Source organism: Chinchilla lanigera, unplaced genomic scaffold, assembly GCF_000276665.1.
Source record: "Chinchilla lanigera isolate Chin_1 unplaced genomic scaffold, ChiLan1.0 scaffold00128, whole genome shotgun sequence".
Classification (NCBI taxonomy): Eukaryota; Metazoa; Chordata; class Mammalia; order Rodentia; family Chinchillidae; genus Chinchilla; species Chinchilla lanigera.
Genome location: NW_004955529.1, coordinates 3,707,743 through 3,779,831, shown reverse-complemented (window position 1 = coordinate 3,779,831; position 72,089 = coordinate 3,707,743). Strand labels below are relative to the sequence as shown.

The following is a 72,089-nucleotide window of genomic DNA, read 5'->3' as shown; positions in this document are numbered from 1 at the left end:
TGGAGCTAAGATATGTCATGTACAGGAACCTCATTACATCAATGAATGTAAACATTACACGTCAAAAACATGAGCTAAGAATACTAATAGCAAGAAGAATGAAAATGAGGAAATGGGCTGTAGTGGCAGAGACAGGCAGATGGGTGGGACTTGAAATAGAGGGGCTGGGGATTTAGCTCAGCGGCACAGCGTCTGCCTGGCAAGCGCAAGGTCGTGAGTTTGATTCCCGGTACTGGAAAACAAAACAAAACAAAACAAAAAACCAAAAAAAAAAAAGAGAGAATAGAAATAGAACTAAAAGAAAAAGGAACAAGCAATATTATATACATGTGTCCACTCCTCAAGATAAGTGTAAATATTGTATACTACAAACATGTATTAATAAAAGAAAAGAAAAGGTGGCAAGAATGATGGGACAAGTGCTTTGGAATTGAGTATGTTAAAGGAGATCATTGGCAATGTGTCTTTTATCATAATGAATTTTTAAATATTTAAACACACCATATTTTTTTCAATAACACCTCATACATTCATATTCTCTGCTACTCAACATATTCCATACATTTTTTTGGTATGGCATTCTAAAGGAAACCCAGGGTAAGAGGAGAATTATCTTGTGATGAACAGTTACTTAATACATCTTTAAAAATGCCTCCTTATGTCCTCTATAGAAGTCCATAGTGACATGTCAAAGAACTATTAAATGTATATTAAGTGAGTTCATTTTGAACACTAACTCTGTATTTTGATCAAATATCAGTAACCAAACCTAATGTGTTACAGTTTAACATTATTTTAACACTTAATATGTATAATCATTGTTCCTGATCCAGGTTTCTAATGAATACCTTAAGAAGTAGTGAGCATGGAGAAAAATCTTGGGCTTTCTCTTTGTTGAGTGCGAAAGCACTTTATGCTTGCAACATGTTCTTCCAGTTGTGCATCTATTTTTTCATTCTTTAAAAGACATTTGGACTAAACAGCCAAATTCCCTAAATATACTACATGGTGATTTACAAGTGGAAGTTATTTCTAAAAAGTCCTTGGCTTTAGCTCATTCAGTACGTGAAAACCTACATACAATATGTTATTTCACACTAAATCCTGGAATGAAAATCTATGCAAATTTTGAGGAAGCAGCATTCTAACATCACCTAATATTCAACCTCCTATTATGGATATACTAAAGCCCGACAAGATCAACCACATTGTACAGCATTAAGAAATATGTGTTTGGGGCTGGGGATTTAGCTCAGCGGCAAAAGCGCCTGCCTGGCAAGTGCAAGGTCATGAGTTCGGTTCCCGGTACCGGAGAAAAACCAAAAAAAAAAAAAAAGAAATATGTGTTTGTAGAGCCAATCAATGAGCATATGTAGGCCTCAATGTATGAGTGGGGTTAGAGCTGGGGAGCTAGTGATAGGAGACCAAATATATGCTATAGAAGAAACGGGTATAGGGAGAAGAGTGAATGTCAATAAGAAAAGATGTATAAGGAACACATAGAGAACATACAGGATAAGAGCGAATTAGAGTGGTTATTAGGATGTTTGTTGAGCGCAGTGATAGAGTGATAGAAATATGATTATAATAAGAAATCTCTGCAATTATGTATAGAAATAATTTCTGTTAGGAATTAGGTATTAAGAAAATATCATTGTATAATTCATATCACTAGCTGGCAGCTGAGTATTTAAATAAAGATGAAGAAGAGAGGAATGAAAAAGACTTTTGTAGTCATAAAGAATAGTAAGTATCTGGGAGTTTAGATATTTCTATGCTAGTGTCTTTCTCTTTTCAAAAAGCTATCAGCATTGATTTTTGAGAGGTTAAAGTTTTGGTACAGGGAAAACTTAAATATTGAAAAAATAGGTATATTATTCTGTGTTGAAAGTAAAGAAAGTGATCAAAGATGGGTTCCAAAGATTAGGTTTTGCATAGGTATTACAATGATCTATAATTGTTTTAGTAAAGCAATATGAAAGGGAGATCTTAACATGGAAATTTTCTACTTTAAAAATTAGAATAAATTAGAATGGCTGAGGTGGGGATATAGCTCAGCAGCACAAGCACCTGCCTGTCAAGTGCAAGGTCCTGAGTTTGATTTCCGGTGCCAAAAAAAAATAATAATTAGAGTGGCTAAAAGACACTGGCAATGCCAGTGATTATTTTTTAAATTACATTTAGTCATATCTACAATATTGACAGCATATCTTTCTGTTTTCATATTTTTAGTTTCAGAAAAGTGTTTATATTCCACAAACAATGCTAAAAATTTAAAATTCAGGTATGATGTTCTATGCTATTCATGTTTTACATATACCTACTATTGGGAGAAGATGCAAATAGTGAAGTGATGGACATGAGCAACCCCAGGACTTTTATTATTGACAGGCACTGCAAGTCAGTAGACTAAATTGCAGTTATAAAACCAAATATATTTATGTGTATATATGTATATATATGCACACATACATACATAAATATTTATATGTGTATATAACGTCACATCTATATGCATATGCATATATCTGCACATATGTAAATATGTAAATTTACATGAATGTATAGTATATACATACATATATACTGTGTGAAAATTATATATTATATAAAATTATATATATTATGTATAAATATGAACTTTGTGTATATGTGAATGGATACTAAGTTATAGTTAGATAGAAGCAAGAAATTCTAGTGCACTATTGTCTGCATTACTTTTCTCCTTGCTGAGACAAAATGCCCAATACTCAGTATTAAAGGAGAAAAGGTTTATTTCAGCTCACAGTTTTAGAGCTTCAGTCAATAGTCAGCTGGCTCCAAGGCATGGAGGCAAGCCAGTGGGCATCAAAAAGGAGAACCAATTAATGGCAGGCAGAAGGCAGCAAGCAGTGAAGCAGAAGCCTCTCTCTTTTATCCCTTTCAGACTACCTACCTTTTGGGTGGTGCCTCCCATATCCAAGGTGAGCATTCCTATTATCTACACCCTGAGCTATGCTTAACCAATAAGTGGAATAATTTAGTAGTCACACATTCTTAATCTTAGCATTGCATAGTTTAATTCCAGCATCACATGCCCTAGAACAAGCCATATCTGGAAAGGCCCACCTATGAGCACATGAGACTTTGGGAGAGATCTAGATATAAGCCATAACAACTATTGTATACTAGATTGATGGTCATACACTACAAATTTCACAAAGATAGAATAAAATATTTTGGAAGTTTTCACTACAAAGAAATGACATGTTTTATAGAGAGCCTCTCCTGGTCCTTGTCACAGTCCAGGAAGTTTATATTTGTCATCCCATGGAAAAGTTACTGGAATCCCATTGAGTTAATTCCAATCTACTACTCCCAGTGCAACTCATGACCTAAATAAAGACACAGTAACATATCCAAAATAGTGAGGACTCAAGGGGGTCCTGAGTCTGGCTAGGATGATGGTTAACAGAAACAAAGGCCTTAATCCAGGACTGAACCTGGATTTTATTAAGTCATGAAGATGACTGACTGTGGGAGTGGCAGGAAGTACAAGAGTACCATGAGCTGGGCTAGGTAGGAGGCCTGAAATCATTTTGCAACCTGTAGAAAGAATGATATGCAGAAAGATTAATCTGCATAAAACAATTGAGATAGTATCTAATGTTTTGGGGTTGGTGCTTCAGCTCTGATGTGTAATCTTTTATGCCCTGGGAAGTCATTGCTTCTTTTTTTGAAGCTCAATCCCAGTTGACAGGGTGGAGTACAGCTCTTCATCCTGCCTCACCCTGACTCAGACATGTTTTATTTGGGAGCTACAGAAGCCTGGGGAAACACTGCCTTGTCATCTTTGCTTCAAAGACTGTGGAAAACTACCTGGGCAACTCTTCTTGAAAGAAGAGCAATTGTCTCTATTTTGGCTGAGCCTGACCATATTTCCATGTATTGGTGTGTACAGAATTGGCTAGGACTTTTCCTTATCCCTTCAGTTGGCCTTAAGCAATGTATATTGGTCCAGCTGTAGTCTTTAAAATTGGCAGGCTGTGTTTCCCTGAACTCCACCCATTGTTTCCTTGTGTGAGCCAGGATGAGACAGGATGAAGAGTCAGTGCTCCATGCTTTTATCTGGGATAGAGCCTCAAGATAGAGGTTATGACTTCCGGAGGCTTGAAATATTACTCATCAGAGCTGAAGCACATTAGATACTGTCTTAATTGTGTTATGCAAATTACTCTTTCTGCATATCCTCTCTACATTTGCAAAGGTGATTCTAGGCCTCCTACCTAGCCCAAATCACAGCACTCACCTACTTTTTGCCATTCTTACAGTCACTTATCCTCAAGCCACTGCTTTCTTCATGAATGGACAAAACCAGGGTTTGGACTTGGGTAAAGGCCTTTGTTCTGGATGGCCATCATTGTGGCTGGACCTAGGACCCCTTGGCTCCCCATAACTAAAAATACAACTTAGTGTCTTTATTCTCTCCATGGGTAGCACTGGAAGTGGTAGATTGGAATTACCTTGACAGAATTCCAATAACTTTTTATGGGATTATAAATATAGACTTCCTGGGCCACGATGAGGACTGGGAAGGGCTTTCTATAACAGCACCTCATATATACATATCAGCACCTCAGTTGGATCAATTTGCATTGCTTAAAGCCAATTGAATGGCTAAGAAAAAGTCCTAGCCATCCCTGTACATATCAATACATGGAAATAGGGTCAGCTTCAGCCAAAATAGAGACAATTGCTCCTCTTTCAAGGAGAGTCACCCAGGTGGTCCTCCACAATGTTTGAGGAGATAAATAAATGCAATCTGTTTAAAATATTATAAAATGTATATGCACATTGAAACATTACATATATACATAGTGTTTTAATGTATCAGTTAAAAGTCAATTTAACTTTCTATATTCATAGAAAGAAATAAAACTAATTATAAAAAAGTAGATGTGAGTTGCCAATCTAAAATGCATTATGACCTTAATAAAGTAGAATATAGAAGTCATTAAAAAGCATCTGATGTATGGGCAATTTGTCCTTTACAGATGTCAAAGTATTGCTATTGCCATGGTGTTATGGCCCGTATCTATATGTCTCCCCAGAACCTCCTATCTAGCCCAGCTCATGTAACTCACATGGTCTTGCCATTCTCATAGTCATTCAACCCTAAGCAATATATTCCCCTCTTCATGAATCATTAAAACGTTGGTTTGGCCTTGAGTGATGCCTTTCATTCCAGTTGGCCTTTCTTCTGCCTGGACTTTGGATCTTCTGTGGTCCTCACAACTGCAGATATGTCTCTGTCTCTCTTTATTTCACTGTGGGTTGCATTGGAAGTGGTACATTGCAGTTTACTCTTGAGAATTCCACTAACTTTTCCTTGGGATTACAATTTACAAACTCCAGATTGAGACGAGGTTTGGGGGGACATTTATAGGAAGATCCACCCTGGGTGTGAGTGACACAAAGCAATAGGCTTGTAGCCTGAATGGAATAAAAAGGAAAAGGCAGGTTTGCTGCTGGTGTTTCTTGCATGCCATGCCATGGACTGTTTACCCTGCCATGCCTCTCTGACAGCTGCTGTGCCTTGCAGCCAGCAGAATATAGACTGACACCTCTCCAAAGTGTGAGTCAAGATAAACCTTTCCTCCTTTACCTTGTAGGTGTCAAATATTTTGTTCCAGCAACAAGGTGGTAATTAGAACACATGACAGTCTTGAATTGTGAGATACTAGAGGATTTTAAGGTGTAATGATGATTTCTATTTCCAAACCTTGAGCATAATAAAACTACCTGTTTACTCAAAAGACAGTATGGTACTGAGATGGCATAAAATCTTTCATTTCATTATGGATATGTGTTATGGCTGATACATTGTGTCAACTTGACGAATCTACAAGCTTAACTAAGTAATTCAGCAGTTTTATATCCTGGGGTGAAAAGGACATGCCCTTGCTGCTCTAGGATGTTGTTCATTGTCAATTTGAGAAGTTTGAAAGTTCAACTTTCAACTTTAAAATGATTTAGCAGGGGCTCAGAATCCTTACTTTGTGAACATCCTCAGCTTGTGGAAGAGAAGGGCACAGAGATTGTGTGGGCATGGGTGAATAGCTGATATGCAGTGTAAGGAGGGAAAAGAGGCTTGCTTTTCCCCTTTTTGCTCTTGCTGCTTTTGCTCTCTTGTGCCGCCTTGAAGTGTTACCCCTGTGCCATGCCACCCTGCCTTGGATCCAGTTGATTATAGACTAAAATCTCCACAAACTGTAAGCTAAATAAACCTTCCTTTCCTTAATTTTCGTGTTGGGTATTTTGTCTCAGCAGCAAAAAAAGTAACTAAGACAACATGGAAGAAGAAAAATAAGATTTAAAAATTCTACATAGAAGATTAAATTATATCAAGCAAAAATTTTAATGGAAAGACATTATACCTTTCCACAATCTTTGTAACAATATTCTTATAAAGAATAACCAGTATGTGAATAATATTACTAAATAAGGAGAAAAAATAAGTTTACCTAAGGGAAAAAAATAAACTTCATATATTAAAAGAGATGTTAATTTACTAATTTTAATTTTACTAATATTGCAAAACTACTCATGATGGAGTACATTTTGGAAGTCATTTGGGAATGAAAGTATATATGATCACACATTTTCTTTCAGTAGCAGTTCAGTAGTATACCTATGATATTACACCATGAAACCTTTAATTTCAGGGACTTAAAATTAAGGATTCTCAGTGATAAGTGTTTAAGTATTGGTTTCATAGCATATTATATAGGAAATGGGTTGCTTACTGCCTATACTGTCTGTTCTGCTTTCCAATAGATGAAAAATATTCAATATTTTTCATCATCTGAACCATTTCCTGGCACTTCAGAAAATAACATTGATGTATTCATAGCTAAATGTAGTACTGGGAGTTCAAGCCTGATCAGAAGAAGTGGATCACTAGGAGCATGGCCTACAAGGGTACATATTTTCCCTCTTCCCTTGACCGGTCTGCCATGCTGTGAACTGTTTCTCTTTTGCCATACCCCTCTGCCGTGTTGCCCTGCCTAGGAGCCAGCTTGCTATGGGCTGAACACTCAATGAATTGTGAACCAAAGTAAAACTTTCCTCCTTTAAGTTTAGGTGTCAGTTATTTTGTCCCAGCAGTGAAGAAGTAACTAATACAAACATTATCAGTAAAAATAGAAAAGCAGAGATGTATTTTATACAAACCAAAAAGGAAAATCTAACAGAGATTTTTAATTAACCGTGTATGGAACATCCAATTACTAGTGATTTTAACAATCAAAGGTAGATTACAATCCCACATGTCCAAATAACATAGTATTAATGTGAATAGTGTTTTTGCTCAAACAAAATCTTATTATTTATTATTTATAAACAATGAAAAGTTGTCATTAAGTACTACAAGGTTACTATTTTATCCTTGAAATTTGTATACTCGATTAGATATGTCAATAAAGAAAATTTGATCCATTAATGCCAGATTAAGTATTATGCAAGATTTTTACTATGATATCTAATGTTTGGATATCAGTATGCATTTTAAATGTGATATATAACTGATAACCTAAGAGGAAATTAAATGTATGTGATACATAATGAATTTAATATAGCTTTATAAGTAAAGCAGATATCACTTATCAAATCCCTACTATATTCTAGGCAATGTAGTCAAGATTATCTCTATTACAATAATGGTGAAGTGATATACATGATCCTTACTCAATACATGGAGAAACTGAAGATTGGGGAATTTAAATAACTTGCCCAATATCGCAATGTGCCAAAGTTAGTATAGTGAAACTATGTATTGTCTTTAATGTTCTTTTAAATTATTATTTTCTTATTCTCTTTAATGATTTGATCAATCTTCCATTCTTACATCTGGTAATCTGAGAAATTTCATTGAAGATAACAATATGTAATATAACAACATCTGTTAATCCCTATCATTTGGTTTGAAACCCTGTATCATTTTTAATGTCCTTGTTTTGTTTTGTTTGTATTTTGCTATTGTTCTTTTTTTGTACTATTTTCTTTAAAATAAAAAATTTTAAAAAATAAAAATACTGTTCATATAGAATTAAAAAAAATCAGCTGCTTGAGTCAAAGAAATAGAGAAATTTGGTCTAAAACCAATATATCTTACCTGATAAAATATTGAACCTTTAGGCATTTACACTCAAAAGTGAACAAAATATCCTAGAAAAGACATTCCTATGGGATAGATGGAGAGGAAAGTGTGGTGCGATACTATTCCATAATACCAAAAGGGTAAAAATGAAGCAAAGGTCAGTAAGCCAGGTTTAGTTGCACATTTCTATAATTTCAGCTATGTATTTGGGATGCTGAGGCAGGAAGATAAAGAGTTTAAGGCCAGCTTGCAGAGATCCTTTAAACATTAAGAAAAATAAAAATAGTTGGAGTGTATCTTAGCGCTCCATGAGTTCCATCCCCAGTGCCGTAAACAAGCAAAACAGATAATCAACAGAAAAGGAAGGACGGGAGGGGGGAGGCAAGAAAAGGGAAAGAAAGGAGAGACTAGTGACTTCAAATATTGCCTATATAAATATTCTCGAATCATAAGCAGAATAATGGTCCCTCAAAAGATGTCTGTGTAATAATCCCCTAAAATCTGGGCATATAGTATGTTACATGGCAGAGGGAAGCAAGATTGTTAATCAGTGGACCTTAACATTTGAAGATTATCCTGAGCTATCTAAGTGGGACAATAATATACAGTTTTAAAGGGAAAAATAAGGATGCAGAAAAGGAAATGACAGAGATGTTACAACGGGAAAACAAGCAGTAGAGATTCAAAATATGTTAGCAACACAACCAGCCACTGTTGGCTTTGAAGATTAAGGATAGTAACTATGAAGCAAATAACATGGACAGATTAGAATGTTCATCGTCTAACGGCCAGGGTTTTAGGCAGTAATCATTTTAACAACTGCTACTTTTCCTCTCTGACTCGTACTGTATGATTAATAATATTCAATGTTTCAATATACTTAATTACATCCAGGACCACTTGCAGAGTCTTAATTAATCAATGAAACTAATTATGTTCCAGCAATGTGATAAAGCTAGCTCTTTTATGGTCACTATAGGCAACTGTTAAATTTTCAGGATTATTTTTAATTTTCAGGAACTTTGCAAATCATTTGTTTAACCAGCCATTATTAAAAATAAGTAAATTTACACCTAAATATATCATATTAAAAACAAAGGTAACCAATTCTCAAAACCTACCACCTCATTATTTTACCATGAGTAGTATTTAGGTTTTCAAGTTATTTACAGCTATTTTATCTGTATGGTGAAGTGTCACTCTACATTTTTTCCTACCTCGTTTAAGTTGGTAGCTTGCAATCAGCAAAGAGGAAATATGTACACCATTTATAATGGCAAATATTAAAGCCAGTATTTTATTGCTTTGTTAATTGCCTAAATTTATGAAAGTTATGAATATTCATTAATAATAAACTTTTAAACATGACTGTCATGTACATATATATTGTATTCGAATAGCAGAAAAATTAAGAATATATTCTTTTGAATTTCAAAAACTTTCATTCGATTCAACAAAGAAGCAACTTGTGTTATTAGTGAATGATTGAAATTTCAGCATATGTCTTAGTTACTTTTCTCTCATTGTTGAGACAAAATACAGTTTGCAGAGGTTTAAGTGCATAGTCAGCTAGCTCCAAGGCCAGATGCTGTGGCAGAAGGGGAAATGTTTCATGGTGGCAGAAGACAGCAAAAGCAACAAAAGCAAAAGGGGAGAGAGCAATCCTCTTTTCCTCCCTTATATTGTGTGTAGGTTACCTGCCCTAGGGTGGGTGTGTACTCATACCCATAAATCCAGTATTGGACCATGAATCAAACACAAACACTGGAAGCTGACTTCCATGACTGCACAAGGCTTTTGGGGGACATCCACACACAAACCATAACAGTATACATAATCCTTGTTGCATTTTTGTTTTAATCACTAATAGAAACAAAATTATCACCTAACATTCATTAAATTACTTATTACATATTAATTACATATCTATTAATTACAAATATACTTGGCTACAACACAATTATTCAAAAATCAATAAAAGCATTCCTGAGAATCAATTAGTTATATGGGATTTATAATAAAAAGATTGCATATTTCATTATAATTTGTAAATACATCTTTAATATTAATAAAATACATATATTATATCATATATATATTCCATAATTTCTCTAAAATTCCAGCTCCTAAACAGCATACTACTGCTTTATCTTTGTATTCATTTTTATTAATCATTCCTAAAAAATGAAGTACAGTGCATATATATGTAATAATTTTGACATGTGACCAAAAAGGCAGACTATTTATTTTCTAGGAGATGTAGAATAAACAAACCATGAGGAAAAAGGAATCTACAAAATAATCTTGTATACAACGAGTTTCTTCAGACAAATAAGTCATGGAGAATTTGACTTCTCTGCATCTTCTATTTCTGGAGATCTAAAGCATTAGAGACTTCCACATTGATTCTGCAACAAATCTTCCTTTATATCCATATAAAACAGGTGATTGTATTTTGCTATCTCTCAAACACATATTCTTTCAAAATGCTGTTCCTTTGGCCAAGCTTTTTTTATTTGTACTTGGAATGATCACTCCTCCCAAACTCCTAGTTGAAGTCACCGCCAGTGTTCCCCTAGGGACTTGACTAGCAATTGTGAATGCACTAATCTGTCTTTTTAAAGATGGTTTATTTCAATTATCCTTGAAAAGTGACTCTTTGTGGCTGGTTTTAATGTCTCAAAAAGTATACAGTGTGCATACATGACGGGCTCTCCAGCAAAACATTTTTTCTTTCTTTTCTGGGTAGGAAAAAAAACCCAGGCAGGGAAGAATCACAAAAATATTTTGTAAGCATGAAATTACACAAGTGTTTGTGTATGTATATGATACTGTGTATAAATATACTTATGAGTTTCACCAAACAAGTTACTAATATTGTCATAATTTTTCAAGATAGCTTATTCTTTTCCTTTGTATTCCTACCATCTGTTGTTTGTCACTGAACCAGCAAAAGAGTTTTATTGTCAGAAATGAAGTAGTAGTTCAAGAATGCTGAAAGAATGAATTGGTTTGCTAGCACTAAGGCTAGGCATTAAATTCATGAAGAGGTTTTAATGGTAGATTTAGCAGTCTGATTTTAATTTGTCATGTTGTTTGAACAGGGGAATGTGATGAGTATAATGCTAAGTGTGCCAGTTACTTTTCTTTTGTTGCTGAGACAAACTACCCAATGCCCAAGTAAAGGAGGAAAGATTCATTTAGCTCACAGTTTGTAGAGGTTTCAGCCCATAATGGACTGGCTCCAAGGCAGAGTGGCATATAGCAGAGGCACAATAGTTCATGGTGGCAGAAAACAGAAAAAGCAACAAGGAACCTTAACAACATCTTTCTCCCTCTTTTATATGCTGTCTAGACTGCCGAGGTAGGGAGGTGTCAAACCAATCAGAGGACTAATTTGATAATCACATGCCCTTAATCCAAACATCATAAACTCTAGATACAGACACCTCTGAAAAAACCACATCCAAGATTGTGTGATGTTTTGGGGGGACGTCTACACAAAAACCATAAACCATAACACTAATGGAAGATTATTTTGGATAAATTATATGGTGTGAATTGGAGCACCAAGCCAAGAAACTATGAGATAAGAGCCCTGATATAATCATAAGGGGGAACAGGAGGAGAAAGAAGGAGGAAGGGAAACAGGAGGAGAATGAGGTGGTGGTTGTGAAAGGATGAAAAGGAGCCAAAGAGAGAGTAGAAGTAGCAGCTAACATTTATTCAACAACATAAGCAAAAAATCTTAACATTGATTATCTCAAGTAGCATTTAAAATAATTTTTATCATTATATTCATTTGTAGATAAAGTTATGTAAGTTTTGAGCCACACTTGTGTGCAGTGTCATGCAGTTAGTAGGGGTGTTTTCAAATGTATAGCAGGTAGCCTGACTCCAGAGCCAAAACTCCGAGACACTTTGCTGAATACCTTAAAGAAACATTATTTCTTTGAGGTTGTCATATAGTCAACTGATTCAGTGAATTTTTAATAGCATCATTGAATTAAGATCAAATTCAAAAACATAAAAAAGTAGTTTTGTGTAGAAATTTATGTGATGACTTCAAACAAAATTATGTCAAAAGAATATTCAGGTAACTATTCACCAGGAACCTCTAAGTTTGACATTTTCTTTACAATTGTAATATATTTATGTTTTCCATTGGAAACCATTATAGACACAAAAAAATAGACTTTAACAGTGGGTTGAAAGTAATTAAAAGTGAAAAAGATGTGAATGTCCCAGAGTATAATACATCAAAAGAGATTATATTTAAATCCACATAAGTGGATAAACAGAGAAACTTCATTATCTTGGCTACATTAAATATACTGATACTCATTATCAATAATGGAGTTTCAGAATCTCTGAGCATTTACATATACAATTTATTTCCACCAAAACATTTACATATCTTTTTAAAATCCTTACATTTTGAAGTCACATGTGTAAATAATTCATATTACTTGATTCCTACAATGCAATTTACAAATGAATCTGTAAGTCTCATTTTTACTTCTTCCTTGCATAACAACATGTAATGATTCTTTTCTATTAAGTAGTGTGAGTAAAAATGGATAAATCAATGACTCTTTGAAGAAGTATTTTCAGTGCTCACTTTGGCAGCACACATTCTAAAATTGGAACGGTGGGATATTTTCTTACTTTCATAGTTTCTCTGTATCTTCCTTTGCATAACACATATTTAAGAGAATCATAAAATTGTGTTAAGAAATTATCTGGTAAATAGATAAACTACATGCAAAAAATGGAAAAAATATAACAATTTTCTTTACTTAGCAATATTTAAACACTAACAAAAAATGCTAAAATAGTAGTTTTGTCCAAGAAGTATCAACTTTACATATTATGCAAACACATACAAGCACACATTACATAAACATATGTTAGTATAAAAGCAGCCTTTAAATATACAGAAAAGAACGAAGGAGGCTATGTATTAAACTAATGTGGCAAGAAGAGAGCATGTATGAACTCTCATGAAACATGTACCAATTAGTGATCCAAATGTTTAGTTGATGTATTGAAAAGATCCAATTTTACTCACTTTTATCACATTACAGGCAGCTCATAGTAGTAGCCATCCCCACACAACTTATTAACTGTAGTGTGAACCATGAAATTATGTAGTTGAGCATGTCTGTATGACATTTTTGGCCCTTAGTGCATTATAAGAAATTAATTTTACTTCAATCATTTTTTGTTGTTTTTATTATTGTTTTCTTAGTTTCTGTTCTTCTTGCATAGCTTCCTCTTCAAATTTACACTAATAGAAACAAATGTGACTTATGAAGGAAACATAACTATGGAAAAAGAAATGGGATTTTAAATGAAGATAGTACAAAACAAAGATTAGATGAACTATACAGATAAATGCTGCATAGTTCATATCAGTTCTATTTCTATAAGAATTAAGTTGAGATGCATTAATTAATATTACTTTAGTGCAGTCAAACCTGTAAAAATCCATGTGACTATACTGATATCTAACAAACATTTCTCTGTATCTTACAAAATTTTATATTCTGAGACAATTTGTAAAACAAAACTCGCTTTTCCAAAGAAAATGATTTTTATTTGTACATTTTAGGTATATGTAATGATCACAGTCATCATAGGAAATTTGTACCTGTACAGGTTATAACTTGATTCTCCTTTATTCCCATTCCCCTACACACCCTTCAACCCCTCTTCCCTCTCCTTATTTACAAAAGCTTAGTTTTCAATTTTTCCTTCATTTCTCATTTTAAAAAATTTTTCCCTTCCTTCCTTTCATGTTTCCTCCTCCCTGTTCCTCTTCCCACTTGAATATTTTCTTCGTATTTCATAATATCTATTATATATTTTGGTCATTATTTATACTTTCATTTTCTCACACTACAGAAACAATATAGTATTTACATATGTGTGTTTGAATTATTTCACTTAAGTGTATGCTCTCAAGGTACATCCATTTACCTAGAAATGTCACAAGCTTATCCTTTTTTATGGCAAAGTAATACTTCATTGTATTTAAAAAACCCCACATTTTCTTTATCCATTCAGTAGCTGATGGGTATTTATTTCAGCTGTTTCTAAAATTTGGCTATTGAACACTGTGCTTCTATGAACATGGGAGTGCATATATCATGGTGGTATGATGCATTTAATTCTTTCAGGAAGATACCAAGTAGAAGAATATTTAGGTCAAATGAGACATCTATGACTAGTTTGTGAGAAATCTCCACCTTGATTTCAACAGTGGTTGCACCATTCTGAACTCAAGCCAATAGTGGAGATGAGTGCTTTTTCTCTCACCATACTGCAAGCATTTGTTATTGACTGATTTCTTGATAATAGTCGTTCTTTCTATGGTGAGATGGAATCTCAGCATTGTTTTAATTTGCATTTCATGACCAATGATGACCAATGACCAATGATGTTGAACATTTTTTCATATATTTATTTGCTATTTCTACTTCATCTATAAAATGTTTATTCATTTCAGATGCCCATTTTTGGATTGGATCTTTGAATTTAGGTGTTCTGGTTTTTTTGTGTTCTTTATATATTCTAGATAGTAATCCTTTGATGAACAGCTGGCAAAAATTTATCCCACACTGTGGATTGTCTCTTCACTCTGTTGGTGGTTTTTCTTTCAGTTGAAAAGCTTTTAAATAAGATGAGGTCTCAGTCGTTGATTCTTTGTGACAATTCTTATACAATCATTTTTTTTGTTTATAAAGTTTTTACCTCCAACTAAGTCTTGAAGAGCTCTACATATTTTATCTTCCAGCAGATTTAATATTTGTGTTTTAGTATTTAGTTCTTTGATCAATTTTGATTTTATTTTGATGCATAGTTAAACATATGGGTCTAATTTTAATCTTTGGCATGTGGAAAGCCAGTTTTTCCAGAACTATTTATTAAGGAGACTTTCTTCCAATGAATGTGTTTGGCACCTTTGTCAAAGATAAGGTGGGTAAGTATGTCTGGAGTTGTTTATGCAACTTCTACTATGTTTCATCAATCTGCAGGAGGTTTTTCTTGCCACTACCATGCCATTTTTATCACAGTTGCTTTGTAGTATAATTTCAAGTCAGGGATTGTGATGCCCTTGTCTTGCATTTGTTGCCCAGAATTGCCTTTGTTCTTCTATGCTTCTTCTGGTTCCAAATGAATTTTATGATTCTTCTCTCTAATTCTATGAGATATGCTGTAGGAATTTTGTTCAAGGTTGCATTAATTCTCTGAAACAATTTTGGAAGCATGGCTGTTTTCACTATATTAATTCTTCCTACCCAAAAGCAAGGGTTATCTTGCCATTTTCTGATATTTTATTCAATCTCCTCTTTCAGAGTACCATAGTTTTCATAGCAGAGGTGTTGTACTTCCATCATTACATTGATTACTACGTATTACATATGTTTGGATGCTAGTATGAATGGTGTTATTTATCTAATTGCTTTCTCAGTGAATTTGGTATTTGTGTTTAGGAAAGCTATCATTTTTAGTGTTGATTTTGCATTCAACTACACTACTGAATTTGGTTTTTAAATCTAGAAGTCTTTTGGTGGAGGTTTTGGGGTCTTCTATGTAGAGTGTCATGCCATCCATGAATAATGATAATTTAACTTCTTCCTTTCCTATTGTTATTCTTTCTTTATTTCTTTTATCTAATAGCTCTTGCTAATATTTCCAGAGCTATATTGGATAAGAGTGGTGATAGTGGACATCCTTGTATTGTTCCTGCTTTAGAGTGAAAGCTTTAAGTTTTGACCATTTATTATGATATTGGCTGTTGGTTTGTCATACATGGCTTTTATCAGATCAAGATGAAAGCATCTATTCCAATTTTCTGTTTGCTTTTATGATGAGTGGGTGCTTGACTATGGCAATTGCTTTTTTAGCATCTACTGAGATGATCATATGGTTTTTGTTCTTGTATCCTTTGATATGGTGTATTACATTTATTGATTTGCACATGATGAAACATCCTTGCATCCCTGGGATGAATCCTACTTGGTCATGGTGAATAATCTTGATGATTTGTTTCATTCTGTATGCTAGTATCTTATTGCAGAGTTTTTGCAACCATTCTCATTAGGGAGATTGACTTGTAGTTCTCTTTTTTGGCAGATCCATCTCTGGTCTTGGTATCGGGATAATACTTGCTTCCAGGAATGAATTTAGGAATGTTACCTCCCTTTCTATTTCATTAAAGAGTTTGAGGAGTAGTGGTACTATGTCTTCTCTAAAGTTCTTGTAGAATTCAGCTGTTAATCTGTCAGAGCATGGGCTTTTCTTTGTAAGTAGGCTTTAATTACATCTTCAATTTCATTGGTTGATATTGGTTCATTTAGATTTTTACATCTTCTTGATTCAGTCTTGCTAGTTCATATCTATCTAGGAATCTGTCCATTTCTTCTGTGCTTTCCATCTTATTAAAATACAGGTTCTTGAAAAAGATACAGATGATGTTTTTGATTTCTGCAGGATGTATTGTGATTTTACCATTTTCATTCCTACTTGCATGGATTTGAGTCTTTCATTTTTTGATAAGGTTAGGTAAGAGTTTGTTGATTTTAATTAATTTTTCACAGAACTAACTTTTTGATTCATTGATTCTTCATATTGTTTTCTTAGTCATCATTGCAATAATTTCTTTCTGATCTTTTGATATTCTCCCCCATATGAGCTTTGTGCTTTACTTCTTTTTCCTGAAGCTTGAGGCTCAACATTAGGTTGTTAATTGCAGTTCCATTTTCCAGATATGGGTATTCATTGCTATAAATGTTGTTCTTAGGGCTGTGTTCATTGTGTCCCATTCATGGAGATGGGAGAAAACACAAAAATTTTAGCCAATACATTCTCACTGGTCTAACCAGGGACTCCATTAAGTCCATCAACTTAAACAAACCCCCCAAATCTATCAAGACACCTTAGAAAGAGCAGGCCTATTTATGGCCAGACTCACAGCAGCACTAAAAGCCCATACCTGCGTAGATCTGTCCTCAGCTATGGGACAATTATTTTATTTTCCCTGACATCAGAGCAAAGCTCAAAATGTTCAAATATAGTCCCCAAACCACCATGGCCAATCTCATGATTATTGCCTTCTGGTCCAGCCAAAACAGAACTGACAGAAAGACCTCCAAAAACCCTGCAATAAATCTTCCCTGCTGCTTCTCACAACACCCTGGCCAGGCCAATTACACAAACAGAGGTCTAAACAGCCTGGGCCTTGCTTTCAATGCAGCAAAATGGGGGCTATGCAAAGCAATGCCTAAATCTGCAGGCCTTCAAAAAATCATGCCCTCATATGGCTTAAAGGGCTACTTCAAGATAGACTGTTGTCACTTCAAAATGAGGACTGGGCTATCCACTCCATCACCTTGCCCTGCTGTCCTAATGGGACATGTTGTAGCTGAACACTGATGGGGCCTGCATCTCTTGCAACCCCAGCCCATCGCTACACGAGAGCCCACGGTAACTTTTTGGTCAAGAGGAAGTATATCTCATTTCTCCTCACACAACAGACACTTATTCCTCTTTGTCAACATACTCAGGAACTAAAATTAAATCTTCAATATCAGTAGTAGAAGTCAATGCCCAGCCTTTTCATCCCTTCATGACAGAATTGCTCTATAAAACGTAATATATTCTCTCATTACTTCCTGCCAATTCCTTAATACCAAGTCCCCTTCTTGGATGGGACCTCCACAAGCTCTGGGCAATGGTCATTTTCCAAAGTCTTCCTTTCCTCTCTATGCATTGCACCCTTTTCTTCCTTCCTCCTTCTTTAGATGCCTCTCCTCCACCATGATTCCCAAGACTTTTTTTAACCTTCACATAGACTGAACCCAACTCAGGCTGTTCCATTGAACTCACTTGGGCTTTATGGACAGTTCTCACTTATTCAGTGAGGCTCTTAGCCATGATATCAACCAGGCTCTACCTCTGAACAATAGTGTGTTCCAATATGTTCATGATATATTAATGTGCACCCCCTCTCTCCAGTACTGTCACTCAGAAACCTCTCCCCTTCTTTATTTAAACTTCTGCTGATTCTGTGCCTCACTTTTCAAGGCATAATTAGTGCACCCTGGGGCCGGGGATATAGCTCAGTGGTACAGCACCTGCCCAGCAAGTCCAAGGTCCTGAGTTCAATTCCAGGTACCAAAAGAAAAAAATTAGCCCAGACTACCTCTCAATAATTGGGTCTCCACGTTATTCTCACGTCATGGGCTACCACAACTGATCACAAACTCTCAATCAACCAATTCCCCTCCTCACAGTATTCCCCTACAAATCTGCCCCTCGGTTTCCAACTTTGGCTTCATAGTCAGACTCCTTTATAATCCCTCCCCTAAAATCCTCACATCCACATTCCTTCCCCGGCTCATGACATCATTCATAGCTGCCTTCAACCATTCTCCATGATCCCAACCTGTTTCTCAATGTATCTAAAACCCCATCCACAAGTCACCAAATATATAAAAGCTCTCTTCAAACCTCCAATAGATGTCTGGCACCCTGACTCCAGATCATAATATCTCATAATATTTCCAAACATATAATTGAGACCAAATCACTCCCCCCCAAATACCACCTCACAACAAATAAAACTCACAGGTTTAACCTAAACACTTACCTTCTCTTCCTTCTAGCTTCATCCAAAATTCAAAAGACTCTGATCACTGCACTCTACTTTATAACTTGTTTCCAGATCTGAGCCACTGTCTCTGGCCAGACTTTGACCCTCCTCCATACATGAACCCTGCCCAAACAACCCACAAATCTGAATTTTTAAGCTATAACATGGGACTTGATTTCTTCTGAGCTCCATTTCCCCTACTTATTCCTTACTCCCAGTCATTTCAGGCCATGTGGGTCCTCCTACAAACACACACTACCTCTTCTCCAGCCTTTACATTTACTATTTTCCTTCTCCTTTGCCCTTGCCCAAAAGGGAAAAGGCTACTCTTCAACCAACATCAGAGAGACCTTACATGGTCCTCCTTACCATCCCCATTCCTGCTGCCCTTCCTACCCTGCCCTTCTTATTGAAACCCTAAAATGTTAGGCTGTTCTGTGCCTCCTTTCCACAGGTTTGTCCCAAAATCTACCTGTCATTCTAATGACTCACTCCCTGAACTCACTCTCTTTACCCTTTTCCTTATGGGAAAATTAATATTCTTTCCTCCAATCTCAACTTTGCTCTGCAAAATAATAAAAAACGTCTGATTCCATACTTTCATCTAGTTCACTCCAACTACGTTCAGCTTCTTCGTTTTCTGCCTCCACTTTCAATTAATCAAGTCAGTATTTCACCCAAAGTGAAAAAAACATATATTTTCTCCAGATGTTTGGTTATTTCCCTTCCAGGCAGAAATCAAAATGGCCACTATGGTTAGCACCAGGTCAGAAAGACTAGAAGCCTCTGTTCACCATATCTTAGTTTTCTCTAAGCAGGTAGACAGAAGGTTCAAAGAAATCAAAATCTCCAACTTTCAAAACTAAATTAATTTGCTGAGAGCAGTGATAGAAATAGTCCTCCAAAACCAAAGGGGCCTTGCCAACCTCAGACTCATTCCCCCACCATGTCAGGGTCAGCTTTGAAAATAAATACCTCAGTTTATGGCCAAAACCAAATCAAGTTTACTACTCTACTACACACAAAGTTACCTCCTGCAGTTGTTTTCAGGAGCCACACTCCCCCTTGATCTCCCTGTTATCCTCCTTGTCTGACTGAACTTCCCCAAACTTACACCATTTCTCTACCCTTTCCATGTAGGTATTAGAGAGTTAAAAAAAATCTGTTAAAATTATTAACCTGCAAGATCAAATCAACTCACTGGCTGCTGTTCCTCTCAAAACTGCTGAGCCGTAGACTTGTTCACCACAAAAAGTGGGCTTTGTGCCTTTCTTTTAGAGGTCTGCTATCACTTCACCAACAAGTTCAGACTCATATGAGATGGACAACATGCAGAGGTAGTGGTTATTTGAAAAGTGCAGAAAGAGAAAAGGAGAAAATATGATTGGGAGGAATACAGAAAAAGTGGGCCTCAGAAAGGATATGACTCAGGAGCTCCAGGAGGGTCTGGGATGAGGCCTGATTTTCTAGGGAGGTGGCTAGATCATGTAGGCTTTTGATTCCATCTGACCTCCCAGACATTCTTTTGAAATCTGAGTGGAAGCCTTCTTGACCCCATAGCTTTTGCATTTTACTGACCTGAAGGTCAGTATCATGAAGTATCACGAATGTGATGGCAAGATCAGCTGCCAGTTTCAGTAGTAGCCAGACCTCTTGAATCATGACTGCAGAGGCCTCTAAGTTATTAGATGGCTAAGCACAGTGAAATGAATCCAAAGAACCAATTCCTTATGAGGCCTTTCTTGACTTCATGAATTAATTTCAGTTTAATATAGCCCTACCACAACTGAAATGCTGCTTCTCAAATGAAATGTATACACTCTTGCACCTTTGAACCTACCATGAATGGTGTCTTGCTCATTCCTTTGATTTTCCCAAATCATCCTTCCTCTTGTCTCAACCCAAAGTGCCTTCATCTTTTTAATGCTGCTAATCTCTTTAGCTTCATCACCTTTAATCCTAACTTTACATGAGGTGACTTTTGGGCCAAAATTTAAGTTTTGCAAAACAATTTTGATGTGTATTTTTTTTCCATTATTCTCGTAAATCTTATGCAGCCAGTATCACCCACAGTACAGTATTAATGTTTACCTGTATTGAAATTTTCTTGGCTGGATTATTTAGTTCCTCACCATTAATTTTGATCTCCTGAAGTCTCAGGACATAGACCAAATGTTGACATGTTTTCTGGCAAAGTATAACACATAGAAGCACTATTTCAAATACCTAAGGCATCATTTTTCCCAACTGAAACCTCCTAAACCTGGTTTTTACTGTCCATATTTTTATCAACAATATGGTCTTCTAACTCTGACTAGAGTTATCTTCAGGCTTTACTTACTGCAGTCTAATTTCTTTAGTCTACATCTCCAAACTTTTTAAACTCTTCCCACAAACCAGTTCCAATGGCTTTTAAACCCCACTGTCAGGAGAGTCACAGTAATGACTCCACTCCTGGCACAAATTTATCTTTCCCATCACTGACACACAATACTCATGAGTTAAAGTAGGAAAGGTTTAATTTTTAGTTAAGAGTTTCATTAGATTCAGTGCATGCTTGGCAGGTTCATAGGAAGAAATCTTATACTTTTCTGTAATAAAGGTTTTTAGTAGGACATAAAGAGTGAGGGTATTATTAATGTCAGATTAGGCCACATGCTTCTGAAAGCTCTTTCTTGCAGTGAATGTTTCTGTACAGACTGTATCTGGGAAAATGGCTTCTACCTTATACATTTGAGTGACCTTTAGATATGACATTCACTCAAGCTTTCCTCTAGGCAAATTATATAATATCTACTTTGGATAATAAAATTTAAAAACCTCTCATGTTAATCGTCACTAAAGAGAATAGATGAGGAAATAAAAATCTTCACTTTAAAAATGGAACAACCCAAGCGCATAGTACTAGATTATATGAAGTTATGGGCTATGGGGAAAAAGGAACATTTCTCCAATACTGGTGGGAGTGTAGACTGGTGCAACCATTCTGGAAATCAGTGTAGAGATTCCTCAGAAAACTAGGATTAGAGGTCTCTTTCAACCCAGCTCTTCCCCTTCTGTGTATCTTTCCAGAAAAATTAAAAACATCATATCGCAGCAACACTATGTGCACCCATATTTATAGTAACACAATTTGTAATAGCTAAATCTTGGAAACAACTCAAATGCCTATGAACTGAGGAATGGATAAAAAAGATGTGTTTGTTTTTTAAAATATATAATGGAGAAGGACTCACCATAAAGAAGGATAAACTCGAGACTTTTATTAGGTAAATGGATGCAACTTGAGACCATACTCATAAGTGAAATAAATCACACCCATATCGACACAAAGTGTACAATAGATACTGTGGATTGGGAAGAAACTGTTCAAAAGGAAAGAGAAATTGTGATGGAGGAAAAGGGAAAGCAAAAAAGGGTGAAGAGAAAATAATATATATATATATATATATATACAAATAAAATAGGTAAGATAGATACAGTGTTAGTTGCTGTTAGTTCATTGAAAAGAAAGGTTCGTGTTAATATTATTTGGATAATATCTCATGCTTGTAGTTTGTATACTAAGTACTCTGAAGATAATAACATTCAATGGATTAATGTTACTCTCCTAGTATCTTGTTTTAAAATTCTGTCTTATTTTTCTTCTTTATATAGTTAAAAAGAAAAAATATAGGAAGTTATATTATTGAATTGTAGTTCACTACAAAGATAAACACAGCACGCTAGAAGGTGGATGCTTCTATTTCACACAATCCACAGTACGCACTGTTCTCGGTTTTGTATACATAATGATGCCCAAAGTTTATTGGTTCCCGTAGTGCAACAAAGAATCTGTCATATCACTTAAGAAGGAAAAATGAGGACATTTGCTATCAGATTATAAAATTTCTCTTCTGGAAAAGTTGCTATACTCCTAAAGACATGCTTTGAAAAGATACCAAATGAACAGGGCATCATTCTAGGTGCGCTAGGACTATATTAAACCGAAATGAATTCTACACTCAAAATAATGTAACTTAAAGACAAATATAGTATTAGCAAAATCTCCCATAGCTAAAATTACATTAACAAACACAATGAACAGTATAAACACCTTTAATAGGCAATAAGTTTCACAAGGCAAATAGTATTCGCCTCTGCATTCATATTTATACAATTACCTTCTATAAAAAAATGATGCTGCATAAACTATGGATGTTTTACAAAAAAGTAGCTTTAATGAATACAGCAAATGTTAAAAATCTAGCTGTATTATTATGGCCAAAATACAATCAAATTTATAATAAAGGCAACTTGCATTCAAAATGAATTCTGCTTTTATAATTTTATTAAAAGGGCAGACATCATAAATGAAACCAGCTGCTTACTTGAATTACAAAAGTATTATGATTCACTATGAAAATAAGGAACTGTATAGAAAACTCTGATGGTAATATATTGCAATATAGAATGTATACAAGCACGAAACAGCAAAAATGCTTGTACATAACAGGTTATTTTAAAAACTTTGAAATAAAAACTTTTCTTTAAAATCATTCATGAAAAGATTCTCAAGTCAGAATTAACACCTCAGTTACTCAAGCACCAGAAAGCTACATTACACCTACTTAATATATAAAGAAACATCTTTTCATCAGTTATTTTCTAATATCTCTTCCACAATTGTACTTGCTTCTCTGTACTCCCCCTTTACTCATTTTTTAGATAATGAAAAGTGAAGTTCTTAAACAGTAGAAACCTGTAGATAGAATGTTGTATAAGACATAACATTTTGTCATTGACAATCTGCAGTTATTAATCTAACTAGTAACCCGTTAGTAAATGCCTGTGTATGCTCTTCATTTAGCGCATCTATAGCAGTGACTGCTCTACCAATTCCCTTTTGTCCTTTAATAGCTTTTCTAAATTTGTTAGGGTATAATTTCAGGATTGTACACAACTGTTGAAGCCTACAGTAGACATTGCAAAGAGAATATTCTCTACATTAATTTTTTCTTCTTCTCTTAATGACATCTTTCACTTGCCGCATATGATATAAAATTTATAGACTCATTAATACATTTGTGAATACATTGTTTACCATCTTTTGCAATCTTTCCTATTTGAGGCATTTTACAATATCCTACCCATGAAATTGCAATTGGAAGATATAAACCTTGTTCTCTGAAACTTTCTTTTGAACCATTTGTATCTTTGTGAGAGTTTACACTGGCTACCCTCAGTATCATCATGAGGCTATATAACATAATGATCTACTTCAATAAAGACTTCAGAAATTCCTATTTGAGAGGCATCTGTTTTAGAACTGACACTGTACATTATCAAGAAATACTGTCAGAACCGTGGTTTCAGTGGTGCTCATTCTCTGTTTATAAAGATATCCAATCTTTGCCCAATTTCAACCTCCAATGCAGTCTTGATTGGCTCCTCTCTCCAATGGGCTGTTTTGAGTAATGCTTGGAAACATCACATTATGATGTTACTTCAGTCTCTAAACTCCACTACGAATGCTGTAAGTCAATGAAAATACTATTTAGGGAAACATCATAATTTCATGTAATCCTTTTCCCAAAGGAACTAGTAATAAAGCATGATGAAGTACCTCTTTTTGCTTGGGTTCTATGCAGTTTCAAAAGTATACCTTTCAGATGGTAAAAATCTTTCTGTACAGGAAATTAAAGAGGCCATGAGTTTGACAGTTTCTGTCATTTTTAGTCATCATGTGATTAGCTGGCCTGACTCATGACCGGAGAGTAGCACATATGATTACCTTGCTGTTTCGCTCCAGGAAAAATTCTTACTCTTTATGTTTCACATCAGACAATGTATATCAACAATGTATATTTTTCCATAAGTGTTAGAACCAAAGTAGCACATAAGACAAGACTAAGGGGGGGTGCTGGGGATTTCACTCAGCGGCACAGCGCCTACCTGGCAAGTGCAAGGTTGTGAGTTCGATTCTTGGTACTGGAAAAAAAACAAAAACCAAAAAAGACTAAGAGAGGATAGAGAAGCAGGAATAGTACATAATAGGGAACCAGGTGACACAGTTCAGTCTCATCTCTTTCAAAATTTTGTTGTCTGGCATGAGTGATTTATCTTACATTTTGTGATGTCACTGACAGAAGTAACTAATAACCTCACAATCCTTTTCAAAAAAATGCAGAAATAAGACAATTGGTTCTGTAAGATCTCAGAAGTATATTTTGACTCTAGAAATCTATGACTGCTTTAATGTTTGCCAACCTATCTACATACTTCATAGAAATAGGAATCATGTACATTTTTCAACATTTTGATACTGTCATATTTTATCTAGCACCCAATAAATATTCAATAAATTCTTACTGTTAGCCTCAATCAATTCTACAAAAAGCTAACAACAAAACACAAGAGTATCATTCTCTAGAATCCAGATTAACCTCTAATGTGTGGTTCATGGCAAAAGGGAAAGTAAACTCTAATCATATTAATCTTCTTCATAAGTAGAAAACAATGCAGTTCATTAGAGAAAGAATAGTCTTTCTAAAATGGTGCAGGAAAAACTGAGTATTCCCAGCAAAAATGTATCTAAAGACAGATCTCTCATAAGTAGCAACTCAAAATGTATTGTAAATAAAAAGTTAAAAATAAAGAATTAAAATTACTGGAAGATAATGTCAAAGAAAATTTAGGTGACCTAATTGTTGTCTATAACTTCTAGATCAACATGATAAGCATGACATATGAAAGAAAATATTGATGATTTCAATTTTAGTAAGATTAGTATTTCTGCTATGTGCAAAATTGTATAAAGATGATAAAAATATAAGCTTACATGTTGGAGAAATTTGTGCAAACATGAATCTAATAATGATTATGTTAAAGGATATTTGAAAATCTAAAATAAAAATAGACCAAAAATCTCAGCATACATTACAGCAAATGATATGTGCAGCTGCCAAATAAGCATATGAAGAGATGCTTGACATCATGTAATTCCAGATTTGCAAGATTAAAGTACGGTAAGATACCACCATACACCTGTTAGACTACTGAAGGCCAGAATATTGATAACACCAAAAGTTGGTAATAATATGGAACAACAAGAATTCTTATTCATTGTTGCTGACAATGGAAAATGATAAAGCCATTTGGAAGTTTGTTAGAAAATAAAATATACTCTAACCATGCGATTGAACAATCACACAAGTTGGCATTTGCCTAAATGAGTTAAACTCAGGTACACACAAAAATGTTCACATATGTGTTCATAATAGCTTTATTTATAATTACTAAAAATTGGAATCTTTCAATTCATCCTGCAATAGGTGAATGGATAAACAATCTGTGATAGTTCCATAAAATGAAATATTCAGGCATTCAAAAAGGAATGATCCATCCACAAAGACATTGAGGTCACATGAAAGTGAAGGATGTCACTGTGAGAAGGCTGTATACTTTTATCATTCCAACTATGTAACATTCTCAAAAACACAAAACACAGCATCGGTAAAAATATCAGAGATGGCCAGGGGGTAGGAAGAAAGAACAGAAGGACAGTAGGTGAAAGACAGGAATTACTCAGTGTAGTGACAATATTCTGTGCAATTAATGATTATGCATATTCCACATTTATGTAATTTACAACAGAAAGAGTAAATACTAATATAAGGTATGAATGTTGGGGACCAAAAATTTTCAGTAGTTAGTTTTATATACTTCCCTAAGGGATGAACAGAGGCTTGGGATTGTTGGTCCACCCTTAATGAGATAATGGGGTATCTCAAAAGGGTGATAATAATAATCCCATGCCTCTGTTCATCTCTTAGGGAAGTATGTAAAACCAGCCATTGTGAACTCATGGTCCCCAACAAGAAAACTATATTGCAATATATTTATATTTTATGTTTTTAAGCCTACAGTGTGCATTATCACTTCAGGCAATGCATTTAAATGCTAAAACAGTATCGTAATGCTTTAGTTTTTCAGTAAGCAGAAGGATGATTAGTTCAGAAGTAATTTTCCTGATTAGTGCCACTTTATTTCCTGCATTTGGCATATGGCTGTTACATTACTAATGAGGATGAAGCTCTAGGGTACTTCTGGTATTCAAGTGATATCTGTTGTCTCCATAGGAATTGCCTCAGACTCACCCATTGCCTGTGATTTGCCTTTTAAAAATATTTTGATGCCAAAGACTAATTAAAAACTCTCATGTGGTATGCCCTGACATATTCTGGCTGTTCCCTCAAGTTAAGTACAGTTATTTAAAACTTTTAATATGATTGTATAATGTTAGCTCTGTCCAGGATGTCATGGATATTCAAGAAATGAAATTTTGGGTTTTATGGTTGATGAGCTTTGGTAGTCAGTCAGCTGTTTGATTTTTAAAATCAGATTATTTTAGCACATATGCTAGTGGAGTTTCTCTTTTTTTATTTTCTATAAGAAATAGTATAATTTGTGTATAGACATGACTTAGGAAACTAAAAAATATTTAGCCACTATATAAAGCACTTATCCATGTGTGATGATGTTAAGATACACCTTGGGAGATAAGAACTAAAATAACAAGTGGATACTTCATTAGGAAGGGTTAAACCAAAAGGTTTTAGTAAATTACATCATTTTGCATTGCTAAGGTACAATGAAAACTGAACAGATCATCGGACATTTATTAAGTGTTTACTGTGGGCCACGTACATGTAGGAAACGTTTAATAAATGTGTATGTGTTATATACTGTTCAATTGTTAATTAAATAAAGTGTGTGGCTAAATATTAAACCTGTTTAGAAATATATTTACTCTGAAAAACATTAACTATATGTGATTAATTATACACAGTCTTAGTTACTTTTCTCATTGCTGAGGCAAAATATCCAACACGCAAAGTTAAAGGAGGAAAGGTTTATTTTAGCTCACAATTTGTAGAGGTGTCAGTCCATAGTTGGCTGGCTCTAAGGCAGGATAGAATCACAGAAGAGAAAGAGTTCACGTCAGGTAGAAGGCAGGAAAGCAGCGAAGTCCAAGTCCAAAGACTCTTCTTAGATTTAAGGCAACTTCTTAGCTTTGAGCCCCTGTATAAATGAAAAGAAAGTTAAAAACTTACAACATATAATAGCACAAGACAGATATTTCATTCCAAACAGTACAAAAAGGGGGACAGAAAGAAATGGGAACAAAGCAGTACAACAACCCAGCAGGGAACATATTAAGTCTTATAGTTTGAAGCTCAGCATCTGAGGCGGTATATGACAAGATGTGAACATTAAAGGGCTTGTATGGATCCACCCTTACAGCACTGCAGATGGTTGTAACTCCCGTGGCTTCTCTCTTAGGCTGGATTTGCTCATTCTTTACAATTTTCCTCAGATGATCCATGTTTCTGGCTTCTCCAACTTCTGGGGTTTCCATTTCACCTTCAGCTTCATACTCACACCCTCAGAAACTTCTCTGTTAAGAACATATTGCCTGGTCTCCCAGTCCTTCTTCTGAAATCTGGGTGGAAGGCTTCCTGACACCACAACTCTTGCATTTGGTGTGCATCTAAAAGCAGCACAATTCGGATGATGTCAAATTCTGCCACCAGCTAGAGCTATAGCCAGGCTTCATTCTCTCTTTGTTGTAGGAGTGTCTGGATTACTGAGCAGTGTACAGTGCCCAGAAAAAAATTCTCTAATTTCCTGACATTCTGGAAGATGTTGCTCTGGACTCTCTTCTCAAACCAAATTCTTTCACCTTTGAAATTTGAGGTTGCAAAGGGTGGGGTCCTACTGATTCTTATGATGTTCTCAGGACATCTTTTCTATTGTCCTATTACTTCTTTGAAACCTAATTCTACTCTGTGCCATCTTTGCAGTCCACAACTTTACAAGGATTCTTTCTGGCTAAACTCAAAATGTTTTATATCATTTTGTTGGGCTGCTTGCTCTTGTTTCTCAACATAGATCTGTCTAAAAGACCCCAACAGCAGCCATACCCAGTCCCAACAGTAGGCTGCTCTGAAATTTCTTCTGTCTGAATAGTTAGTCGACCATTTTTTTTAATTTTAAAAATAAAAGTAGGAAAACCTTAACAGACAGACAAGCTTTTACAAAATAGCAAAAGAACAGTACAGACAATACAGAGTTGCAAACAAAGTGGTAGGAAATTAACAATGCTTGCTGTATTACATATTTATATCTTCCAAGTGGTTTCTCATGAATACAGATAGAGACATGCAATATTGATCAATCAAGGACTCACTGACAGTTTCTTTCAGCAAAGAAATAGAAGACAGTAGAACAACTATGTTAACTATCCTGTATATACATACATACAAAATTTCTCCTTCTTTCCCTTCTCTCTTCCCACATCCCAATTGCACTTTACCCTTGAGTGTTTTCCTATCATTTCACAATGTCTATCATACCTCCTAGTTTAAATTAACTCTTTCATGTTTTACACTAGTGAAACAATGTGGTGCTTGCACATGTATGTCTGATTTATTTCACTTATGAGTATGGTCTCTAGTTGTGACCATTTACCTATAAAAGCCTCGAGTTTATCTTTCTTTATAGCTGAGTAATATTCAATTATAGTCCACCATTTTAATCTCACTATTAGGCAATGTTTCTGAACATGAGCAATATGTACACAAATTTTCTGCCAAAGGACAACACACATCATTTGGAGTCCAAAAGTCAGTGCAGTCCTTGTTCCTAACTGAAACCTTATCTTTGTCTTTACCAGCTGCATTTTTGTCAGGATACTGGTCATCTAAACTCTGACAAGAATTTCCCAAGTTCAGTTTAAGGCATTCCAGTTTCTTACACTAGCATCTTCAAACCTTTCCAAACTCTTCCTACAAGCCAGTTCTAAATGTTCCTGAACCAATGATCAGGTACAGTCACAGCAACAGCACCATTCACAGTATAAAAACCCTATTTGATTTTTTGGTTGCTGAGGCAAAATATCCAACACTGTATGTTAAAGAAGGAAAGGCTTATCTTGACTCACAGTTTGTGGAGGTTTCAGTCCATAGTTGGCTGGCTCTAAGGCAGGGTTGCATGGCAGTGAGGCATCACAAAAGAGAGCTAGTTCATGGCAGGAAGAAGGCAGCTAATCAGTGAAGTGGCAAGCAGCAATCAAATCTGCCTTTCTATTTCATTCAGGCCTCCCACACCCAGATTGAGACATGCTTAATTCCAAGGTGATATCCTCAATCCTAGCATCATACTCCCTAGATACAACTACTTAAAAAAACCTACTTATGATTTCAGGAGGCTTTGGAGGTATATTTAGATACAAACCATAACACACTTTCTGGATTATTCAAATTATTGCATTTCTTCCTTGTAGTTTTTGCTCCTTTTATCCTTCTTGAAGCATTGGAAGATAGCAGTAACACTTTACATATGGTACTTTGTCATTTATTTGCTCCTATGGAAAAAGAGTTTTGGTAGAAGTTGAAATAGAGATTCCAGATTATTTGAGAGTTGATTTCAATTATCCATTCAGTCTTTATACATGAGTATCATGGCTATCATGAAGGTGAGAGCAAAACCAAATTATAAATTATGTATACTAACTGCACCAAAGATGGCACTAATATTTTAGCTATAATTTGAAAGAGGCTAGACCTTTCATAAACGCAGAAGTAAAACCAAAAGCAGATAGCTTAGTTTGGGTACTAATCAAAGCCCCAATTTAATTTTATACCTATCATAGGATTGAAGCATATAGAGAAGCTGAAAATTAATTAGTAGCTGGGGAAGATTCATGGAGCACAAATAAAATATACACTACCAATTAGGATGGAATCCTGCTGCATTCCGTGCAGCTCTCAAAGTTTCCTGTGGGGAAGGATGGAGAAATAAAGATGAGAGAGAAAGCTGAGGTTAGTTGGAACCCACTCTCCAACTGGGAGAAAAGGAATGGCTCAATCACTGTAGCACATTTATTTATACTCTCAGGAGGTTGATGTCAATTTCAATTCTTCTGCCTAGCATCTTTCTACTGAGAGCTGGAGCAACTTGTTTTCAGGGCTTGCCTTGAGCTCTCTGTGTTCTCAGGGCCATCTTTGTTTTAGCCTCACTCATGTGATCTATCTTCACCTTTAGCTGCTCCCCACAGACTCCATGGTACAGCCAATGACGGTATAATTAGGTAAACTTCAAGATAACTTCAATGATATGTACCCTGCGGATCCATAAATCAGTTTTATATGTTTATAGGTTTATTATAGGACTGACACCAGCAGGTAGGTTTGAATTCACCATTCCTTTTTCATTTTTAAGTAAATATCAGAAGTTAAAAAATTACTTTTGTTCCAGCTATTTACTTCTGTTGTCCTTATTGTGAGGATTTGATTTTGCGGAAGATAAGAAATTGGAAAATATAAGTAAAATGTAAGTAAGGAAAATAGCAAAATGTAGCAGTCAGATGCTGAAAAACCCCATTAGTGTAGATGAGTTATTAGCTATTGGTGGGAAAATATATTTTTAAATGAGCCAAATTCTGCTTCACTAAATGACATCCAAAAGTTGAATTTTAAAATATAGGCAGTTCTTGCTTGTTCTTGTGAATGAAGATTTCGAAGTGGTATGTGTATTTTAAAACTATGTATTTAACAAAACTCTGCTCTGTCATATATTAAAAATCTAGCTTTAAACTTGGGTATGGAGAATTCAACCTTGTAATTGCGTATTATAAATCCTTTTTTTTTTTTTTTTTTGTTTTTCTCTGGTACTGGGAACCGAACTCATGGCCTTGCGCTTGCCAGGCAGGCACTTTGCCGCTGAGCTAAATTCCCAGCCCCTAATTGCATATTATATTAGGCTTATGAGGCTAAGGGAGAGAGGACAAAGGGCAGGAGAAATCAATGAATTGAGACTTAGCTTTTTATTTTGTAGCAGAAAGTGCCCCTCCAGCCAGTATACTTCAGTTTCTGTTGGTTACCCAGGTAACAGCTCCTGTTCTATTTCCTGTTATTTCTGTTTCTTAGAAATGGCTGGTAACTGATACATGGGTGGTCACTATGGTGCATATTGTAAGATCTAATCAAAGACAGCTGAGTACACCACCTCTATACCTTTGCAACAACATAAAAACTTCCTTCCCTGAGTCTTCGAGGCCTGACATTTTTATAAGGATTGATTCCTTGTCAGTGTCCCTCCAATGTTAAATAAATTTGCCTCTAAATCCTGGGTTCTGTTTTGCTGTTTCTGTTTGCCATACCAATTTAAACCACCTGCTTGGCATTTCATAGAATAATCATTGAAAAAATTTAATTTGATACTTGTAACTTCCACAAATAGCTCTAGAGGATATAACTTTGATACACTGAAGAAAACTCACAAATGTCATAGTTTTTTAAGTGTGTAAAGTTAGACACAGCAGTTACAGAAATTAGAATTAATTTCCCACCATTTATATTGATAATGGAAATTCTAGAATGCTTAAGGAGACCATAGTGGTAGTGCATGGGGGATCCACACAGATACTGTGTGGGTTTGGGGGGTTATTGTGCAGGGTGAAACAATATATATACAGGACACATATTTTATATGATTATTTATAATAATCACCCAAAGAATGATATACAAGAGAGTGCAGGAAATCTGTCCATACACTATAGACCAAGAATCCAGCTGAGGGCCTGGATCCCACAACAATGTCCTACATGAGTTGAGCTGAATACCTAGAACTCATAACAATGGCTCTTACGAATCCAACTGGAGGTCCAGAGCCCATAACAATATCTCATGCAGGCCTATTTCATGGATCTGTGCTGCGAAGGCGCAAAGGTCAGTAGTGGAATCTAGGAAGTCTGTGCCAGCAGGATGAAGTATCTGTGCTAGCAGGCTGAGGGATCTGCACTGGAGCCAGGAAGTGATGCTCAGAAGAACCAGAGCTCACCTAAAAGGTACCACAGCCATCCTCAGCAACAGTGAGGTCCTGAGCTCCTCTGATGATCGAGGTGGCCGAGTTCCCATCAGGGAAGCCAATGCAGCAAGCCTTTCCAGGAAGCTGGCAGTGCACCATCTTCCCCTCTGGAGCCCAGAAGCGATGCTCAAAGTGAGGACCAGAGCTTCCCAAAAGTGAACCAAAGCCATTCTCAGTGCCAAAAAGGTCCTGAGCTCCTCTCAGGATGAAAGCAGCCAAGTTCATTAAGAAAGCCAGCATGACGAGCTCCTCCAAAACAACCAACAGCTCCTTACAGCTTCTACCAGCTCCAACAGCCTTTCTCTGCTCCCAGCAGCCTCTTTAGTTCCCCAAAGCCTCCTTCTTCTTCCCCAGGTCTGCCTCTTATGCTGCTGGCAACGGTCCTCAGGTGGACCTCCCACGCCGAGCACCACATAACTCTCAGTTCAGCTGAGAGTTATAAGTTGACCACCAGTTATCAATCCACTACAGATACAATTTTTCATTTGTTGTGTAGTTGTCTATCTTTGTGACTTACACTTAAAATACATTTTGGATGCCATGAAGGAACCTATTTTTCATGACTTCATAATGGCAAAAAGGGCCTGTTTTCTAGAGCCAAAATTTTTGTCTGATCAATGTCAGTGGAAATTTGTCTTTGCATCATTTCATCTTTTTTGAGAAATCACCAATTCTGACTGAGGTCACTTCTGATCATTGTATTTATTAGTTACTTTAGTTATTTTATGCTTTGGTTCCCTATTTTACTTTAGTGCTGGTAACTGAAACCAGGGCCTTGCCAGGCTAAGCAAGTATTCTAACATTGATCTACATATCCAGCACTTTTATTCCTTTTAATAGTCAACTACTAAAATTCTGACATGGACAGCCTTTTCAGTAATTAACATAAAACTTTGTCAATGAAATTAATATATACATAATGTAGTAATTAACTGATTGTGTCAACTTGACTAAGAAATGCCCAACCAAATTGGATCAGCATAGTTCTGGGTGTGGAAGACCCACTCTAGAGAGAATTTTCAGCAGAATGGTATAAAAAAGGAGTAAAGGGAACTTGCTTCTGTTTCTTCAGAGGAGCTCCAGTAGTCATCTTCACCTTCACCTCAAACTTTGTCTCCTAGTCCAGACTCTTTAGCCTCCCAGCATGGAATCTTCATTCTTCTGGTGTAGACCCTATGGCCTTCCATCACAGACTATTATGCCCCCTGACAAGGACTCACATGAGACACTAGATTGAGTTTCAGGACTTTGCCCAGATCCTTTGAATCTCTACAACTTAAGCAGACCTTTGGCTCACTTCCACACTTCACGCTGTGGGCAACCATTTTAAGCCAGTCTTGTAAGTTCTTATATATTTATATATCTTGCATTAAATCTGTTTCTCTAGTAAGCACTGACTGATTTGATTCACTTAATAAAATAAAAGCCCATTTGCTCTGTCCTACTGCAGTAAGTCACTTTTTAACAGATAAAAATAATAATTAAATTACTAGGACTGTAAACTTATTTGATGTCCACAGCTGATCCAAGGTATAGTTGTCGTTAATATATTCTCTTTCTGCAGTTATAAATCCAGCCACTGAGTACTTATGAGACACAGCTAAAAGAGAAAAAAGAAAATAAGAATTTCAAATGGATGTCAGTGTACATGTAAGAATTCTTTTAAAAAGTTTATTAAATATTTTAAAAATTGTACATTTAAAATTGTTTCATATTTAATAACAATATGAAGATAGCCTTACTTTTTATTGTGAAAATTTGTTTGGTATTTCAAAATGAAATTTGAGAACTACTAGAGGGCCAGGGATATAGCTCTGTGCACCTACCTGGCAAGTGCAATGTCCTGAGTTTGATTCCCGGTACCAAAAAAACCCCTATTAGAATAATTATACATTTTAATTATTCTCTTTAATGGTTTGATCAATCTTGCCTTTTTTTCACCAGAATTAAGCTCTTTATTCATCATTCTTGATTCTAAGAGTGAAAGTAGCTTTTATAGCACACAGAGTCTTTCTGATAGTTGGCATCATGGAGATGAGACACATTCAGACCATGCTGAGCCTTGGTACCTTGGAGGCCTGGAGAAGTGACAGTTATAGTGAATCCCACTGGGGATAGAGGGGAAATACAAGTGAAATAAGAATTCTATAGCACAGTTTGGCTTTAGGCTCAGGCTTCGGGTCTTAAGATATCCAGGAAGGACCACAGAAAACCCCATTTCCAAAGTCCTGTGACTAACAGGGAACCAGGCCAGCACAAAGAATACTTACTTAGCACGAACGCTGTGAAACCCATGGAGGGATGCAAAATCTTCTCTATGCCTCTTTAACTAGCTCTAAAATGCCAAGAGTTCTTGACTCATTCATTCATCATGTTTCATGATCTCTACTCTGTTCTAAGCCCTATGCTGGCTAAAGAGAGGAATCAGACAATCCTTACCTTCAATAATTCAAAACGTGACATAAATTGCATTTATTTATAGATAAATCACCAATTCAAGGTAAAAAACAGAGGAGTCAGACAGATGTGACTCTCAAGTAGTCTGAGCCTAACAGAGGCCTAAGAGGGCACAGCACTGATAATGGTACACAGCCTATGTAAAGGATCAAGGCTCAGGCAGCACAGAGATGAATAACATGTAATCTTTGAATAATGCAATGGGGAAAACTTGCAGCCTACTGTAAAGAGTAAGCAGCTGGATCTGGCCAAAGCAGAGGCATCACATCCTACAGCCTCAAACTGATCTATTCAACAGGCAAGAGTGAAAAATTTCTTACATCTGCCACATCTGGGGGAAGACCAGTGACCCGCACAGTTTCAGTGAGTGGGAGGCTCTCCCTATGTTGCACTATTCTCCCAGTGGTAGGCCTTATGTGCTGAATGGATCCATTCTAAGAGTCAAAAAGACAGGGTAGGGGACTTCTGAGGACAAAGGACTACAGCTTGTGTGGTCTTCTATTCATACCTAAAGATAAAGCCCTCCTTTTATTTTTCTCTTTCTTATTTCTTGTTTTTCTCTTACTCTTATTCTTCACAGCTTCCCTAACTTTTCTACACTGTCAACCCAAGAGTGGTTAAAATGGACTCAGTGAGGGTACTAATAGCATGAGATTGGTCCCAAGGCCATGCAGGCATTAGATGACTGGCACAGAGCTGGAATGCCTATGCTTCTCATTACTGGTCACTTGGAGTATGGACAGGTTGAGTCAGCTTAAATGTACAGGGTTGGGATGGACCTCCTCTGCAGGCCAGCCTGCAAGCCTATGACGGTCTCTCTCCTTTCCCTTGGGTTTTAGGGAACAGTTCCAATCTGTTGTCATTTCTTCTTCACAGCAGCTACCACCCACCACCCTCTAGCCTTTGCCCCATGTCTGTCTTCCTAAAGGTTCCAGGACTCACATCTGCTCTACTTTTCATCACAGCTGCCATTACCCACTCTTGTTCTTGTCTCTAGTCGAGTCTGGATTTCCTATGTCCCAATTCTTTTTTTTTTTATGTGGTTCCCGAAATAAGCACATAAGCTTTTTCCCAGTTAAGAGTTCCAGTGCTAGTTACAGAAAAACAAACAAGAGGCAAGGGTGAAGGAATAAGAGATGGCAACATAGAGATTGATCATTTATAAGTACTATATTAGACATCTCTGGCTTACACATACATGTAAGTAAGGGTCCTTCCTCAAGTATCTTCTTGGATCATCGTAAAGATGTTTCGATATTCTCATCTTTTCATCCTTTATCCCTGATTATAACCCTAGCCAACTTCCTATTCCTGTCTAGTTAAGGGTATAGTCCTCAAGAAATTTTGCTGACCATGGAATTTCTACTTCTCAGGAGAACCATACACTTTTAATTCTCTCTTCTTCCCCAATCCTTCCCTGTTCCACCAACCCAGCCACTCCTAGACCCGTGCCACCCCTCACTTGTTAATTTGACAGAAGTCTTCTCTGACACTGGGCTTCCTATAAGGAAGTATTTATGTATTCTTTTACCCAAAAACTAGAAGGTCCTGTATGTCAGGGCAAATACCAACATACTTTAGTAAGCCACAGTGAGCCACAATTTTGAAACCAGAAAGAGCAGCAGAGTGTAACGTGCATTATGCATAGCCACTAAAGAAATAGTTAGACAAAGGTGTACATGAGTGGATAAATGACCATAACTTGGTTTAGGAAAGTTACTTTGGCAAAAGTATCAGAGGTTGAGGGATTTTTTTTAAGCCACTCTAAGCCACGCTCTTAAACAATATGTTGAAGTAGAGTTAATCTATTTTCATTCTGCAGGACCATGTGACTGGTGTAACTGCAACCCTAGCCTTGAGCTACATTCCATGGCAAAGCTGACTCTCCAGTCACTATTCAGTACTAAATATATATAACTGATAGGAATTTAAGGCATAATCATCCCAAAATAGGGATAACAATAGCAACAAAATAAATTTCTCATGATGGAATTCCTGTCACAATAGCAACCTGCCATCCTCTGTGTCCCCAGCATTGGTGAAGTTCAGCTGCAAAGGTATCAGATGGAGAGGCCAATCTTGCATCCTTACATCTGGTAATCTGAGCAACTTTGTTGAAGGTAGCAATATGTAATATAGCAACCACTGTTAACTCCTATCATTTTTTTGAAACCCTGCATCATTTTTATTGTTTTTGCTTTGTTTTGTTTTCTTTTTATGTTGTTAATTTGTTATTGTTTTTTAAAATTCACTGTAAAATAAAAAAAAAACCATTTTTTTGGCAGTGTTGGGGATTGAATCCAAGGCTTTGTGCATGAAAGGCAAGACCTCTACCACTTAGCCACATCCCTGGCCCTGTACACTTTAAAATCACATCCAAATTAAATGCTTCTGCTAATGTTTCATTGTCATATCAGTAAGAACCTTCAGATCCCTCAAAGAGTTTGGTTTTCTATCTTCTATGTTAATTAGGTATGTCTGTTATTATAATGTTTACTTTGTTCCTTGTCAGTTCATAATTATAGAAAACTATTCTAAATGATCTAATTTTGAGGAGAGATTTAGAGAACATTTAAACTGTGTATAGTAGCTAATTAAACAATAATTTTCTTTTAATACTACCGATAATAAAAGCCTAATTTCTTTCTTGGATGATATTGAAACTGCTGTTAATTAAAACTTTTATAAAATATCTTCCTATCTTTTAATATATTTAAACTAGAAAATATCACTCTACAGATTTAGTAAATGTGGTATGGTAATATAACTCAATTTTGAATATCCATTTCACAGATTAAGTGGATAATTTATTAACACAAACAAAAATAATTGATATGCCTCCTCTTGGTTTTGAAGTGCATTGTTTTTCATGTTGTTTGGCTTTGTGAAAGAATTAGCTTTAGAAAGAGACAGTATTGACTAATTTCGGAGTGAGAATATTTACCAAAATATCTCGTAACTGACCAGAATTCATCACTCATCCTTAAATTACTTCCTTTAAATCTGGAGCAAATTTAGTTTCCTACACTCTTTTAACACATTTTAAATATACCATGCAAAGATAAACACCTTAAAGGAAATAACTGGCAGTTGAGTTTATTGGAAATTTATTTTCCTAGTTAAGGCTCATCTAGATTGGAAGATATAATAGATATTTGAAGGAATAAAAGAAGATGTGTTGAGGGCAAGAGATTGTAACCAGAAAAAAAATGACTTTAGATTTTGCATGTGCATCACTGCTATTTGTAACTTAATCTAGATATTTCTTTTCACTGGAGCTAGACCTCTAATTCCAGACTCTGCACTAAGCATATACTAAATTTTTGACCAAGTAGTTAACATTTCTTTTTTTCAGGTTCGTGATGAGCTTTTCTTTCCTAGTTCTTTTTGAGACTTTTTCTTGTCATGTAGTTATACTAACAAAATTATTAATAATCAAATAAATATAAAAATGTTAAAAAGTTCATGTATTGTGAAGACACTGTGAGAAAACAGTTGTAGTAATTTAGAACATTTCAAAACCTTCAGGTTACTTAGTTATGCCATTATCTTGTCAATCAATTGACTAGGTGGAAATCTAACATTAGAATTCTATTTCCTAATAAGGCATGACTTATCGAATAAGGCTAACGTAAATTTTATAGAATTATGTGCAATCACTGAATCCTTTTCAAGGCAGATAATCAATAAAACTGAACAAAATTTTACAGTGGGTCATTTAGAATGTAATATATTACTTTTCTCAGATTAATATGAAATTTAATACCAATATTTCTCTTATTAAATTGAGCCATAAAAAATTTCTAGGCATGATATTGCATGCCCTGGGTTTAATGTGCAGAACTCACCCCCCACATGAATATGTTATTATTTAGAATCACGTTCAGGTGAATGTGAGAAGGATGACCCTTCCCATCACCATCTCCACCACCTCTGCTACCCAGGTGAAGGCACAGAGGGTAGCCCCTCCACTGCAATTTCTACTAGGACACAGATGAAGGTGAGGAGTGTGGCACCTCCCATCATCATGCAACCCAGGTGAAGCACATTGGTCCCAACTAAGGTGCACAGGATGAACAGGCATAACTAGTAGCATGACAAGTCTGAAGCAACCACAGCATTATGAGGCAACAGGTGGTAAGTTAGGTGAAGCAGTATTGTGCTTGTGACAAAGGCACATGGAATAGAAGCAGGCAGGTGGGGCTGCCCCTATTCTCTCTCAATTTTTTGTTTTTGTTTTGTTTTGTTTTGATTTGTTTTTCTTTTCTTTCTCTTTTTCTCTTTTCTCAATGTATGAGGACAGCCCCATCCACAGAAAATTAATCCTATACCCGAAACCAGAGACCAAGTTCAGACTATCCCTTGTTTACTCCCTCATTCTTTCTCTTCTGCCTTCTCCTCTAGCCTCCCAAAGTGTTTGTGATGATCCTTTCTTGCAGCTTCTTTCTAATTTCTTTTTAGTTATCTTGGTTTTATCCACCATTCTTCTTAAATCTCCTCACCACAATGTAAAACCACTCTACCAAGAGGAAACACTATGAATACAACATACCAATTTACAATCAGTTCTGTTATATAATTGTAGATTTTGCCCCTATGGTTTAAAACTATGCTTGGTGCTATTGTCATTGCCATTATACTACTTTAGCTAGGATGTCATATCTGTTATAATCAAGTGTTCCCCTTCTGTAACACTATTGGAAAGCTCTGGCATAATAATCTCACCAAAGTTCAGCACCAAAAACCTGGGGTCAGAACCAAACAGATACCTACACTTTACTCTTAATTAACTAGGAAGGTAGGATCTTAAAACAGACACAAGCAAAGAACCTCCTACACTCAGAAGACATCCCTGGGGAGCAGACTTTTCCTGGAGAGGACTGGATATTACTGATATAGCTACCTAGTGCAAAAACTTACAAGGATCAATACAGAAAACACAATAAAAATTTTTGAAATAAAAAATGACAAGACACACAAAAGCAAGATGCAATTTCAGACCTCCAATCTACACAGAACAGTTCAGGAAACAATGAGATCGAGGAAAATGGAAGACACACACCTGAAATTTCTAAAATGATAGCATTGAAAGTAAAGAAACAATCAATGATGCCACAGAAAAAATCAGATCAGAAACAATCTCTCCAGTAAAAAAGAAATGTCAATATTTATAAGACTTGGTCAGCAATTCTAGAACAGAGATAGACAAAAAATAGATGATGATAGGAAGAGGATGGAAACCAGGAATGATCAATATGGGAGAGAAAAAGAATGCATAAAGTGGATTAAAACAGATATTCAGGAAATAAAAAATTCTACTGAAAGCTGGTAAAACTACTTGAGCAGAACTGAAGGCAGACTCACAGACTTTGATAATAGGATAGAGACTAGTGGTCACAAAAGGAAAGATTTCTTAAAATTAGCAAGGGATCAAGAAATAAGAATTCAACAATTGCAAGATGATACACACAAAAAATATAAGCCTGATAGGTGTCAATGAAAAAGCAGGAGCCAACACAAATGACATAAAAAAGACTATTTGCAGAAATAATAGCATATAATTTCCCAAACATATAAGGCACATAGAATTCCAATTAGCTATGACAGAAATAAATGTATACTCCATCATATAATAATCAAGATCCCAGAAATTCAGGACAAGAACAGAATATTAAAAGCTGTTAGAGAATAGAAACAGATCAGGTATATAGGAAAGTCCATCAGAATTATGGCAGAGTTCTCAACACAAACACTCAAATCAAGAAGAGCTTGGATATTTTAAGTCATGAAAGAAAACAACTTCTAACCCTGGTTGACATACTCTGCAAAAATATCTTTCAAAATTGGTGGAGAAATAAGATACATCCATGAGAAAGAACAAGTGAACAAATTCATGACCACTAAACCAACCATACAAAGTGTACTGGAAGATACTCTAGACAGAGATAAAAAGATCACAATTCCAAGCACAAGAACAGAAAAAAACCACCAGGCAGGGCAAGCAATTAAACAAAGGAAAAAGGAAGGAACCACCAGCAGGAATATAATATGCCAAAGATAAGCAAATATATATCTGTAATAACTGTCAATTTAAATGGCTTCAATCCACCAAACAAAAGAATCAGACTGGCGGAATTGACCAAGAAACAAAAGCCAACAATATGTTGCATCCAAGAAACACATTTAACTGAAAATGAAATTCATAGATTGAAAGTCAAAGGATGGAAAAGAATTTTCCATGCAACAGGAACCCAGGAAGAAGCAGGGGTAGCTACTCTGCAATCAATGTGAATTTCAAACCAAGAATGAGCGAAAGAGATAAAGAAGGTGACTACATACTTGTTAGGGGAAAACTTCAAGAGGAAGAGATAACAATCATAAATATTTATGCACCAAATATGGGAACACATAACAATGTGAGAAATATTAATAGGCATTAAAAATTAAATTAGCAATAACACAATTCTAATGGGGGACCTTAATACATCTTTGCCACAAAGAGATAGATCAATTAGAGAAAAAGTCAGCAAAGAAAAAACAGAACTCCATCAAACTTGTAAACAAATGAACTTAGTAGACGTTTACAGATAAGAACATACATTCTTCTCAGATGCATGTGGCATATTCTCTAAAATAAATCACATACTAGCCCATAGAACATGCTTAAGTAAATGCAAAGGTATTGAAATTATCTCACGCATATTATCTGACCATAGTGCAATGAAATTGTAAGTTAAAAATAAAAGAAGCCTCAAAACTGCATAAAAAAGGAAATTAAATAGCTGTCTCTTGAACAATGGGTCACAGATGAAATTAAAGAAAAAATAAACAATATCTACAATCAAACAGAAATGCAAATACAATTTACCAGAACCCCATGATGCACAATGAGAGCAGTCTTAATAGGAAAATTTATAGAAGTGAATTCTCACATCAGGAAAACAGAATGAGCACAAATAAACAACCTAATGCTGCACTTCAAGCTTCTAGAAAAAGAAGAGCCAGTTAGCCTCAAATCCCATATAAGGGAGGAAATTATAATGATCAGATCAGAAATTAACATAATTAAGACTAAGAAAAGAATACAAGTAATTATTGAATTGAAGATTTGGTTCTTTGAAAGAATCAATAAAATTGATAAAACTGTAGCTAACATTATAAAAAAACAGAAAAACTCAAATTCATGCAATAAGGAATGAAAATGGTAAAATCACTACAGATCCTGTGGAAATTTAGAAGATCATGATACCTACTTTAAAAATCTGTACTCACAAAGGATTGGACAGATTCATAGAAATGTATAAATTAGCAAATCAGAATCAAGAAGATATAAAATTTCTGAATAACACAATGTCGGTTAATGAAATTGAAAACATAATTAAAAACTTACCAAAAAAGTAAATCCCATGTCCTGATGGAGTCACAGATGAATTCTACAAGAAATTTAGAGAAGATTTAATGCCAGTACTCCTCAAACTCTTTAATGAAATTGAAAGGGAAGGAATTCTCCCTAACTCATTCCTTTGAGGACAAAATACAATTAGCATAGCTCACAGATACAGAAAAAAATACTCCTAAAATTCATCTGAAAACCCAAGAGACCTAGAATAGCAAAAGCAATCCTGGGCAACAAACGCAAGGCAGGAGACATCACAATCCCTGTATACCACAAGGCTACTGTGGTAAAATCAGCATGTTAATGGCAAAAAAAACCAGAAGTGATTATCAGTGCAACCAATTAGAAGATTCAAAAACAACTACAGGCACACTCAGCAACCTTATCTTTGAAAAAATGTCCAAGCATGTTCACTGGAAGAAGCATAGCCTCTTTAATAAATGGTGCTGAAAAAATTGGTTTTCCACTTGCCAAAGACTAAAACTAGAGCCATGTCTATCACTATGCACTAAACTAAAGTGAAAATGGATCAAAGATCTAAACAGTAAAAGAGAAACAAGAAATCTACTGGAAGTGAAAGTAGGGAGAAATCTAGAAGACATAGGGGTAGGCAGAGCATTCATGAACCAAAACCAAAATGTATGGGAAGTAATTTTTAAAAAAAAACATCAACTTGGATCTCATCTTTTAAAAAATATTTGCACATCAAAAGAAATCACCAAGAGAGTGGAGAGAAAACCCACAGAGTGGGAAAAAATTTTACGCAATTGTCCTTTAGACAAATAACTTCTATCCAGAACATTATAAAGAACTGAAAAAAATCAGATCCCCCAAATGTAAAGACCCAATCCAAAAATGGGCATGTGAGATGAAAACACATTTCTCAAATGAAGAAACACAAATGGCAAATAAATACATGAAAAATTGTTCAAAATCATTGGTCATTCGGGAAATGCATATTAAAACAAGACTGAGATTCCACTCACCACAGACAGAATGGCTATCATCAAGAAATGAACCAATAAGAAATACTGGAAGGGCTGTGGGAAAAAAGGATCCTTCTCCACTGTTGGTGGTTTTGTAGACTGGTACAATCACTGTGGAAATCAGTATGGAGATTCCTCAAAAGCTAGGATTAGAAGTCCCATTACATCCAGCTAGTCCCCTTCTGGGCATTTTTCCAGAAGAATTAAAAACTTCGTATCATAGTGATATACATGCCCCCATGTTTATAGCAGAACAATTTGTTCTAAATCTTGGAAACAACACAAATGCCCATCAACCAACTGATGGATAGAAAAGATGTTTTATATTTATAGAAGAGAGTACTATTTAGCTATAAAGAAAGACAGACTCGAGGTTTTCATAGGTAAACGGATGCAACTAGAGACCATAGATATAAGTGAAGTAAATTAGACTCGCATGTGTAAACATGGTATTGTTTCCCTAGTGTAATAAACTGAAAGAGTAAACAAAATCCATAATGCAGTTATTGTGAAAGCAAAAGAAACTGCTTAAAAGGAAAGAACAATTGGGATAGGGCAAAGGAGAAAAGAAGGAATGGAAAAGAAAATATATACATATACACAAAATAGCAAAGATAATTATACTGCTAATTTCTGTTAGTTGATTGAAAAGAACAGGTTGTGCTTGCACTCTTTGATCAATTTTGCATATCTATGTCTTATAATCTGAGCAACTATTTTGACGATAACAATGTACAATATATTAACCATTGTTAATTTCCTATTATCTTGTTTTTATAATCCTGTATCTTTGTCTTTATTTTTCTCTCTTTAAAATAAATGCAAAAACAACTTTAAAAGCATCACACTTCGAAAGTAAATTCCAAGTTTAAATTTTTTCCTTAGAGAATAAAAGGTGATTTGGAAAAATACTATCAGAAGTTATTGAAAATATTTTGTATTTGACTCAGTAATTGTAGAATTAGAAAAATCTTATAGGTCATTTAATTAGGTATTCTTCTTTAACCATTGAGGATCATGAGGTCTACAAGAAAATAAGTGAGTGGCTATAGAAATGAATTTTGCTGAATACAAGTTGCGTGTGCTCTTCATAATACCAGTTTTGACATACTAGTAATACATTTATATTTCGTTTTCAAATAAATGTGGAAGTTTATTCTTTTGCTATAGTTTCATTATATTATTTTTGTTAAAACAAAAGCAACTGAATTTTAAAAAGAATAACTTTACAAATTAAGCAGCTTAAAATAATCTTGCCTATTGGCGAACATGTGTTGTGTCTTCAACAAATATGATTTGGCTTATGTGAAACAGTTGCTTGATGCCTGTAGGTAGATAGCTCTGACTCCAAATGGAAGTACTTTTTCCTGCAGAAAGATGGATATTTTCAAAAGAGTTTATTATCTTTTAAAGTGATGGATAACACTGTATATGTTTTATCCAACATAATGTTGTATAATATAGTGTTGTGAAGTATATGTGCATTGTGAAAAGGTTGCATGTAGCCAATTAATATACACACCATCTCACTAAAAATTTTGGAAAGATGTGAGCTGAAAGGTTAAGTCTAATCCACCAGAAAAACTAATAGCTCTTAACTTTTTTTATATTGCTTTACACCCTTAACTGATTACACATATAGATATATAGATAGAAATGCATTTCCGAAACGAAAGTTAGAGAATATGTGTACATAAAAATGAATATAAGTAATTTAATTTTGACAGTTCCCTCAACAAAATAAACGTGAAACTTCTGGATTAAATATTCAGAAATGATGTGCTGGCTGTAGAATGTACCATCATCCCATGGATACATCATTATTTATTTAACCAAGACTCATTCATTTGCATTGTTTCTAATAGTTCTGCTTTTGAACATACATATGCAAAACTCTTTGCTCATTTCTCTGATTAACTTTCAGGGAATAAAAACTTGATATCATAAGTGTGAATAATTATAAGGGTATTTGAAATTACTAAATCACTTTCTAGGAAAGTTGTGTCATCTAATACCATTACCAGGAGTGTATGCAAACTTAATTTTACCTAGTATTTGTACGTTCTTGTGCATATATGTTCACATAGTGTTTGTCAGTTAAAAAGCAAACAAAATAAATTAAAGCCCTCTCTTTTGTTTATTAAGTGCCAATTACTGTTGTGCTGACGTTTTAACTGTTTTGTGTATTTACTTGCCTTCAGATTTATTTCTTGTTTTTGTAGGTTTTACTATTTTAAAGATTCTTCATATTTTTGTACATGATGTTTAATTTTTCTCATAAAAATGCAATATCATTTACTGAAGGTTATTGTTGTTATTTTATTTCTTATTGATATTTTATCAATCATTGGACTTTAGTATCATTTATGTTATTTGTCATGTAGAGATTTTAAAAATGTCCTTATATAGACTCCTTTGGTAGGACTTATCCTTAGAATTTCCTTACCCATGTTGAGATCCAACAAATACTTACCCTCACCTCCATTTTAATTTTTAAATTTAATTTGATACATTGGGAATAAATTTTGATATTATATTTTTAAGCAAATATACCTTTGTTATTTTTAACTAGCTAAAAATTTTGTCTTGTACTAATTTGCTGATAGGTTTTTTCCCACTTCTTAGTGACAGAATGATTCTAATAAAGTTAAAGCATTTTAAGTATTTTCCTTTAAAAGGCTATTAATATGACATTATTCTCTCAAAATTTGGAATTACTTGGTACATTCCCAAATATTACTCACAGTTGTCCTCTCTGTGTATGTAGGTTCCATTCTCTTTGATCACAATGGTCATAGCTTCTTTTATCTATTTTACACTCTCCACAGTCCTAGTGCCTAAAATAGTCCTAGGCACAATATCAAGGATTCAGAATAGAAGTTAAAGGTGAAAACTCTGGACCTGAACCCTCTCAGTTTGAACGTACAATTTGCCATGTAGTTTTTATTCATATTATAGACTTTTTATTTTAATGTACTACAAAAAGATGTTAGAAAGAAAATAGAAAAAAGCTCTCTTCTCTGCATAAAAAGAGAACAAACTTATATAAGAAAACAGTAAAAGGATAACAATAGTTTATACATTGTGTATTACAATCTTAAAAGTATGGCCCAAATGTTTCTTGGAGTGCAAGTCCTAGACAAAATAGTATCCCTCTGAGAAAGAAGAAACTAATAGATAAAAGCACAAAATGTTCTTTTACGTGAACTAAGAGAAACTAATAGTATAAATGAAAACAACTAACATTTATTAAAATGTTTTTGAAACAATGGAATTATTTGTGCTTATCTCTATTTCCTTTTTGTCTATCTCTTATTTTGCTCTCTCTCTCTTTATATATATATATATATATATATATATATTTGAGGAACCCTGTAGTATTTAAGCTTGTGTCTGATTTGTTTCACTTAACATTATGTTCTCAAATTGCACTTGTTTCCTCAAGTTTATTTTTCTTTATGGCAGAGTACTGCTCCATTGTGTACAAACACTGCATTTTCTTTAACCATTCATCTGTTGATGGACATATGTGCTATTTCCAAGATAATAGCTCTTATAAATTGTGCTGTTGTAAACACAAGCATGTATGTATTCCCATAATATCATGACTTTAACTCTTTTCAGAAGATACATAGAAGGGGAAAAACTGGGTAAAAAGTAATTTCTATTTTTAGTTTTTTGAGTAACACACACCCTGATTTTCACAGTGGTTATTAGTTAGCATTCCCGGTAACAATGTAAAAGAGCTCACTTTTTCTCACATCCTCACCAGCTTTTCTTTTTTTTTTTTTTTTTTTTTTACTTCTTCATAGACATTTTTAGGGAGTAAGATAATTTCACAATGTAAATTTAATTTGTATTTCTCTAATGTCCAAAGATATTGAAAATTTTTTCATGCATTCATTAGTATTTGTATTCTTCTTAGAAGTACCCATAGGCCCTCTGTGTGCCCAGGGCAGACAGGAGATTGTCACTCAGAAGGCCTGAGAACTGCTCTCACCAGGGTTCTTGTGTGGGTCCTGCAAGCGCATGCCCTGTGCTGAGTAAATGGGCACTCCACAAGCTGCTGGCATCGTGCTTCAGGTTCGTGCTTTACTTGCGGCCTGACCTCCTGGAGGTCACAGACACGGGCAGTCTGTGATTGCTGGCAGTGCATCCCACATCTGGCTCCTGTGAGCATCCTGAACTGACTGAAGACACAGAATCAGGTGGTCCACAAATTGTTGACCCTGCAGTTCATGTCTGGGTTTTGCCTGTACCCTGAACTGCCTGGGGACACAGGTCTACTAGACTGGGATTGTGCCACCAGTGCAGCCCAAGTCTGGGTCATACATGCACCCTAAAGTGTGAGGGAACACTGGATCAGACGGTCTGCCATCAGCTGACATCAAGGTCTGCATCTGAGACCTGGGAAAATGAGCTACACTTCATCATCTGCTGGAAAATCCCAGACTAAGTAGTGCATCTCAGTGGACACTGAGTGGCAAGCCTGACCACCAAGGAAACAAGGGACATTAGCGGTCTTTGCTGAGCTGCCAGGGAAGAGGGAGATTGAGCTTTCTGCATCTGGGTTCAAACATGTCAAGATGAAGGACTAAAACACAGTCTCAGAACTCCAGCCCACTCAGAACAAGTCCAGGAGACAACGACACAGGAGAACTTTGTAAACACGCACCTGAAATTGCTGAAATGATTGCAATGGAAGTAAAGAAACAACTCCGTAAGGCCATAGAAGAGATCAGATCAGAAATAATCTCTGGGGCAACAAATGAAATGACAATAATAATGAAAGAACTGCTCAGTACATCTGAAGAACATATAAAAAAATAGAACAACATAGACAATGGTTGGAAAAGTTAAATGAAAAATATAGAAATGAATTAGAATGCATAACCCAGATTCATAGAGAAATCCAGGAAATCAGAGCTTCCACTGAAAGCTGCTAAAATTACTTGAATCAAGCTGAAGATAGAATTTCAGATTTTGAAGACAGCATGGTAGCTAGTGATCTTGAAAGAAAAGATCTCTTAAAATAAACAAGGAACCAGGAAAAATGAATTCAACAGGTGCAAGACGAGGCAAACAGTAATAATGTACAACTAATAGGAGTCAATGAAACAGCAGGAAGCAATACAAACAGCATAAAAAGAATATTTGCAGAAATAATAGCAGAAAATTTCCCAAGCATGGAGACAGAACATGATATATAGGCAAATGAGATATATAGAACTCCAACTAACCATAACAAAATAAAACTACACCCAGACATATAATAGTCAAATTCTCAGATCTCCAGCAAAAGAAGAATATTAAAAGCCGCTAGAGAAAAGGAAAAGATCACCCATAAGGGAAAGCCCATCAGATCATAGCAGACTTTTCAACACAAACCATTCAATGGAGAAGAGCTTGGAGCAAAGTATTACAGGTCCTGAGACACAACAACTTCCAACCAAGGGTGATGTACCCTGCCAAACTACCCTTCAAATTCAACAGAGGAATAAAATATTTCCATGACAAAGAACAATTGAAGAAACTCATGAGTGACAAGCCATTGTTGCAAAGAGTACTAAAAGATATTCTAGACAGAGAAAAATGTGACCACAATTTCAAGAAAAACAATCCAAAGGAAACATCAAGAAGAGCAAGCAACTAAACAGGTAGAAAAAGTAGGATACCAATGCAAGTAAATAACATGACAATGATAAGTCAACACATGTCAGCTAGAACCATAAATGTAAATGGCCTCAATTCATCAGTCAAAAGACACAGACTGGCAGAGCAGATTAAGAAACAAAATTCAGTGATATGCTGTATACAGGAAATATATTTTACTCAAAAGGAAATCTATAGACTGAAAATCAAAGAATGGAAAACAATCCGCCATGCAACAGGAACCCAGAAAAAAGCAGGTGTAGCTATTCTGTTTGCAGACAACGTAAACTTCAAACTGACAACAATCAAAAAAGAGACAAAGAAGGTCACTACATACTTGTCAGGGGAAAACTGCAAGAGGATGAGATAACAATCATAAACATGTATGCACAAAATATCAGAGCACCAAACTGTGTAAGACAAATCTTAACAGACATGAAAACCCATATAATTAATAACATTATTGCAATAGGGGACCTCAACACCCCTTTGACACAAAGAGATAGGTCAACTGGACAAAAAATCAGCAGAGAAATAACAGATCTGAACCAAAGCTGTGAACAAATGGACTTAGTAGATGTATACAGTGTTCCACCCCACAGCATCAGAGTACACTTTTATCTCAGCTGCACATGGACTTTTCTCTAAAAGAGACCACATTATAGCCCATAGAGCATATCTACTTAAATGCAAAAGCACTGAAATTATCCCATGCATATTACCTGAGCACAGTGCAATGAAATTGGAAATTAATGACAAAAAGAGCTCCAAAAACTGCATAAACACTTGGAAATTAAACAACAACCTCCTGAACAACCAATGGGTCACAGAAGAAATTCAAGAGGAAATTAAAAAATACCTACAAACAAATGAAAATGTAAATATAATTTAGTGGAATCTGTGGGAGGCAATGAAAGCAGTCTTCAGAGGGAAATTTAAAGCACTGAACTCACACATAAGCAAAACAGAAAGAGAACAAATAAATAGCCTAATGGTGCACCTTAAACTTTTAGAAAAAGAAGATAAAGTCAAGCCCAAAGCCCAAAGAACCAGGGAGATTAGAGAGATCAAGGCAGAAATTAAAGCAATTGAGATGAAGAAAACTGTACAAAAGATAAATGAAACAGAGTTGGTTCTTTGAAAGAATAAATAAAATTGATAAAACCCTAACTAACCTTCTCGAAAAAAAGAAAGGAAAGAATTCAAACTCATGCTATAAGGAATGAAAAGGATGAAATTACTACAGATCTTACAGAAATCCAGAAGATCATTAATACCTACTTTGAAAATCTTTACTCCCATAGGAGAGAAACCTCAGAAAAAATGGACAGATTAACAGATATGTACAAATTACAAGGTTGAATCAAGAAGATATAAAAATGCTGAACAAACCAGTATCAATTAATGAGATTGACAGCATGATTAAAAAATTACTGACAAAGAAAAGCCCAGGCCTGGATGGATTCACAACAGAATTTGGAAGAAATTCAGAGAAGATTTAATACCAACACTCCTCAAACTCTTCAGTGAAATTGAAAAGGAAGCAATTTTCCCTAACTCATTTCTGGAGGCAAGTATTACACTGAAACCAAAACCAGAGAAAGATCCAAAGAAGACAGAGAACTACAGACTAATCTCCCTAGTGAATATAGAGGCAACAATACTCAATAAAGTACTAGCAAATAAAATACAGCAAATAATCAAGAAAATCATACACCATGACAAAGATGGATTCATTCCAAGAATGCAGTGATGGCACTGGGAGCTGCACGGCAGGGAGCCTCGGGATTTGGGCCAGCTCCCTGCCTCACAGGTGCCTGGAAGGAGGGCCCCTGGTGCTCAGAAAGCTGCAGGGCGGGGAGTGCTGGCACTTGGGTTGGTCCCCAGCCTAGCAGGTGCCCTGGAGGAGAGTCTCTGGTCCACAGGGAGCCACGCAGCGGGGAGTGTTGTCACATGCCGGCCCTCAGGCCCGCCGCCGCCACTCAATTGAGAACTACCATGACACAGAGAAACAATGACACAACTGGCCCACCATGCACCGGCTGCAGATGCCCATGCACGGACATGAGTGAATCATTCAAACATGGAGAAAACCCTGGGAATACATGCCACACAACGGGTCACTCTTGCTCCTGCCATTGAGAACCAGAAAGGTCCAGAGTCAGCGGAGGAGCAGCTGCTGAACAAGGACTTGGAGAACATGAGAATGTAGACTAAGGCCGAGGAGTCAGAGGTCCTGTGGACTGGGGTCATGAGAGCTGTTTGGAAGCTGTAAACCAGGAGGACCTTACACAATACCTGGGGAGACTCCCTGGAAGCCATTCTTCCCCTGACAGTACAAGCTGTGGTGGAGCTCCGGAGAGGCTGCAGCAAGATTCCTGCTGCCTGTGCTGACAGTTGGGTTAGAGGACACTAACTGAGTGTGGGGTCCCAATGCGATGGGAGGCTGGAGAGAAAATGCTACAAAGAATAGCTTTTGCCACAGATGGCTCACTTCAGACGTTAGTAAGAATTGCCTCCTCAGTATTCTATAGCCATGATGAGGAGGAGGCCAAAGAGAGAAAACAAAGAGACTAAGAAAAAGCAGCTGCTTTTGCTGCAGCACTAAGAGAAACAGACCCCAGGTCTGATTCCCGGGGCCCCAAGAAGAACTCGACGACTGCATTCATCTGCTACCACTGTTAAAGCCAGGTCACCTCAAGAGGAACTGCCCTAAGAGGCCCCATGGGCCATGCCCTGAATGCAAATGAGACCACTGGAGATTGGTTTGCCCTCTGAAGCAGAGGCCCCAGAGCTCAGACCCATCCTACCAGTTAGTCCAACAGGAATGAGAGGGCCTGGGGCATACTTTGCCCTCTCCCTCTGGCCAGACTGTCATCTCCATGGAGAAGCCCTGGGTAATCATGACTATAGGAGGACAAGAAAACAGCCTGTTGCTGGACACAGGTGCAAGTCTCTCGGTCCTTCTTTTCAATCCTGGTCTTCCTTCCAGCAGTCACACCTCAGTGACAGGAGTCACTGGTGAGGAGGTAATATGCTATTTTTGACAAACTTTAGTTTGTAACTACTTGTTAGATCCTTCTTACTTATCTCTGTCTTCCCGAGAAACCACTTTGAGGATATCACCATGTATTACAGCAGCCATTGATATTTTTGTACTAATCTATCCATAACTCTGTAATGTTTGTATTGTTCCTATCCTGTTACATAAATGGATGCATGTTTATTATGTATTTCCTACAGCAGCCATTGAGAATAGTTAATGATTATTCAATAGGTCACTCACGTATAGCTCTATTTATCTTCTTTAGAAGTCAATTTGAAGATACCAAAGTATAGTACAACAACTATTGATAATCTACTACCCCTTTTGTCTGTAACTCACTATTATTTGTCTATTTGTTTTCTTGAGAAACTATCTTGTAGATAACAATATGTAAAACAATAACCATTGATAATTTCCTACCACTTTACTTTGTCTGTAATTTGGTAAGCCTCCCATATTATAATGTTATCTTTCTTTTACTCTTTAAAATAAAAAAGAAGAATGCAGGGATTATTCAATATTTGGAAATCAATAAATGTTATATACCATATCAATAAAACCAAAAACAAAAACCACATGATCATCTCAATAGATGCAGAAAAAGCTTTCTACAAAGTGCAACATGCACTCATGATAAAAATGCTATAGAAAAGAGGAATAGATGATCTTTACCTCAATCGGATCAAAATCATCTATGACAAACCAACAGCCAACATCACACTAAATGGACAAAAACTGAAAGCTTTTACTTTAAAGTCAGGAAGAAGATAAGGATGTCTGCTGTCACCACTCCTGTTCAACATAGTTCTGGAACCATTAGCCAGAGCAATTAGACAAGAGAGAGAAATAAAAGGAATAAGAATAGTAAAGGAAGAAGTAAAACTATCAGTATTTGCAGATGACATGATACTTTATATGGAAGATCCCAAAAACTTCACAAGAAGACTCCTTGAATTAATCAACAAATTCAGCAGTGTAGCTGGATACAAAGTCAACACCCAAAAATTGATAGCATTCCTACACACAAACAACAAACAGACTGAGAGAGAAATTAAGGAAACCATATCTTTCACAATAGCATCCAAGAAATTCAAATATTTGAGTCAATTTAACAAAAGAGGTAAAAGATCTATTCACTGAAAACTACAGTCCTCTGAAAAAAGAGATTGAATAGGATTTCAGTAAATGGAAAAATATTCCTTGCTCGTGGATAGAAAGAACCAACACTGTGAAAATGGTCATTCTACCAAAATTGTTGTACAGATTCAATGCAATTCCCATTAAATTCCCATTAGCATACCTCACAGATCTAGAGAAAACATTCCTTAAATTCATCTGGAACCAGAAGAGACCCAGAATAGCAATAGCAATTCTGGGCAACAAGGACAAGTCAGGTGGAATCACAATCCCTGACCTGAAATTATACTACAAAGCCACTGTAATAAAATCGACGTGGTACTGGCTAAAAAGCAGACCTGAGGATCAATGGAACAGACTGGAAGAAACAACCACAACCAGAAACATACTCAGCCACCTAATCTTTGGTAAAGGGGCCAAGTAAACTTTCTGGAAGAACGATAGCCTCTTTAATAAATGGTGCTGGAAAAATTGCCTTGCCACCTACCAAAGACTGAAAATAGACTCAAGTCCATCACCGTGCACCAAACTCAAGTCAAAGTGGATCACAGATCTCAATATTAAAACAGAAACACGATATCTATTGAAGAGAAAGTAGGTAAAAACCTTGAAGACATAGGGGTATGCAGAGAGTTCATGAACAAAAACCAAGCTGCACAGGAAATACTTGAAAGAATCAACAATGGGGATCTCATCCTACTGAAAAGTTTCTGCACATCTAAAGAAATCACCAGCAGAGTAAAAAGAAAATCCACAAATTGGGAAAATATTTTAGCTGACTGTCCCTCAGACAAAGGTCTTCTATCCAGAACATATAAAGAATTACAAAGCGTCAACACCCCCAAATTCAAAGACCCAGTTCAAAAATGGGCAGCTGAGATGAATACACACTTCTCAGATAAAGAAATACAAATGGCAAGTAAATATATGAGAAAGTGTTCAACATCATTAGTCATTCGAGAAATGCAAATTAAAACAACACTGAGATTACATCTCACCCCAGTAAGAATGGCTAGCATTGAGAAATCAACCAGTAACAAATGCTGGTGAGGCTGTGGAGAAATAGGAACTCTTCTCCACTGCTGGTGGGAATGCAGACTGGTGAAACCACTGTGGAAATCAGTTTGGAGATTCCTCAGCAAACTAGGACTAGAGGTCCCATTCAACCCAGCTATTCTCCTTCTGGGTATTTTCCCAGAAGATCTAAAAACATCATTTCACAGCGATATATGTACACCTACGTTCATAGCAGCACAATTTGTAATTGCTAAGTTGTGGAAGCACCCCAAATGTCTATCCACTGAGGCATGGATGAAAAAAATGTGGTGCTTTTATATAATTGACTATTACTCAGCTATAAGGAAAGATAAACTTGAGGCTTTTATAGGTAAATGGTCACAACCAGAGACCATACTCATATGTGAAATAAATCAGACCTGCATGTGTAAGCAAAGTATTGTCTCACTAGTGTAAGGCCTGAAAGAATGAATAAAAACTAGGAGGTATGAGAAACATTGTGAATCAAAAGGAAAATGCTCAAAAATAAAGGGCAACTGTGGTGTGGAAAAGAGAAGGGAAAGAGGGACATACATATATATATATACAGGACGCTATTTTGTAAATGGTTGCCTGTTAATGTGTTTTCCTTCTTTTATTTTTAAAATAAATTAAAAAAAAAAGAAGTATCCATACATTTCAATTTGGGTCTTTTATTTTAGGCTGTCTAATTTTTTGAGTTATTTTTATATTTTAGATGTTAGTCCTCCATCTGAGGAATAGCTGGAAAAATTTTTCCCATTATGCATGTGGTTGTTTCTTTTGCTGTGCAGAAGATTTTAATATGACAATATACCATTTATTGATTCCCACTGTTATTTCTTGTGCTATTGGTATTCTGTTCACAGTGTCCTTGCCTACACCTATGTGTTTAAGCATTTGACTTATTTATCTTCCAGTAGATTAAGTGTTTTTATTCTAAAATTTAGATCTTTGGTCCATTTTGATTTTAGTTTACAGCATGGTAAGATCCATTGGTCTAGACTCAGTTTTCTGCATGTAGATGTCCCGTATTCCCAGTACCATTTACTGAAGAAGCTGTCTTTCCTCCAGTGTATGTTTTGGCCTCTTTGTTAAAGTTGAAATAGCTGAATGTTCCTGGGATTACATCTGCTACCTGTACTCTGTCCTATTGATTCAGTTGTCTGTTTTTATGCCATTACAGTACCATGCTATTTTAATGATAGTAGCTTTATAGTATATCTTCAAATCTGGTATTGTGATGCCTCCCACTTTGCTTATTTTTTTCATCCAGAATTGCTTTTGCTATTCTAGGTCTGTTCTGAATCCACACAAGTTTAAAATGTGTTTTCTCCAGATCTGTGAGAAATGCTGCTGGTATTTTCACTGGAATTGTATTACATTTATATATAAGTTTTGTAAGTATGGTCATTTTGATTATATTGAATTTACCTATCAACAAACAGGGTATATCTTTCCATATTCTGATATCCTCCAAAGTTTCCTTTTCAGAATGATGTAATTTTTAGTGTACATGTCTTTCACTACCTTAGGTTAATTCCTAAGTATGCAATATTTCCTGATACTGTTATTATTATTTTCTTATTTCTTTTCCAGTGTGTTCATTATTAGTGTATAGGAAAACTATTGATTTCTGTGTACTTATTTGATTTTTGTGTACTTATTTGGTATTCTGCTACATTGCTGAATGTGGTTATTAATTTTTGATCTTTTGGTGGAATACTTTAGGTAATATAAGTACCTATATGTTGAAAAATTTGAAAACTCAGAAAAAATGTAGAGATTTCTTAACACACAGGAATTAATAAAATTAATACAAGAATATTTAAAAATCTTGAATAAACTAATAGCTAGCAAGGAAATTGAAGCAGCAATTAAAAACCTACCAGTTAAGAAAAGCCCAGGATCTTTTGGATAGTCAAATTCTGCAATTACTTCAGGGAAGATCTAACACCAGTACTCCTCAAATTCTTTTACAAAATTGAAAGAGAAGGAGTCCACCCAAATTCATTCTTGGAAGATAGCATTGCCAAGATCCTGAAAAAGACAAGGATCAAACCAAAAAGGAACATAGGTGAATCTCTTTAACAAAACAGATGCAAAAATCCTCAACTGGATACTGGCAAGCAGAATGCAGCAAATCTTCAAAAATATCATATACCATGGCCAAGTAGGCTTCATCCCAGGGATTCAAGGATGTTTCAACATATTCAAATCAATAAATGTAATTCATCTCATAAGCAGAAGCAAGGATAAAAATCATGTGATCATCTCAAGAGATTCAGAAAAACCTTTTGTAAAATACAATATCTATTCATAATAAAATCTCTGAAGAAAAGAGGAATAGAAGGATCTTATCTCACTTTGAAAGAAAGCCGACATTTACAGTAGTAACATATTTACTGGGTTGAACATGGTTAACAATTTTGAATTTAACAAATTCATTTGTGCTTCAACTGTGTATCACCTGGTCGTGTCTTCAAGTAAAGGCATTTGTTTGAAGTTGTTGTTAATCCAATTAGTTATCTGGAGAGTAACTGAAGAAAAGGCATGTTCCAAAATGACTATAATATACAAACATTTCTTTCATAAATTCAACTTATTTTTATTAGTACTATTCTTGGAGCTCAGAATTACTAAGAGGTGATCTAGAGTTTAAAATTCAAATAAAATAAACCAATTCAGCTGTAATGTAACTGGGATGCATTTGAATAAGTTAAATGTGGATAAGTAATTTTGCTTAGCATGTATTTCGCTGATTCCAAACTGGTTCATAAGTGAGAAATGGTTTGAATGAGAGCAGAGATATCACTGAACTTACTGCCTCTAATTAGCATTCTCACAGCGTAGGCCTCCCAAGATTCCCTTTCACTTTCACTAAATCAACTACTTGTTTTGTATTCTTACAATATGATCAATTACCTAGTTTGTATAACATTTAAGACAGTGATTTAAATTGTTGTCTCAATGATAAATGTACGAATTTGATCAATTTTATATGTTTTGAACTTAGGAACACTCAACTCTATTTTCTCAAGTTCTGTGTTAATTGCTATTCTCATTGCAGAGGCAAAAATACTGGACAGCCCTAAGTTAGAAGAGAAAGGGTTATTTCAGCTCACAGTTTGTAGAAATTTTAGTCCATAGTCAGCTGCTTCCAAGGCATGGTGGTGTGCAAGAGAGGCTTAATACCACACACCCTTATGTCTATTATCACACCCTTTATATGTAGTCAGCTCTGAAAAGCATAACCTGTGAACCAATGAGGCTTTTGGAGGACATCTACATATAAGCCACGACTGAACTCTACTTCACAGAACATTCTCTGTAGAAAAAAGTATTTTAGAATTCTAAAAACAGCCACAGAACAGTGAATGTTTCATAATTGAGTTGATGATTATAGATTTGACTCGGAAGTGAACTAAGACACAAGGATCACTGTGGGGAGAGAAACAGGAGGTGAAAAGAAAGAGAGGGACAGGATGAAAATTAATAACACATTATGAGGTACACAGGTAATTTACTTTATTGCTTTGCTTTTTAAACTATAAAATTAATAGAATAGGAGGTGTTTACTGTTCAACTTAAACATAGTGCAAAAATTCTTGAGAATACGTTTGTCCTATCTTTCATGTCAGCTGTGCCCCAGCATGAACTCATATGTGATACGTCTTAGGAGTTGTACCAAAAATATAGTCATTTCTAAATATGTATTCTGAGTTTTCAGCCACTGCATTCATTTGATGTGGTTATATCACTGCACTGCACCCAGTTATATTGTAAATCCCTGTAAAAAGTCTACTGTTTTTCCTATCAAATATTATTACTGCAATTATTAAATTATTACAAAGGTCATAGACCAGGTGGTCAGTCTAAAATTCAGAATGTGAGGAGCAATCTGTTTTTATCTTCATGTTCGTCTCTCTTTCATAAGGAGGCACATTTAGGGACTTGTGAAGAGAGAAGATTCAATGTTGCACACTACCTAAATTTTCTATTCAGCTGTCTCTTTTTACAAAGACAAATGAAATGTGAGCAGTACTGCCTTGCTTGTGGTTTGATATGAAAGGTCAAGTATTTCTTTTCCCCATTCAAAATGTCATCAAGAAAAACTTGAGTGAGAAACCCAAAGTCTGAATAAGGTGGCCAGGGATATAGCTCAGTGGCACAAGTGACTGCCTGGGAAGCACAAGGTCCTGAGTTTGATTCCTGTTACAAAAAAGAAAGAAAGAAAGAAAGAAAGAAAGAAAACCAAAGTCTGAATAGGGGGCAAGACTGAGGGTAGATATTAAAAAGTCAATAGAAGTTTTTGAAATGAGGAGAATAAGAGATATGGGAGGGGGAAAGTGAAGCAAAGAAAAAGAATTAAAGAAAAAAAATTGAAGGAAAAAATGGAAACAGCTTCTAAAGGCTTGGAGGGAGGGGAAGGGAAGGGGCAAAAAAAGGGAACTGGGATTAATTATGTACATGTACAAATCTCCCATGATGAGCATGACAATTACGTACTGCAGACTTGTACTAATAAAACTAAATTTTAAATAATAAATAAAATAACAAAAACATGTTATTTTTAACTATATACTATATGTAATTAATAATGGCTTATCTTACATTTACCATAGAAATACTTTCACATAAATTATCTAGTCTGATCCAAAAGTAGTACTCCGAGGTGCTATTGGCCTCAATTTGTAAATGACACAATTGGGATTCAGACAGTAAACGACTTATCCAAGGCAGTGAAGTGAAGTAATACCGCAATAATAAAACTAATTTCTGAGTAGAGAGAAAAACTGAGAAACTGAGACCAGAGAAATAATTAAGATCATATGAGACTTGAGGAGGTAATCAGTGTCGGAGGACAATGCACATTAGGCCTCTAGTATTTTCCCCAGGTTAATGCAGGAATTTTGGGTATAGTCAAAATAAGCACAGCTAAATAGCTGTTTACAGTTCACCCAGGAAATAAAGGATTTTAAATTTATCCTTTTAGCCAGGCATGGCTGTATGTGCCTGTAATCTCAGCCTTCTAGGAGGCTGAGGTAGCAGCATCACATATTTGAACTTATTCTGGACAACTTAGCAACTTAGTAAGACTCTCACAGTTAAAAAAGAAGTCTGGGGATGTAGCTCAGTATAAAGGACCTTGGTTCAAACACAGTTAACTCCCCGACTCAAGAAAATCCCACAAACACTATCCTTTTAAAATCAAGGGGGCTGGGGATTTAGCTCAGTTGCACAACACCTGCCTGGCAAGCCCGAGGTCGTGAGTTCGATTCCTGGTACCAGAAAAAAATAAAAATAAATAAATAAATAAAATCAAGAAGCAGGCAAAATCACTTTGATATATTTAATTTAATTTTAAATATTTAGTTTTGTTTCCTCCAGCATTATTAGAATATAACTGATGAGTAAACATTGTGCATATTTACATAATTTTTGATATAAGTATTTAGAAAAATAATTAAATTAAGTGAATTACCCGCTCATATATTTTGTGATGAGAATATTAAATAGGTAACACTCAGTACTTTTCAAATAGTACTATACATTATTAACTATAGTACACGTGATAAACAGTATGTCTCCAGAACTTATTCCTTTCGTCTAACTGAAATTTTGTACCTTTTGTGTCTGCCCCTAGGAACCATCATTTTATCATTCTCTGCTTTGAAGGATTCAATCTATTTAGATTCCATCTGTAAGTGAGATCAAGGAGTATTTGTCTTCTGTGTCTGGTTTACTTCACTTAGCATATTGTCCTCCTTTATCCATGTTGTCACAAATGACAGGATTTCCTTCTTTTTAAAGGCTGAATATTGTTCTGTTGGTTATATATACACTACCTTTTCTTTATCCATTTGTCTAGTAATGAAAACCTCAGCGTTTCATAACAGCTATCTTAATTTATACTTCCCCCAAACTGCACAAGCTTTCCTATGACTCCCTATACTCACACTTGGTATCTTTTGTCATTTTAGTATTACTCATTTATTATGGTTTGTATCTAGGTGGAGATTTTCAGAGTTTGTTGGATCTAGGGTATGTGATGTTGAGATTAAGGATGTGATGCTTAGATCAGTGGTGTGATATTGGGGTTAAGAGTTCCCCACCCTGGTTGTGAGTGCTGCCCACTATGGAATATAAGGAGAAGAAGAAGGCTGCTTGTTGCTGCTTTGTTACTTGGTTGCTTTGCTGTCTTCTTCCTACCATGAATTGTTTCTTCCCTGAGATGTGCCTCTGTCACGCCACCCTCCCTAGAAGCCAGCTATGAACTGAATCCTTTCCAAACTGTGAACTACAATAAACCTTCCTCCTTTATTTTGAGTGTTGGATATTTTGTCTCAGGAATGAGAACATTAAGACATCATTATAACAGATGTGAGATCAAATGTTTTTGTGGTTTTCATTTAGATTTCCCTGATGATTAGGGATTTTGAGAATTTTTTCATATACCTCTTGTACATTTATATGCCATCCTTTGAGAAGTGTCTATTGCTTTCCTTTGCCCAATTTTTACTAAGATTATTTATCCTCTTTAGGTTTCAGGAAATTACTTATAAGGTACTGGAGACATACCCTTCTGTGCAGCTGTCATATGATTGAATGCCACTTCAATACACCCAAAGAATCAGGGAGAAAAATGACACATAGATGAATGCAGATTGTTGCTTAGAGGAATAGGTTAGATTTGGGACGCATTTCTCAGGGTATACTCTTAAAATTAAGCTCTTTTCACTGTAAGAGTCAGTATTTACATTTCATCCTTAATATGACCACTTGTTACTTTACAGGTGTGTCATTTTCTCTTTTAAATTTAGAGTTGAACTCTGTTAAGCAACTGTGCTTTCCTTCCATGGGAGATCAAAGGAAAAAATAAGAAGGAAAAAGATGGAGTGCTTTTGTTATTGCTGATCTTATTCTTTAATACTGTAAAGATAAAGAATAAATATTTCAGGAGTTAAAGGATCAACTAACTATACGTTCATTTGGGTCCTCTGAAAAATATTTATGAGTTTGTAAATTAAAGAATTACATTTTACTGAGAAAACAAACTTTCAGGGCAAAATGTTTGGGAAATAAATTTTTAATGGACATTTTTCGCTGGCCGTGGTGTATGCCTGTAATCCCAGCACTTGGGAGGCAGAGGCAGGATGGCCTCCACAAGTTTGCAACCAGTGTATCATAGGTAGTGACCTCAACTATAGCCTGAACTAGTGAGACCTTGTCCCTCCAAAAATGTTAACTGTTGTTTTTACAGCTTTACTGAGTCATAGATGAAAAAATTATATATGCTTAAGGTTTTCTTTCTTTCGTTCACTTACTTAAGGTTTTCAATGCAATGTTTTCATTGATATATTTATACATGTGAAATGATTACCACAGTCAAGCTGATTCACATGTCCATCACCTCACGTAATTACAGTTTTCTTTCTTTTGGGATGGTAATACATAAGATATATCTTTTTTATTTTAAAGAGAATAAACAATAAAAACAATGATACAGAATTTCAAAACAATATAATATAGAATTAATAATGGTTATTATATTGCATATTGTTATCATCAAAGTAGTTGTTCAGATTTCAAGATATAGGTATGCAAAATTGATCATACAATATAAGCACAAACTGTTCTTTTCAATGAACAAATAGAAATTAGTATTACAATTATCTTAGCTCTCTTGTGTGTGTATATATATTTTTTCTCCTTTCCCCCATTCCAGTTGATTTTCTTTTTTCAGCAGTTTCTTTCCCTTTCACAGTATCAATTGTAAATTTTGGATCATACTTACACTTTTACTTTCTGTAAGATATATCTGTAATATTTTGCTCTCTTAGTAAATTTCAAGGTAGCAATGCATCATTATCCATAGCCATCATGCTATATGTTAGGTTACCTGAAATTTTTCTTTTTTTTTTCTTTTTTTGCTTTTTTTTTCCGGTACCGGGAAAAAACCTAGCTAAGGTGACATTTTTCCATTACCTGCTCTCCGTGTTACTTATTAAAAGTTATTTTTAAATTCTTTGGAGCTGTAATATACTTTATTCCATCAATATATTGGAGCTAAGTTGAAGATAGAGGGAATTTATTTGTCTTAAAACAACTACTATTCCCTCTCATGTTTCTTCACACAATGTTCATATATTTCTTAATACATTTAAAGTATTTGATATACAATGTATTTTAATTTTACAAAGCATATAAAACAGGCACCACTACTTTTGCAATAATATATTCTAGGTGAACTCAACAAAAGCATAATTAGTTTGTCCAAAATAACTTAATGGGTTGTGCTAAAGCACTTCTTAAGCCATCAAAATAGTACTATTTAGAAGACCTGCTCTGCACTAATGGACAGTTGAGAAGGCTGGGGCTTTATAATTCAAGGTCAGTCTAGAACAGGAAATGATTACTAATTCAAAATAGAAAAATGGAGGCCCAAATATAGAATCCAGAAGGAATTTTGTCTTAGTTAGAGAGTTCATTTATGAATTGGTTTCATGAGCATGGTGTCAAGTGGAGTTTTCTAATAAACTACAATCAATTTGCTAAATACAAATCTTACCAAGATTTGTCTTGTCAAGAGGCAATTCTTGCAAAAGCACCTGCCTGGCAAGCGCAAGGTCGTGAGTTCGGTTCCTGGTACCGGAAAAAAAAAAAAAAAAAAAAAAAAGAGGCAATTCTTGTTCAGAGATTTTGCAGTGTACGTATGAAAGACAAAGAGACAGAATGAGACAGGAAGAGAGAGACAAGGACAGAGACAGAGATGGAACTAATTCTTTTTGCCCTAGATAAGTACAGCTAATGCATATACAGATATAACGACCCATACTTGGCCAGAGTTATAACTCATCATAAGAAAATATATCCAAAAGAGAAATAGGCAGCTGGTATGGGTCTTGACATGAGACTGTTGTTTCTAAAAGGTAACATTTCATTTAATAACTTGCACTAATTGAGGATTTGGCAAGAGATACATCCATAAAGTGTTTGTCTATGTTAAATGTCAGAATTTTTAATTTTAATTTTTGTTTTTTAATGTGTTAAAATACTATCCTTGCCAGAGATTATCATTTTACAGCTATGCCTCATAGGAGGAGGATATATCATTTGTATTGAGAGTGTGGGACTTCCGTATTTCTTCTTCTTTAGGCACAAGAACATTATTTCTGGCAATGAATTATTTATATTACAACAACAATTTACATTTTTGTACTCTGGATAAATTTAGGTTGGTGTTTCAAACTGCATATCATCTCTGCCCTTATACTTTTATTGCGTGTCATCTAACTATGAGGAAAATCTCAACACCCAAGTATATGTAGTGTATTGTTACTTGCACAAAACAATAATATCCAACATATCTACCTATTTAATTATTTTTATTGAGGTATGTTTACAATACATAATGATTACATTTCTTTCTTACATTTCTTTCAGACTTGGTACATAACATCTTAATTCTTTTTTTAATCCCCATCTCTCCCCTCCTTTCTGCCTCCCCCCATCTCTCAGTTTCCTTCTCTTCTGAAAAAGATATATTTCCCTATTTACTATTATTTATTATTTCTTTGCTGTATTATACTTTGAGTTTATATATCACATGATATTTAAACTTATGTATCTGATGTTTTTTCACTAAATATTATGGTCTCAAATTGCATTCATTTTCCTACAAATTACTCAAGTTTATCTTTTTATGGAAGAGCAATAATCCATTGTGCATAAATATCACATTTGCTTTATCCACTCATCTGTTGTTGGACATGTAGGCCACTTCCAAGATTTAGCTATTATGCATTATATTGCTATAAATATGGGTATGTGTGTATCACTGTGATTTGATGTCTTTTAAACATTCTGGAAGATACCTAGCAAGGGAATTGTTTGGTAAAATGGAATTTCTAGTTCTGGTTTTTGAGAACTCTCCCTACTGATTTCTAGATTTCTTATACTAGTTTACATTTCTTCCAAAAATGTAGAGGGTTGCCCTTTGACCTTCTGCCTCTTGATCATTTGTTTTTATTTGATTTATTGATGATAGCCATTCACTCTGGAGTTACAGGGAAACTCCAGGGAAGTTGCAACAAGGAAGACTCAAGATAAGAAAATAAATAAATATGTTATATCACATAAACGAAGAAATACATGTGCTATGTCAGTTTAGTTTAATTTTTATTTCTTTAATGGCTAAGTATGTTTAACATTTTTTCATATATTTAATGATTATCCATACTTTTTCTATTGAACACTGTGTAGTCATTTCACTTGTCCATTTTTTAATCTTTTATTTTGAGGGCATCTAAATTTTTTCTTTACATATTCTAGATGCTAGTCTTTTGCCTGAAATGTAGCAGGGAAAATGTTTTCCCAATTTTGTAGGATGTATCTTCACTCTGTTGCTTGTTTCTTTTCCTTCCAGAAGCCTTTTAATTTAACACAATCAGATTTATTTATTCTTGGTATTATTTCTTGTGCAGTTGGTGTTCTCTTCAAAAACTCCTTGCTTGTGCTCATGTCTTAAGAAATTTTACTTATTTTATCTTCCCATAGGTTACATGTTTCCATTTTAACATTTAGGCCTTTTATCTGCTTTGATTTAGTGTAGTATGCCATGAGAAACATGGATCTATAGTTGATCTTCTGTGCATGGAAGCCCAGAGCCAGATGGATTCATCACTGAATTCTACAAGAACTTCAGAAACTTAAGGTCAAAACTTCTCAAACTCTAACAAAATTGAAATGGAATGAATACTCCCAGAGTTATTTCTGGAAATTAGAATTACCTTGATTCCAAAGCCAGATGGGAACTCAAACAAAAAAGAAAACTACAGCCGAATGTGTTTAACGTACATAGAAACAAAAATCCTCAATATGGTACTGGCAAACAGACTACGTGAATCGTCAAAAAGGTCATATGTATTGACCAAGTAGCTATTGTTCCAGAGATGCAGAAAGGTTCAACATAAGCAAATAAATAAATGTGTTATATCACATAAACAGAAGCAAAGGCAAAAATTTACCCATTTTTTTTTTAAAGTAAGGTTGAAAAGTTCCAGTAAGAGTACCATTTAATTTGCAGTTCAAGAGATGTGTAGTTTAAAACAGAGAATATGTAGACAGGGGACTATGAATTTTATGGGTAAAATTCTCACAAAAGCAAAATACATATGTTAACATTAGCAATTGTGACACCATTTGACTATGTGGAAGGGAGGATACTTGCCAGCTTAACAGATGAAGATTTTCTTTAAAGAGCAGGAATATGATAATCAAAAGTGCTAATGGGAAGAAAAATTTGAAATGATAGCTACATGCTATAAGAGGAAGACTAAGAATTGAAATCAGAACTCTGTGTTCTAATTTTGATTTTGCCCCTGTGTGACAGTTAACTGATTATATCAACTCGAGTAAGAAACACTCAGCTAAATTGGATTAGCACATTTCTGAGTGCGGCTGAAGAGATTTATGGAAAATAGAAGACACGCTCTGGGTGTCAGTGACAGCTATGACTAAGCTTGCTGCCTGAAAGGAATAAAAGGGAAAGGAAGCAGAAAGGCTCATTTCTGTTTCTCCAGAGGAACTCCAGTCTTTATCTTCAAATTGGATGACTTCTCCTGGCTTCCAGCGCAGGTTCTTCAGCTTCCAGCATACACTCTTCAATCTTCCATCCCAGATCCTTTGGCCTCCTCCTATGAACTCCCCTAGGCCTTTCCCATGAGCTATGGGCCTTTGACGGGATCCCGCAGAGAACACAAGCATCCACTTTGCCCTTTTCTACAGGTGACTTTGCAGGCAGTCATTTTAAGTCAATCATGTAAATTCTTGTATATTTATATATCTTGAATTAAATCTGATTATCTAGTAAGCACTGTTGGAGACAAGTTTTGGTACCAGGAGGGTCTCCAGATAAAGAAAATTATAAAGAGATCTTTTAATGTTGATAGTGGTTCTTGGACTCCTTGGTGTGAATTGTTCAAAGTAATGTAGATTCATTTGGTTATCCTTATTTACCACTTGTGAAATGTAAAGATTTTAGCTACTTCATATATGATAGGTTTGAAAATGTTTGGCTGAGTGGGAAACATAATGATGTTGGCTGGTTCTTCTTAGCATCTCTTGACATACTAGTGAGGGAGTGCAGTATATTCACAGGAAGTTTAAAGTCTTCTGACTTTGAGAACAAGTTATTAAAGGAAAATAAAGAGCTTAAAGATTCAAATTCAAAGCTACAAACACACATAAAGAATTTATATCATCTAATTGTGTCATGAAATACAATCTCCTCTCTTGTTGCAGAGCTGAGAAGCAGAAACCCAAAAGCAGGCTGTCATAGTTTGACTGGCTAAAATATAGCGTAAGTTTAATGCTCAGCATCGAAGTGTATCTGAAAAGTGAGGGCATATATCAGAAAAGTTTGGGATCCATAAATTGGGATAGGGTTGTTGGGGAGGATCATGATAAGGCTGAGGATGTTGAACTCCTAGGTTCTAATAAGATAATTTTGCCAAAGGAAGAGACCTTTCCACCTATGGTGGTGCATCCATCTCCATTCACACACCCTCTGGTGTTGCCTTATCTTTATACCTGAGGAGACTAATCTTACGTTGACCAAGCATTCAGTACCCAACCTCACCACCTACTTTTGCCTCCTGGCCTATTTCAAATCTTTGAAGGCTCCTAAGGGTGAAGTACATAGTGGGACCCAAGAAGAGGTGCACTATTTTCTAAAAGAACTTTGTGACTCTTCTAGCTCTTATAAGCAGAAGACTAATTAGGAAGTGGGAGAATGAGTTTTAAGGATGAGAGATAATGGTGGCAATAACATAAACCTGAATCAGGCTCAGTTTGTTGATATGGGCCCATGAAGGAAAGATTCTGAATTTGAAGTTTCAGCTGGCAGAATTTTAAAAATGTGTTGATTTAGCTCATTGGCAGAAATATGGATCAAAAGGTTGTCCAAGATGCCTAATATTCCTTGGTTTACTGCTGAGAGAATGGAAAGTCTCACAGTAATGGGAATTCTGGAGTGGATTTGACATGTTAAACCCTATCTGTCACTGTGGCCTCATCCAGAAAATGCACCTTTCACAAAAACTTTGGGAAAGAGATTCATGAAAGGGAGCACCAGCATCCCTGAAGAGTTCTGTTATTGTCCTCTCTGTATGTTAGACCACCCTGGGGACTGCAGATATTCAATTGGGAATTAAGTTTAATTGGAACCCAAAGTGGCAAGGGTGAAGTGGCAGCACTTAATAGCCAAAGGCGAAGGGGCTGGGGATTTAGCTCAGCGGCAAAAGCGCCTGCCTGGCAAGCGCAAGGTCGTGAGTTCGGTTCCCGGTACCGGAGAAAAACCAAAAACCAAAAAAAAAAAAAAAAAAAAAAAAAAAAAAAAAAAATAGCCAAAGGCGAGATATCCTTACTTAACCTAATGTACTGCAGAAGCAGAAGAATGATTAGAATAATCTGACACATGTAAACATATGGCATTGGCTGATAAGCCATGGTATCCTCAAAAGGGAAATAGACAAGAATCCTACACAATTTTCACTAGATTTATGTAATCAAATAAATTTAAGGGTAAATTAATAGAAACCTCAACTAGTTACTAGATTTGAGCCAGCATACAAATCCAGAATCTCGTGAATGAAGGGATAGCTGGGTCCCCTTGAGGAAAGACCCCCCTGGTAAACCAGCAAAAACTTATAATCAAACTTTCTCCCATCCTTCCCCAAAGGGACCTAAGGCTTTTTACCAGAGTACCTGTACATTTAGGGAAGGGAGATGATTAGGCATTTCAGGAACCAGTGGACACTGGTTCTCATTAACAGTTATTCCAGAGGATCCAAAACATTATTGTGGCCCTAGAATAAGTGTAGGGGCCTATGGAAGTTAGATGATCAGTGCAGTTTCAGCAAATATCCAACTCACAGTGTGTTCTGTAGATCCTCAGATATATCCTGTAGTCATTTTCCCTGTTTCTGAATGCTTAATTAGGATAGATAATTCTGCACTTGGCAGAAACCTCACACTTTTTCCTTAACCTATAGTATGAGAGCCATCATGCTTAGAAAGGCCAAACAGAAGCCATTAGAGTTGCTTTAATAGTAAACCAAATTCAGTGTCACATTCCCAGAGGAACTGCAGAGATTGGTGCCACTATAAAGGATTTGAAAAGTGCTGGGATGATGGTTTCCACCATGTCTCCAATTAATTATCCTGTTTGGCCTGTGCACAAGGTGAATGGTTCCTAGAGAATGACAATAAATTATGGTAAACTGAATCATATGGTGACTCCAATTGCAACTGCTATATCAGATGTGGTTTTCTTGATTGAGCATATTAACAACTCCCCTGGTACTTGGTGTGCAGCTATTGGTTTGTCAAATGCCTTCTTCTCCTTATCTATCTATAAGAACCATAATAAACCATTTGCTTTCATTTCACAAGTGCAGAAATACACCTTCATTGTCTCACCTCAGGATTATAGTAACTCTCCAGCTCTGTGCCACAAGTTAGTTCACAAGGATCTTAATCACCTTTCTCTCCTACAAGGTATGACATTGGTCTATTACATTAATGATATTGTGCTGATTTAACCAAATAAGGAGCTAGTATTCACTCTGGATTTGTTAGCAAGGTATTTGTGAACTAGCGGATCGGAAATAAATGCAACTAAAATTCAAAGTCCTTCTCCCTCAGTGAAAAATAACTAGAAGATCGGTGGTTTGGGGCAGGTAGAGATATCCTTTCTAATGTAAAAAAACAAATTGTTGCATATGGCTTCCCCTACAAGTAAAAAAGAGACACAACACCTAGTGGGTATATTTGGATTGTGGAAGCAACACATTCCTCCCTTAGGTATATTACCAAGGCCCAATTACTGAGTAACTCAGAATGCTGCTACATTTGAATTGGTTCCAGAAAAAGAGAAAAATCTGCAAATAGTACAGGCTGCTGGTCAGGCTGCTCTGCCATTGGAGTCATATGGTCAGGAGATTCAATGATTATTGTGGTATCAATAGCAGGTAGGGCTGTTGTTTTGCATCCTTGACAAGCCCCCATATATGATTCACAGTGGAAGCCTTAAGGATTTTGGAGCAAGACTCTCTCATCATCTGAAGACAAATTCTCTCTTTGAAAAGTAGCTCTTGGCCTTTTAGTGGGCCTTACTGGAACCAAATGCTTGACCATGGGACACCAGGTTATACTGACATCTGAAAAGTCCATCATGAGCTGTGTGTTATCAGATCCACTGTATCATAAAATTGGACTTGCAGAGCAGCAGTCTATCATTAGTGAAAATAGTACATAGATTATTGAGCTGAGCATGTCCAGAAGGCATAAGTAAGTTTCAAGAAGAAGTTTCCCAGATGCTTTTGGCTCCTTCTCCTGCTGTACTGCCTTTTGACTCCCTGCATGCACCTGTAGCCTAATGGCATGTACCATATGATAAACTGTCAGATGAAGAGTAGGCTAGGACCTGTTTTACAGATGATTCTACATGTTTTTCAGGCACCACCTGCAAGTGAATAGTTGCAGCATTGCAACCCCTTTCCAGGACATCAGTGAAGGATAGTGATGAAGGAAAATCCTCACAGTGGGCCCAACTTCAGGTAGTGCATCTTGTCATGCATTTTGTCAGGAAGGAAAATTGACCAGAAATCTATACAGATTCATGGACTACAGACAATGGTGTGGCCACATGATTAGGTACTTGGAAGTAACATGAGTGAAAAATTGGTAGAAAAGGTATTTTGCGAAGAAGTATGTGAATAGACCTCTCCATACAGGCAAAGGATGAAAAAAATTTTGTATCCCATGTATATGCTATTCAAAAAGTGACTTCAGCAGAAGGATACTTTAACAATCAAGTAGATAAGATGGGTCATTCTGTAGATAGTGGTCAAACTCTTTCTTTAGCCACCCCTATCATTGCCCAGTGGAGTCATGAATGGGGGAGGGAACCATGGTGGAAACAGTAGAAGTTATGCATGAGATCAGTAAAATGGACTCCCACTCAAAAAGGCTGATCTGATTACAGCCTCGGCTGAATGTTTAGCATGCCAGCACCAGAGCTTAACACTGAGTCCATGATACGGCATCCTTCCCCAGGATAGTCATCCTAAAACCAGGTGGCAGGCTGATTATACTGAACCTCTTTCTCTATGTAAAGGACTACACTTTCTCTTTACTGTCCTTGATACTTATTCTGGGTATGAATTTACCTTCCATATATGTGATGTTTCTGCCTAAACTACCATCTGTCAACTTACTTACCACCTTATTACCCATCATGGACTTCCACAGAGCATTTTTTCCACAGAGCACATTTTTATGGCCAAATAAGTGAGGCAATGGGCTCCTTCTCATGGAATTCATTGATTGTGAGATGTTCCTCACTGTCCAAGAAGTGGCTGGATTGATATAAATGTGGAATGGTCTTTTGAAGACAGTTACGGTGTCTATTAGGTGACAATGGCTTGCAGTGTTGGGGCAAGGTTCTTTAAAAGGCTGCATATTAATTGGATCACATCCACTATATTGTTCTCTGTGTCCCATAGCCATATTCATGGATCAAGGGGTGGAAGTTGGAATGGTACCATTCACCATTACCCCTAATGATCCACTATCAAAATTTTTACATCCTATTTCAGTAACCTTATACTCTGCTGGCTTAGTTCCAGAGGGGGTGAATGTTTCTACTGGGAAGCAGAATAACAATACCATTAAACTGTAAATTAAGACTTCCTCCTTGTTCTTTCAGTCTTTTCATGCCTCTGAGTAAACAAGACAAAAAGAGAGCTACAGTGAGGCAAGGGTGACTGACCATAACTATCAAAGGGAAATTTGACTGTTACTCAACAATGAGGGAAACTAAAAATATACTGAGAATTCAGGAGATCCCTTAGGACGCCTCCTAGTAGTATAATGCTCTGTTTTTAAAGCCTATGGCAAACTACAACAATCCAATCCAAGCATGGTAAGAAATAGTCCAGAAAGTTCAGGAATGAAGACAGTGTACAACCTACCAGGGATAAAACCAAGACCTGCTGAGGTGTTTCCTGAAGGCCAAGGGAACACAGAATGGGCAGTAGAAGGAGGTAACTGCAGCCTTCTGCCATCACTTAGGAACCCAGGTGAACATCATGGAGGACAGTCGTTCCTCCCACTGCTTCTTCACCACCTCAGTCCAGGTGAACTTCACTGGAAGGCCCAAAGAATGGTCTCCCCTCTCACTACTGCCATTACTGATGTGAATTGCTTTGGAAATCCACAGTCCAAAGGGAACTCCAGCAACACAGTAGAGTCTCAATCAGGATGCACAGGATCAATATGCCAGACTAGTGTTATGAAAAGTTCAAAGCAGCAGTAACAATTTGAGCCAAGAAGTGACTGAGGCCTCTCAGGGACCTCCAACAAACTCAGGAAGAACCCAGGACTCAGTAACTGGCATTTTTATTTCAATGTATTTTATATCTATTTTTAATTTTTTAAAATTTTTCTCTTACATTTTCTTCCTTTTCTCCATCTCTTTCTTTTCCTTCTCCTTCTTCTCCTTCACCTTCACCTTCTCCTTCACCTTCTTCTTCTTCTTCTTCTCCTTCACCTTCTTCTTCTTCTTCTTCTTCTTCTTCTTCTTCTTCTTCTTCTTCTTCTTCTT

General features: G+C 35.8%; 2 pseudogenes; one reads left to right on the top strand and one right to left on the bottom strand.

Moving 5' to 3' along the window:
- Positions 1-23,493: 23,493 nt before the first annotated feature.
- LOC102030343 lies at positions 23,494-24,119 on the bottom strand (annotated as a pseudogene).
- A 15,141-nt stretch (positions 24,120-39,260) lies between these two features.
- LOC102029995 lies at positions 39,261-70,410 on the top strand (annotated as a pseudogene).
- The last annotated feature ends 1,679 nt before the right edge of the window (positions 70,411-72,089 follow it).